Genomic DNA, 72,089 nt, shown 5'->3' with positions numbered 1-72,089 from the left:
AAGAGTTTTCGTCCTCGAAAACATACCCCAAGCGAATAACTCCGGATGAGACTCTTTCATCTGACTCTCAAGTTCCCAAGTCACATTGCCACCTGCTGGTCCTCCCCAAGCTACCTTCACCAAGGACATCTCTTTACCCCGCAACTGCTTCAACTCTCGATCCTCGATCCTCATAGGTGATGTTTCAATAGTCAGGTTATCTCTCACCTGTACATCATCTACTTGGACTACCTGCGACGGATCATGAATGTACCTCCTCAACTGAGACACATGAAAAACCTCATGCAAATTCGCAAGCAACGGCGGTAAGCGATACGATAGGCTACCTCCCCTACCCTCTCCGAAATCTGATAAGGACCAATAAACCGAGGTGTCAACTTCTTCGACTTCAAAGCTCGACCAACCCCAGTTATCGGAGTACACGAAGAAACACATGATCTCCCTCTTGAAACTCAAGTGACTTTCTCCTCTTGTCGTGATAACTCTTCTGACGACTCTGAGCAATTTTCATCTTCTCCTGAATCATCTTAATCTTTTCCGTAGTTTGTTGAACAATCTCCGGTCCAACCACAGCACTCTCACCGGACTCATACCAACATAAAGGTGTCCGACATCTCCTACCATACAAAGCTTCAAACGGTGCCATACCAATGCTCGAATGAAAACTATTGTTGTAGGTAAACTCAATCAAAGGTAAATAACAATCCCAAGCACCTCCCTTTTCCAAAACACAAGCTCTCAAAAGATCCTCCAATGACTGAATCGTCCTCTCAGTCTGACCATCAGTCTGCGGATGATATGCAGAACTCAATCTCAGCTTAGTTCCCAAAGCCCTCTGCAAACCTTCCCAGAACTTCGATGTGAATCTAGGATCTCTGTCCGAAACAATACTCGACGGAATACCATGTAAAGTTACAATCTTCTCAATATACAACTCGGCTAGTCTCTCTAACGGATAATCCATTCCGATCGGAATGAAATGAGCCGATTTTGTCAATCTGTCAACGATCACCCAAATAGCTTCAAAATTCTTACTTGTCCTCGGTAGACCAGAAACAAAATCCATACTGATACTATCCCACTTCCACTCTGGAATAACCAACGGTTGCATTAGCCCAGACGGCTTCTGATGCTCAATCTTCGACCTCTGACAAGTCAAACAAGAATAAACAAAACTCGCAATTTCTCTTTTCATTCCCGGCCACCAAATTAACTTCTTCAAATCATGATACATCTTCGTAGCTCCAGGATGAATACTCAGGCCACTACGATGTCCTTCCTCCAGAATGCTCTCCTTAAGTTCGGTAACATCCGGAATGCACACCCGATTACCAAATTTCAAAACACCATTCTCATCAACTCTGAATTCACCACCTTGACCTTGATTCACTAGAGTCAACTTATCAACCAAAAACACATCGGATCTCTGACCCTTTCTAATCTCATCCAGAATACCGCTTGTTAACTTCAACATTCCCAATTTAACACTATTGTGAGTACTCTCACACACCAAACTCAAGTCTCTAAACTGCTCAATCAAATCCAATTCCTTAACCATTAACATAGACATATGCAATGATTTCCGACTCAATGCATCAGCCACTACGTTTGCTTTACCCGGATGGTAATTCAAACTAAAGTCATAATCCTTCAAAAATTCTAACCATCTCCTCTGTCTCATATTCAGCTCTTTCTGATTGAACAAATACTTTAAACTTTTATGGTCACTGAAAACTTCAAATCTTGACCCGTACAAATAATGTCTCCATAACTTCAGAACGAACACCACAGCTGCCAACTCTAAATCGTGCGTCGGATAGTTCCTCTCATGAACCCTTAGTTGTCTCGAAGCATAAGCTATAACCTGCTTATTCTGCATCAACACACCACCCAAACCCAACAATGAAGCATCACAGTAAACTTCAAATGGTTCCGACGGACTCGGTAATATCAGAATAGGAGCAGTAGTCAACCTTCTCTTTAACTCTTGGAAACCTTCTTCACCTTTTGAGTCCCAAACAACGCTTGCCCCTTTCTAGTCAACATCGTCAACGGTAACGCCAACTTAGAAAATCCCTCAATGAACTTCCTATAATAACCTGCCAAACCAAGGAAACTTCGAATCTCAGCAACAGACTTCGGAGCTTCCCACTTAGATACCGCTTCTATCTTAGAAGGATCCACAGCAACACCACCGCTTGAAATCACGTGACCAAGAAAACTAACCTCTTCTAACCAAAATTCACATTTCGACAGTTTAGCAAATAACTTCTTTTTTCGTAGAACTCCTAAAACCACTCTCAAATGCTCAGCATGCTCTTCTTCAGATTTCGAATACACCAAAGTGTCATCAATAAACACCAACCAGTTCATACCCAAGATAACATCAATCTGCACAAGTGGAAGACACACTAGGTCCACCCCAAAGTCTCTACCAAAAATACTCAAAGGACATTTTAAACAAACTGAAGTAGTAGTCATTGAACCCTTCGCAGGAGTATCAATCACCATACTTCCAAGCATCTCAGATATCTCGAACTTAAGTTTCACAGCACAATCCAAAGATATAAAGGAATGAGTCGCACCAGAGTCAACAATAGCTACAAGAGAAAGCCATTAATATAACACGTACCTCGGATCAAACGATCATCTGCAGAAGTCTCAGAACCCGATAAAGCAAAGACCTTGCCTTCCGACTGATTCTCTTTCTTCGGCTTAGGACACCGTGGACTGATATGACCCACCTCTCCACAGTTGAAACAAGTCGCAGTCTTCAACCGGCACTCTGCAGCCAAGTGACCACCTTTTCCACACTTGAAACACTTCTTCTCAGCACTGGTACACTCATGGACACGATGTCCAGCCTGACCACATCTGAAACACTTAGCAGGAGCACTAGAGTCTCTCCCACTAGGTCTCTTCATCCCACTCTGTCTCTGGAAACCTCTGCCAGCTGCATACGGTTTCCCACGATCATTCTGATTCTTGCCTTTCCTATCAACCCTCTGCTGATAGCTTTCCACTCTGGCCTTGAGTCTTTTCGGTATTCAGGCCGACTTTCTCCGTACCAGACGGGTTCTTCTTTTGAGATTGTTTCTTTGCCGATTCTGACAGGCATTGTTAATTATTTCCCATCAGAGTGCAAATTGTTCGTCTGTTCTTGGTATTCAATCACTCTTCACCCTGATCATTTGAAAGCCGAGGCTGTTCATATTGACAGGTTCACAGTGGATTGAATAGGGGCAGCTGTAACACCTTAAAATTTGCCCTCCTCTCTTGGGACTAGCTTAGCATATTGCATTCCATTTTTGTAGGACATTAGGCGTTACATCTTTGCATATCATGTGAAGTAAGCAAGTCATCCTCCTTGGTCTTTCTCAGAAGATGGAGAGGTTAAGAGATTCAAGCCTGAGGGTCTCATAAATTGATCACTAATCATCTGAGGTTTGTGCTTCAATTAGGGTTTGGTTCCTCAAGGAGGTCGGGTATTATCTTGGTTGAAATGGTACATAATCATCATCATGGTTCATTATTTCTGATAAGGTTCCTTGGGATTAGGGTTTTGACCTCTGGTCAACCCTAATCAGTTGCATTATACCAGTCAGGGTTTTTTAAGGAGATGAGGTCTTTATTGAAATGGAGATCATCATATGATTTTATGGAGCTTGTATAAGCTAGGGTTTCATTTTGGAGTTATTTCATCAAGTGGTTGAGGCTCAAAATCATCTGTGCATGACCAATTCATCTGAGGCCCATAAAAGTCAACAGAAGTCAACTGCCAAGTCAACTGTGGATTTGCAGGTGGGAAGTGATTAGAAATACTTCATTCATGTTCAAACAAGTCTCATTTGACATTTCAAACATCAACATTGAAGAATTTAAAGTCAGGTCAAAACTTTCCAAAAATAGAAAGTGACCTATAATTCAAATTTGCCAAAAATGGAAAGGTTTTAGCCTAACTTCAACTTCATATTACATCATCAAGGAAGCTTCAAATGAAATTTTGTTGAACATGAAAGTTGTAGATCTTTCTCTCCCATTTCTAAAAAGTCCAAGATCATCAATTTCTCATATGTGGTTAAGGAGATATGATCAAAACTTGACAAAGTATGCATTGGACTTCAAATGGACATAACTTCTTAACCAAAGCTCCAAATTGGATGGCTCTTTTTGCATTTTTCTTCTCTTAGCCTCTAGTTTCCAAATACTACATTGCATTACATGAATTATATTCACATGATCATTTGATAATTCCTTGGATTTTTGGAGGGAAAACTTGAAATTTAAAATTGGTGCATGGCTTGATCTTTTTCCCACCACCATTGGCTCCAAAATGGATTTTTAAGCAAAAATGGAAAGGACTTCGTGTACTGTTCACATGCATATCATGCATAAGGGGTGAAAACCAAATTTGCACTTACACTCCATAACTCATCAATTTCATTAGCATTTGGTTTAAGCTTAATTAAACATGATTAGCAAGGCATATATATAGAAAAACCCTAACTGTTTTTCAGATTAGCTTCATAATTTCAGATCTAGATCAAAGTTCACAAATTTTTCTCTCAAAATTTTCTTCAATTTTCTTCACATTCAATCCATTCCTCTTGCTGGATTCTGGTTCCTGAAGTGTTATTGAGGAGATTTGCACGTGGATTTGAAGAAAACAGAGTTGCATTGAAGCATTCTTGTAAAGTGAAGCATCCATGGTGAATCAAGGTTTTGGTGAGATCGTGTGCAAGTGAGCTCCATTTTCTCTTCCAGTCACTCATACAAGCATTATAGAAGAACTTTGAAGCATCACAAAGCCTTGAACCACACGAATTCCAGATCTGCTCTTCAAGAGGTTCCAAATTGATTCTCTTAATTCTCAAATTTATTGTGCTATTGTCGTAGATCTAAGTTTGCTGGTGATGCTGAGCTTTGAACCATGAAATTTCGTGCAAAATTGAATGAGTTAGGGTTGTTTAAAGTTTTGTGCATGAATGATGATTGCTTCGATTCTCTTTGTATGTGTTGATTCAAGCTTAGCTATGCATGTATTCTTGATGTATGATGAAGGATCTACACATTGATGTGTTCAATTTGGAATTCTGGTAAATTTGTTCTTGATGTTCTTGAGATGCTTCACTGTTCATGCATGGCACGATGAAGATGATGATGTTCATGTTTTGGCAACGTTTTTAATCCATAGGCCACGTTTTTCCGTTGCTGAATGTGTTAGAATAGGGCTTGATTGTGATTGGTGCATGCGTTTGGCCATGTTACGTTCTGATTGGCTCCCTCCTTTGACCACATGCCATTGACTGCCAGCACATAAATGGAACGACAGCGTTTCATTCAAACTGAGCGCGCCACATTCAAATTCGCCCAAGGATCGATTCCCGGCGAAGGCGTTTAATTCAAATGCTTTCATGATTTTCCTTTTCCCTCCATGTATTCATTTGCTTGCTTCATGCATTTTTTTTAATTTTTCATCATCTTACAAAATTCATATTAATTTGAAAAATCATCCAAAAATTATGAGGTTTTTTGCATCATGATCCTTACTCTGTCTATTATTTTTTGATCATTAATTCCAAAATTGTGCTTGGCTGGATTTCATTTTGTGCTAGGGTATGTGAGCATGTATCCATTTTGTACCTTGCCTTGCTATATCATTTGTGAAATGCTGGTCTTTGATCCAATGATTCTAAAAATTTGCATGATGAAGCTAGACATGTTGCTTGACATTTTGGTGTTGATTTGGTATTTTTATCATTTGTCATTTCTGTTTTATGATCATGTTAAGTTGGTGTGACAATTTGTGTCACACCTTTGCTTGTTCAACTTATGTGATGTGTTTGCCATGCCAAATGATCTCCAATTGTCCTGATTTTTTGTATGATGCATGTTATGAATGTTGTGATTGCTCATGAATTTTCTTGGATTTATTCGAATCATTTCTGATTTAATTGAGATTTTTCATTCTGGTTGATCACATTTGAGCTTTAAAATTGCCTTGAACTTCAATTGATCATGAAATGGATTTGGTAATTGATATTGAGATGAGACCTTTTGGATTGTTTCAAGATGTGTTTGAAGTTGATTCATGTTAATTTTCAGCTTCTGTTTTGAATTTTTTTCTCCATCTTTGACCCTAGGCTTTGACCTAGTGGTTTGCCTCTCACATTTGAGCTTTGATTTCAGGTTGAACATCCAAGTTCCATAGTTGTTGATGCTCCATCATTTGAGTATTGATATTTGCCTTTGATTACTAATCTTTGTGTGTTTTGTAGGTTGATGTTAACTCATTTGAGTTTGACTTTTGGCTTACACATTGTGTACATTGGGATTGTTTGTTGCTTATTGATTGTTATTTGATTGTCTGAACATTGTACTGATTTGTCTGATGTTTCCACAGGTACATTAGTTGCTTTAAGTTCACTTTGAACTTTGCTTTGCTTGGTTGCTTAACCACTGAGGTATAACTCCTTTGACTTCATGTAGTCTAGAAGACCTGTCCTGTTATGTGGACAGGCACCTGTCTGAAGCCCTCCTTAAGAGGCAATGCTTGTGTTTGTTTATTTTTGTGCCAAGTAGGAAAAGTCCTCTTATGAGGCAATTGGCAGATAAAAGAGATGTGCAATCCATCTCCTGCTATTCAGTGTGTCATCCACTTTGCTCACACCATGTGTTGATGCATTGTGGATATTAACTCAAGATCTTTGTTGTGTCAGTCACATGTGGAGAAGAGTTCCTACTTTCTGAACTCCCACCTTTTCATTGTCTGAAGCTCTCCCAGGCCAGGGATAAGAGCTGTGAGGTCTTACCCTCACTTCCTATTTCATCTGCTTCACCCTAACTCTCAATGTTAGGGTTAAGAGCTAACATCACCCTGTTCCAGTGGCTTGTTTGTCGAGGTTGACATGACCCCTTGACTAAAGCCTAGCCTTGTTTGAGCCCATCTGTTTGTATATAGTGTGTGTGCTTGCTCTTGTGCATTTGCCTGTGCTGCTTAGGATAGCTTGCTCTCTGTGCAAGTTAGATAGAAACCTCAACCTAGGACCATTGTGGATTGCATGATAACTATTAGGCTCGAGTCAGTCTCCCTTCTAGTTTGTCATTTCCCAGTCTCTGGTTTAGAAGAAAGTTTCTCCCCTGTTAAGGGGAACTACGTTGCCCTGATCCTCATACCAGATGAGGTACGTAGGCAGGAGATCGTGCGAGATCTCTCCGGGAACCCTTTTTCCTTTTGTGTGTGTGTTTGCTTGACAGTTATTAGGCTCAAGTGCCAGACTCCCTATTAACTTGTTTGTTTGTTAACCTTCTTGTGTGTGTTAGGAGATGGATGTAAGACCAGCGATTGGCATTCCGTATCCTATTGGTGTTTGTTTGTGTGGAGTCTGACGTAAGTCCAGCGATTGGCAGTTGGTTTCCTGTGTGTTTTTGTTGGTTCGGAGTCTGATGTAAGTCCAGTGATTGGCATTCGGTTTCCATGTTTGCCTGTTTGTGTGGAGTCTGACGTAAGCCCAGCGATTGGTAGTCGGTTTCTTGTGTGTGTGTTTTGTTTCGGCGTGCGTGAGCCGAACTACGGTAGCTCTGATTCTCATTCCAGATGAGATACGTAGGCATAGGATGCGATATCCTAGCGAGCCTGTTCCCCTCTTCTTCCATCTGTGTCTTACTCCAGTGTGTGTGTGCATTCTTTTGAGCAGTTTTAGCAACCTTATCCTATCTTTTTGAGCGTGGATCCCGTCGAGTACGACGAACGTGAGGGGTGCTAATACCTTCCCCTTGCGTAACCGACTCCCGATCCTTGTAATCTCCGGTCGTAAGACCATTTCCTTTCCAGGTTTACTTCGAGCGTTTCCTTTCCCTCTTTGGGATAAATAACGCACGGTGGCGGCTCTGTTTGTTTTGTTTTTCCCGCCGGTTGTTTTTCGCGGATGCGACAATATGGAGAGATCAGACACACACATCTGCTCGGGGAAGTATATCACCAAATAGTAGGGGACAGCAAACAACGATATATGGCAAAGAATGCAACATGAATATCTGAATGTTATAATTATGCATGTATATGCGTGGTTTATGTATGATGTATGCTGACAAACATGACATATCTAACACAACCAGGTCCGGGAATCAACCACCCGGTACTACATCTCAAGAGAGAAAGCCAAGTTCACCGGAGAGTATCCAATCTGCTGGGGATCAGAGATACCAGACAGCAAAGAACTCTGCAAGGGATGAATCATCAATCATTCCAGCTAGGGACGAGAGTTATCACAGACAAGGTCCACCACACCAACAACTCTACTGGGGAATCTATCCAAGGAGATAAAGGATTTATCGGGATCAACCACCAAATACCGCTCTTGCCCAAAGAGATCTAAGCTACTGAGGAAGAAAGATTGCTACTATGCTGAAGGGAAGAGAGGTGACTCTCAATAAGCAATCCACTTGGTAGGATAAACCACAAGGGGTTCCGGAGGGAGGAGATACAGTCCTGCCAGGAATATGGACAAAAATCTTACCCTGTTGGGGATCGTACCACCCTTGGGAGAGCACTGAGGATCTCCTAAGTATCCTTTCGTCATTGTGAATGTTCACTTTTTTAAAAACAAATTATAAAAAATTTGATCGTTTAAAACAATGATATTTTCTTAATCAAAACATGCAAAACATTTGTTGAATAGAAACAGATAAGAGTGCCAATAATTGGATAAAAGGCTCAAATTTATTTGATAGAATGGTAGTCTGCGAATGACAAGACTCCATAGATCTTTACAAATTTGAAATTGGTGATATATATTGGAAAAGGGCTACATTGAACATAATGACCATTTCTCCACCAATTCTGAATCCGATGTATTTGAAGCTTTGGCTGATAATGAACAAGGATCTCTGACGGACGACAGTTGTAGAACAAAGTCTTGTCAAGATGCAGTTACTTGTCAAATCCCTAATTTTTGCCTAGATTGCCCCAGGATGAGGTACTCAATCTAGCGGGATACATATATCATTATTTATTTTTTTGTTTTTGTGTCTCTAACTTTTGCCTGGATCGCCCTTTCGGGTTTTCAATCCACCGAGACGCTCATTTTTGCCTAAGCTGCCCTTTCGGGTTTTCAACTTAGCGAGCTATTCAGTTTTTATTTTTTAGGCGAAGTATTTCTTGACTGCATCTGAATTCACAGGACGAGTGAAATCCTCCCCATCCATAGTTGTAAGTATCAAAGCACCGCCTGAAATGGCTCTCTTAACAATATATGGACCCTCATAGTTTGGAGTCCACTTGCCCCTGGAATCGGGCGCGAAAGATAAGACTTTCTTGAGCACAAGGTCACCTTCTCGGAACACACGAGGCTTGACCTTCTTATCAAAAGCTTTCTTCATCCTTTGCTGATATAACTGACTGTGGCACATGGCAGTCAATCTCTTCTCTTCAATCAAATTCAGCTGGTCATAACGACTCTGAATCCATTCAGCATCAGTCAACTTGGCTTCCATCAGGACTCTCATTGATGGGATCTCCACCTCTACAGGGAGTACAGCCTCCGATCTTGATTTAGCGATCATATCGTCAACGTACACCTCAATCTCCTTATGCATCATGTCATGGAATAAGGTAGTCATAGCTCGTCGATACGTGGCTCCGGCGTTCTTCAAACCGAAGGGCATCACTCGATAACAGAATGTTCCCCAAGGTGTGATGAATGTTGTCTTCTCCATATCCTCGGGTGCCATTTTAATCTGATTATATCCGGAAAATCCCTCCATAAACGAGAAGACTTTGAATTTAGCTGTATTATCTACCAACATATCAATATGTGGTAGAGGGAAATCATCTTTCGGACTAGCTTTATTCAAGTCTCTATAGTCCACACACATCCGGACTTTTCCATCTTTCTTAGGCACGGGCACAATATTGGCCACCCATTGAGGATATGTAGAAGTCACCAGAAACCCCGCATCGATTTGCTTCTGAACTTCCTCTTTGATCTTCACTGCCATATCAGGATGAGTTCTTCTGAGTTTCTGCTTCACAGGCACGCACTCAGGCTTTAAAGGTAGGAAATGTTGCACAATATCAGTATCTAGACCAAGCATGTCTTCATATGACCAGGCAAAGACGTCAACATATTCTCGTAGCAACTTAATCAACCCCTTCTTAACAGATTCTTCCAGAAGTGCCCCAATCTTTCCCTCTCGCACACAATCTTCAGACCCCAAGTTGATTGTTTCCAGATTCTCAAGATGCGGCTGAATGATCTTCTCTTCATGCTCAAGTAGCCGGGTGATCTCATCAGGAATCTCTTCAACATCATCTTCCTCTGCCACAAATACAGGGAATTCAAAATTGGGAGATGGTGTTGGGTCATTATGTTCAATGGGTTTAGAAATCAACCTGCATAATGATTTTGGATATGAAAAGCTTTAGAATTCAAACAAGGCAAATTATTATGCAGATGAAAAGATCGATTTTATTCTATTTTTTAGGGTTTTATGTGATCACCAATTTCATGCAAAAAGCGAAAAGGGAAAATAAATGGAAAAACAAACATTTAGCATGAATTTATTGAATGAAAATATCATTGTGTTTATGCGCCAACAGTGTCATCACTTCTCCTTTTGGCATGGGAGGAGGGTTTTTAAACAAAGTGATTATTATGTTGACTTATGGACAACTGTTGGAATATCCACAGCGACCCAATTGTTGCAGACCCCTCCAGGGATGATGAAGTTGCCAGAATCCTTTGTATCTTCTTCCAAGACAGCAGCAGCCTCCTCATCTAGACCAGTGTGGATGAAACCTCCACTCTTGAATACTCCTTGCTTGTTGAAAGTACCAGAAGAAAAACCTATGCCAGCCCGGGACTCGTTGTCTTCTAGTCTTCTAACTCAATCATTTTTTCCTAAACTAGTGGTTGCACCACGCTCAATGGCCAGCTTTGCATCTTTGTAGGAAGCAAATGAAGGAGCTCTTTTCTCAATAGGCTCAGCAATAGATAACGCTTGGAAAGGAGTTCCAACTTCAACCTCAACATCCATATAAGAGAAGGAAGACAAATGGCTCTAGTGTAGTACCGGTGAGTCAGCTTGTCTTCAAAATAAATGAAGGACACAAAGTTAGACCACAGGGCAGGGGACCGGAAACAAAACCTGCTTATGCATATGATGCATGCGATGTTTGTGCATATGATTTGTTTTTTATTTCAAAGGAACTTTAGAGTTTTATTTGCAAATTCTAGAAATATTAAGCATTTTATCACATATGGAAATATCTCATCAAATAATATCAGGGAAAAGAAGTGCAACATCGTCAATCATATACAAGAGAAGAGGAAAACAATCGTCCTATGGATCCCTAAAAATAATCATCTAAAGCTCGGGACACAGGAAGATAAGATGCGCGAAGCCTTTTCACCTCCCTCTCGTAGGCTGCCTCCATACCGGCCTTCTCTTTGGCGAGTCGATCATACTTCCTCTTCCAGAACTTAGAAGACTGAGGAAGTAGAGAAGTCCATACATCATCAGGGTCATCAATAACCTGATGCTCAAGAAACTCAATCAACGCATCCTTCTCCTTAATCTGCTGAAGCAACTCCTCACGTTCACGGATCCAGGCACGTGAACGGTCTTCGTCTCTCAACTCCTCTACTCCTTGATTAGGGAGGGTTGAAGGCCCAGCCATAATCATAGGTGTAGGTCTCGGATACTCGTAAGGCATGAGATACTCAGACGCTCTCTTCCTAACCCAAACAGTATAAGGCTCCAAAGCGATGCAATTCTTAGGACCCAACTCTTTCCTTCCTTTCCTATGAATCTTGCGCCAAGCGCGAACCATCCTAGCTTTCAAGCTTTAGGGATCTTTACCATCCTGAAAGAATACACCCTCTAACAGAATGTTATTGGGTTTATCCTTTAGGGGGAACCCAAGCTGACGACGTGCCAAAACAGGGTTGTAGTTAATCCCGCCACATGTACCAAGAAGAGGCACATTGGAGAATTCACCACAAGAGTCAATAATCTGCACACCATCATACACACGGTTGTACCAAGAGATATCATCATTAGTGAGAGACATAAGTCTCGTGGACCACCGTAGACATTCCTTGTTCTCCTTGAAGGCGACCGTCTGCGGTAAGTGAGAAATAAACCACTTATACAACAGAGGCAAACAACACACCATGGCGCCACCACCCTTTGCATTCCTCATATGCAAAGAGAAGTAAGTATCGCCCAACAGAGTCGGAACGGGATTAAGAGTAGAGAAGATCTTAATAGCGTTCACATCGACAAACTTGTCGATGTTGGGGAACAATACCAATCCATAGATGAGAAGTACAAATATGGCTTCAAAGGCATCCTCACTCATGGCCTTCCCATATATAGTAGCTTGAGCAACGAGGAACTCAGAAGGGAGACCTTGAATTCCACCTTTGGTAGTCATATGAGCACCAACCAGAGATTCATCTATGTGTAACATGTCAGCTATCTCTTGAGAAGTAGGAATACTCTCCAAGCCACTGAACGGCAACTGATCCAGAACAGGTATACCCACAAGATAAGCATACTCCTCAAGGGTAGGCAAAAGCTGGAAATCCGGAAACGTGAAGCAACGGTACAAGGGATCATAAAACTGCACCAATACACTCACCAATCCTTCATCCACCTGAGTAGTCAGAAGAGGAAGAAGCTTCCCGAAACGAGCCTTGAAACCCAAGGGATCTAATACATATGATGTCAAATTCCTTAACTCTTTCAAGTCTGGTTGTCTGAAACTGTACTTCTTTGTATTCCTTCTTTGTTTTTCCATGTCTGAACATTTTGCAAATAAACCTCTTAAGTTCCTTGAAAATTTTCTTATTATTTTGATGATATGAATGCAAATGGGTGCATGAATGCAACAATCACACTCAAGGATGAAGCAAAGCACACCAAACAAAGGTCATGGGATGGATCATGTTATCCTTAATATCAACCATCCATTTTGGTGGATTATGGTTTACACCTTATCAACACCCAAGTTCCATTGATATTAAGGATTCATGAACGGATCAACCATGAATCAAGGGTTTGTTGTAAGTCACGAGCATGGAGTTAGGTTAAGAACCACCCAAAAGGGAGTGTACTAAGGTTTAAACCTGCCAAACATGTTCTACAAAAGGTTCCCATAGTCATCATCCCATCTTTTGGATATTATCGGAGAAACGACTACTCGTATTCCAAAAATATTCACAAGAGAGACTCTTATGAGTGTAGTATCGCGTAACAATCGTATCAAATCTTACACTTGAACGACTTTCGCACTACATCCTACGAATAGGCCAAGATGGGCTTGGTAAACTAAGGTCCTTGGCTTCTAAGGTCTATATTGGAAAGAGTAATGTCTAACCACAACTTACTTGTGTGACATTATTGATCCCAACATTACCTCCACCAAGTGAATGGGCTTGCAAGTCAACTTGCTAAGGAATAACTCCACACAAGTCAACAAGACTATGTCATTCTCCTATCCTAAGTGCACTCGAGTTCGGGTATAGAACTCATCTCACAAAGATCACTAAGCATACAAGGAATTAATATTCAAACAATTCAATTATTACATACAATACAGTAATCCCAAATTGCACAAAAACATGTCCCAAAAAAAATATACAATACAATACAACACAATATGAAAAGTAGGCAAAACCCCCTATTTTCATCCCCAGCAGAGTCGCCACTTTTCTGTAGCGGGGTATTCGTTACCATTAGAGATATTGACTAAATCCAAGGTAAATCATACAAGTCGAGTCGCCACCGCACTTCTATTTATCCAAAGGAATGGTTAGAAAGCGAACAAAAACCTAAAAGCTTTATCGAATCAAAAACTAGTAAAAATGTCAGAGATCTGGGTAAGGGGGTTGGTTATGCAATGGGAAGGTGTTAGGCACCCAAAACATCCTAGATACTCCTAGGGAGCCCTTTTCACATTTGTTGCAAAGATTGTTGTTTTTTTTTTTTTGAAAATTTATTTGTGCAAACATGATTGAAGGGATGAGAAAAGCGTGTATGTTTATCTAATGTACTACTTACTAAAAGAAGGGTCAAAAGAAAATGACTCGCACGGGCGTCGCATCCACTGCATACGTATCTCATCTGAATCTGAGAATCAGAGTCTTCGTAGCTCGACTACCTAGGGGTTAAAGAGGAGTGTGCTTGCTAAGACATCGCGTCTTATGCCTACGTATCTCATCTGGGATGAAAATCAGAGCAAAACGTAGTTCGACCAACTACAGGTTAAGGGTTGAACGACGTTACTACGCAATCTACCGGATGCTCGACCTTTGGAGACTTACTCGTCTGTAGTAGAAGGAGTAAACGTGTGTTTAGGAGAAGAAAAATCAATGAATTTGTTTGCGTTTTAGGAACGCTCAGGCAAAAGGGAAGTCCTAGACGAAGGAACCTGCATAAAGTAAACACATAAAACATTGCCTCCTATCGAGGTCTTCCAGCTAAGAAAGCGGTAAAAATACGGGAAAATGTAAAAGTACCACACGGATAAAGATCCGAAGTAACAGTAATTAACGGAACAAGGAACCCAGAGATCTCTCAAGCTAGCACCATCAAAGAAAGTGAGTCAGTACAGGTAATCGGAATAAACCTCCAGGTGGTATCCCACAAATAAAGTGGAACACCAGGCAAACCATCTCTGCAAGACTCATATGAACCCTCACAAAACAAAACTCAACAAACAGGTTAGAGAAACAAGATAGGGTAATCAAGAGTTGCCCCCAAATCAAAATGTAACCACATGAATCGTGCCATTAAAATTCACAAAAAGCTCACAAAAAGCAACCAAGGGTAGGAGGCCTAAACCTCTTGTCAAACACATGCATCAAAAGGGTATCAAATTCACCCATAATACCTCATACATTCAGAGCATTCAAATTAAAAGCATAAAGTAATGGAATAAGGCAAACCTGACTGGAGAGATCGAATGAAATTGAATTGCCCGGTTGGGTTTGCAAAGCAATCTGAGGGTTTATATGAGAGAGAATTGGTTCTTTGCCGATGAGTTCCCTTCAGTCTCTAGAGGTTGCTCTGAACTCTGTTAGCTCTTCTCTCACTATCTTTTCCCTGTCAGGGTAATAGGAATAGAATTAAATTTTGTTTCACTGGAACTCTGAATTTATAACCTGATTTTTGTGGACTTGTGGGCTCAAATGAGAGAGACCCAAGTCCAAAACAAATTCTGTTATATTTGATTTATTTATTTATTTATTTATTTATTTATTTATTTTATTTTCGTTTTTCGTTTTTGTTTTTGTTTTTGTTTTTGTTTTTGTTTTTTTTAAACACGTGGGCTTCGCCTAGCGAGCATGACAGTTCAAGAAATTCCTCTGAGCGTAGGTGATTCTGGTGGTTTTTTTTGGGACTTGCTAGGCGACCCATTCTGCTCACCTAGCGAGCATGACAGCTCATGAACAAAATTTTGCTCCTTCAAGATTAACGGTTTGATTGACGATTAGACCCCATTTGAACCTGTTGGAAGTATCTCAAGCCATTCCCTTGTGTTGACTGATCATCTAAATAGAACCCACAAAGTGTCTTGGATGATACTCAAGCTTCAAACAAAATATGTTAGTGACACATTTTTGTGCTTTTGGTTAGTAAACAAAAGTAAGAGAAACAATGATGTATAATTCAAGCATGCTTGGTGATCTCAAACCAATCACAAGGAGTCCCACCCAAAGGCAAAGGGAACCAAGAGGCTAAAGATCCTTGAGGCAATGCAAATACAATATTATGATGCCATGAGGGATCTTAGGGTCAAAATTGGGGTCTTACAATCACATAGTAGTTAATTCTATGTTTTAGTATTTGGTTTTTCTTATCACTTGTAAAAGAGAACTTTGTAAATATTATAGTGGAAAAATACAACAAAATTTTGATGATTTAGCATGTGAGACTAGATTAGGTGTCATGCAAGGACAAGACATTAGATATGTATAAATCTTGACGTACAATCTCTTTAACTCTTTCTCCTTATTTTTCATGTGGATCTTGCATGTGATAGTTTTATTGTTTTTCAATAGTCTGCATGAACCTACAACCTTTCTCACATAGTGCAAGCCTTTTACCATTTGACTAAGCATGTTCTTTAGTCTAATTTTCTCATTTAAATGTATATATTACATAACTATGTAAAATTATCTTAATATATAGATAAATATTATTTTAAAATAAATTATTTTAAAGTTAATTAACTTAATAACAAATTATAAAAAAAATGTATATATTACGTTTTCAAAAATTAAAAAGTTTTAGTTTATTATTTAAATGTAATTTTAGTTTATTATTAAAAAAATAATTTTAGTTTTTTATTAAAAGTTTCTTATTAAATAAAAAATATAACGTGTGGATAAGTATAATATTAATAAATTTATAGTTTATTCAACTTATCTATATTTTAAAATAATATATATTTATTTATATACTTTAAGATAATTAATTTAATATATATTACAAAACTAAGAAAAATTATTATATATTATATATATATATATATATATATAGATATATATATAGATCTCTCTCTCTCTCTCTCTATATATATATATATATATATATTATATATATAGATATATATATATTATATATATATATATATAGAGAGAGATAATTATATTATATTATATATATATTTTATACTTTAAGATAATTTAATTTAAATATATATTACAAAACTAAGTAAAAATATATAATATATATATCTATTATATATATATATAATATATATATATAATATATATATATATATATATATATATATATTATATATAGATATATATATATATATATATATAGATCTCTCTCTCTCTCTCTCTATATTATATATAGATATATATATATATATATTATCTTATAATATAAATATAGAGAATATATAATATATATTATCTATATATATATATATATAATATAAATATAGAGAATATATATATATCTATAGATATATATATATATATATATATATAGATATTATATATATATATATATATATATATATATATATATATAGATATCTATATATATATATATATATATATATATATTCTATATATATATATATATATATATATATATATTATATATATATATCTATTAAACTGATTTTTTTAAGTAAATGATACTTTAAGGTAATTATAAACTTTACCATATTATATTTTTATTTAGATATTATTCAAACATATTTAGATATCAAATTAAAATGTATTTTTTAGTTTAGTTTGTTATTAAATTTGTTTGAATAATATTTAAATTTGATTTTAGTATGTATGAATTTTATTTGAACATTCATTCAAAAAATAAATAATATGTATGGATTATTATTATATTCATGTTTTGAATGAATGTTCAAACAAACTTCATACATAATAAAATTAAATTTAAATATTATTTAAACAAATTTAATAAATTAAAATAAAAAATAATTTTAATTTGATATTTAAATGTGTTCGAATAATATTTAAATTTGGTTTTAGTGGGTGCAGATTTTATTTAAAAATTCATTATCGAAATGTATCATTGTTTTTTAACACCATATTTCATTATTTTATTAATACAATCCAAATATATTTAAATACCTAAATAAAAATTTATTATTAATATGTCAAAAAACTAAAATTCAAACATATTTTAATATTAGTTTATTATAAATATATAAAAATAAAATCTAAACACATTTTATTATTAAGTTATTATTAATATGTAAAAAAAAGTTAGTATGTAAATATATAGTTAATATGTAAAATACATAATCAGAAGGCATTATGATCCAGTGGTAAACTAACTTGCTTAGCAATACAGGTGTTGTATGGTAAGACCATAATACAAGTGGTTTTCACGTGCGGAATCTAAAAAACCGTCTAAAATAGAAAGGGCAAGGTATAAAGAAAATATCAAGAGTGATATCAAAGAGGAATTATAAATAAGAATAATAATGCAGAGTCATCCTTGAGATTCACCATCAGGATAGTAATGAAAATTTATACACAGATCAGTCACACTCAAAACATAATCAAATAGATAGTAATGCAAATGTAATGTTAATGTCACAAACTCCTTCTCAAAATGCACGAGGTACAAAAATCTCAGGGATCAGAGTTATATTATTGATTTTCCCATGTCTCCGGTTCGTCTATGAACCGTATCCCTCCCTAGACGCGAGACCTCCATAATCTCTCTCTATACCAGGTTATCACTGGACCGAAGTCCTATCTATCTCCAAAATATATGCATGCATGATCATGTATACAAGCAAGCATGCAACTCATCAACATCATAACACAAATCTCAAAATATTCTCAAAAAGGTTTCACTCTTGAACCAATAAATTGTAAATTATACTAAAAAATACGTTTTCAAAACAATTTTAATTATTTTTCCTCAAAAAAGAGTAAATTTATGTTATTACCTCAAACCTCCAACTCATCAAAATACTCCAGGAACTAAAAATGCATAAACACTCATTATTCTAAAAAAAATTCCCTCGAGTACCCTGATAGAACTCTAAGGTACTCAAATCCTATAAAATACCCAATTGGCAACTCTTACACAATTGAAAATGACTAAAAAGAGTCAACTTAACTTTAAACACATCAATATAGTAACTCATTATTATTATTATTATTATTACTTGTGTCATACCATCAACATGGTAATAACCCTTAACACCAAGGCATACCAACATAACTCTAAAACATGTTAGAGTTATTCAAATAGTAACTCTGACAACTCTAAGGTAATAAATTTATCTCTTAAACTTATCAACATAACTCTAAAACTTATCAGGGTTGCTCAAAGGAAACTCTAAAACATATTAAACTACCAATTACACTTTCACAACTCTAAACAGCCCAAGACTACTCAATAACAACTCTAAAGTCATCAAACAACCCAAAAATCATCTTCCTACTAATCACACATCATATTCGAATAATTATTTAAAATATCAAATGGAGTCGGAATCAAGCAAATCAATATGTTCCATAAAGTTTAAAGAGTCTATTTTAAGAATATGATTTTTATTTCAGGACTTAATACATCAATCGACTCAGTTTAATCAAACAACATGAACAAGTACTCGAATCGGGCAGAATGTTTCGCCTGACTTCAAAATGACGCCAAAAGTTATATACTTATGAGAAAATCATGAAAATTTCTAGTAATAAATATCATTAAACCTTCTTTAAAACACAACTTACACGTGAAACACGATGAACAACATATGCCTGAATTGACTACGTCTATGGTAAGAAAACCAGCGAGCTGCTACTGTTATAATGCCCCTAGATCCAATTTATCTAATTTAAAATAAATATTATCACATAAGCTTTCCAACGCAACTGTCGGCGCCCAAAAAGATTTACGAAACTCAAGTTATTTCTGAAATAAGACGGTCAATCCTCTTTGATGTCTACCTGCGATTTTCTCTCAAAAGTTCCAATTTTTCAAAAAGAGATTTTCCGATTTTTAAATTTTTGTCAAAACCTGATTTTTCATTAAAAAAATTAAAATTAAGCCTTTTCTGTATTTCGGAAAAAAAATTATGAAATAATTGATTCAAAATAGTTTTAGGGAAAAATAGAACAAGGTTTCAAAATCACGCATTTAGAAATCAAACGCTCCAAACGGGGTCGTTCGAATTCCCGGGGAAAAAATCTCAACTCAACATCAATCAACTCAAAAATAAATTATACATCAAAACATAATCAACATAGGGTTATAACCCTACAAACAATAACACTTATCATCTGTTTGAATCTTAAGGCAAAAACATACAAAAAAGTTATCAACAATCGCTCCAATAAGATTTTTCCCAAACCGTATTGGCCAAATCAAACAGATCATACGATAAAGGGAAAAATTAAGGATAAGGCATACAATCCCTACAACACTGATAGGAGTGTAAGTGTTGTTTCGCGCAACAATCTCTAGCCTTCCTATATGAGGTTTACTTGCAGGACCGACAAAGGAGTCCCAAACTTAGTGTTTTGGGTGTATGGCTATTTGGTAAACAATATTTCTGACTGGTTGAAAGGGTGTAAATGAGACTCTTGACGAGTCAGGGAAATAATAAAGGTAAAATGAAAAGTAGAAACAATAAAGTACTGAAACAAAGATGATAAACGATAAAGTGAAACAAGACAAAAGATAAACTTTGCGAAGATTAAATGACTTGTAATTATAAAGTGGAGGCAAAATACATTGTTTGTGAGGAGAGTAACTTTTTTCTCGTAAATGCTTTGGTACTTCAAGCTTTACCCCTACTGCCAATGTTCAAATTTCCACCCTCTAGAATTTCACCTAACATTGGCTTAAATACTAGTTAAAAATAACCGTTGGGAGGTTACAAAGCCTTCTCGTGGTGCCACGTGTCAGTCCACTTCCCCATCTTGGCGCATAACTACCCACGACCCCTTTGCGTGCCCACCTTCCCATTCTCCGCTCAAAACCTTTCGACTTTGATCGAAGCTTACATGTGCCGACCGGCAGACTCGTTCACCCTTTTGTCGAGGAGCTTCCGACAGAACCCCTGGTCGAAACTGGCTTTTCCCTTAGCCGAAATTTGTCAGCTAACAAATTGCCCCCTGAAAAGGATGGCTTCGACATAAGCGAGTCGATCGAGAAGCTGGCCTTTTGACGTTTCATATTTCGGCTAGCTGTCTTGTCATTACTCATAACTTCATACGTGATGATTACTTTTTTCGGTCGCGCGATTTCCAAGACACTCAACCATCATTAGCAGCCATCCCTAGGTCGTGGGATCTCAACCGAAACCCACTAACTTTTCTGATTACTTCCTAGTCAGCCACTTGTCAAACACCTACTGCTCGACTGTTCACCTCACTGGCTTATAAATAGTATCTTCTCCTTCTTTACACATTCTTCTACTTCCATACTTGTGTATCCTCTTGCTTAAACCTTAGGCATACTTCTGCGTTGCGCTTTCTCACACAGCATTTCCAAAAAACCCTCAAACCTTTGCTTTATTTCCCCAATGGTTTCCTCATCTCTCGCGAAAGAAACCATCTCTTACGGTATTGGTCACAACCCCATCGCCTTCAAGCTTACTGCTAAAGAAGGAATGAAAAGAATTACTCAACCTTCATCGTCTGATGACGCCATTCTCAAGAATTGGCAAAACTAGTTGGAGATCCCGTTCGTGGTGGACAAAAAGCTATTGGCTTTCCACGGTCCCCTTGCTGATACCAAATTTTCCCCAACAAAGGTCACACACTTCTTTACTGGGTATAAACCCTCTATGCCTCCTGCTTTTGACAAATATGTCACACTTGATGTCAGGTTCATGGAGGCAAAAGCTATAGTTTTTCACTCCATGCCCACTCCTGGCAATAAGGAGTATTTGGCGTGGCTTAACAAGGTCTAACACATGCATCAAGACCAGTGGAGGAATGCTTGGATTTTCGACCTCATTCAGGTCTCGAGGTACGCCCGTCGTGTTAACCCTTGCATGTTGTTGGCGTTCCTTTACTTCTGGGAAGGTTCGACCAACACCTTCCAGCTGCCATATGGGATGCTGACGCCCAGTCTCTTCGACGTGGCGGCGATTACCGACCTTTCACCCTTGGGAGAGACTTTCGACCCAACTCTTTCAACGGAGAATACCTTCACATTTGGTCGGGCAAGCCTCTTGAACTATATCTAAGACCACCACGGCAAAAACTCTGTCGAAGTGTCTGACGAAGAGCACATCGCTTTCCTCACCTTGTGGCTCTCTTATTATGTCTTCTGTCCAGGATCCCTGCAGATAGCCAAGAGTTATATTGCTCTGGTGATCCAGATACACGAGGGTCGACAAATCTCGTTGGGCAAACTACTGCTGGCTTCTTTGTATCAAGCCTCGTGGTTGGAAACCTTAAAGTTGAAACTCCTCGCCAACACCCCCAAAACCCTGAACTTGTCGGGTCCTTTGTGGCTCTTTCAACATTGGTTAAACACCACCTTCGAATATTAGTTGGGATATACCACATCGGAACGTCTTATGCGACTGAACGAAGACCGACCAATCGAAGGTGTCAGACTGGCTTTGATAACCTGTCAAGAAATTCCAAACACCGACATCTTCATGAAATATCTAAACATGTTCATTGAAGCGGACAAGTTCGCTCCTAGTATGGCACTGTTTGCTGACAGGAATTTTAGCCCTAAATGGTTTAAGGATCCCTTTCCTTCTAGCTCTCCCTAAACAACAGCTCAGTCGAATGCTATATGGAGGACTTTTCTGGCTCTAACCTTGCTGTCCTACAGGACTGAACCAGGGTCGAAGGGATTCGGCTTCATGAGCCACCAACCGAACCTTGTAGCTTGTCAACTTGGCCTAAGCCAAATGGTCCCAAAGCCTCTGGTATCTCATGATACCGACATCGTTTGGTCTGGTCGATCATTAACAGCTGATGATCACAAGGCCTACCTTTGTTTTTGTCGGTCCATAACCGTTATGAACTTCCGATTTTTCAATTCCAACAATCTTTTCTGACGACCACTAAGTTTGATGTCTGGTAGAACTCTTATTACAATCGTGCCTTTGCCAGCGATCAGTTCCTCCAAAACATGGTCGATGCACCCTCCACCCTTGCTGGCGACATACAACCTCCGCCTCCGTCCGTCATTGCTCCCGACCCAAAAATCCAAAAGCCTGTTATCGACGACGCCCCTAAAAAAGTACCTGTACACCGACTTAATTTCATTTATTTGGTGTTCTGCCAATCTCACGGCTTTTGTTTTTTGTTATTAGGGTCGAAAGAGGGTTGCTGAACCGCCTGTGGCGAAACCTCTGAAAAAGCAACGGGTGCCTTCAACCCCACCTCCATAGGTATGACCCATTCTTCTTGTGAACTAGTTTTCTGCTAATACTTTTTTACCAACTCTTTATATGTCTCCATATCCAGGTGTCTGAAGAAGCTCCTGTGGAGGACGACGAAGAATCAAACGGGAGTGCACACTCCCATATTTTCTCTCCATCGAAAGCCCCACCCAAGACTCCACCTACCCCTACGCGGAAGAAGAAGGCTCCGACCCAGAAAACTCCGACCAAGGTGGCTCCTAGGGCTTCCCCAACAATCCAAAAAGACTTTAAGGAGGTTCTCACCCCCTGGGATTCAGAAAGGACTCCTACAGCTTTGCCTCCCGTCGATCTCCAGGTATTTGCCCACACTTCTCTCATTATACATGGGTTTCTTTTTGCTTTGTGATCTAACGCTTGTATCTTTCAGGGACCAGTGGGCTCCCCGATTGAGGTCGAAGGGATTTGACCGAACATCCCCCTACTGATGTTTCCTTAAGCCCTCAACAACAAGCTGAGTTTCAAAATGATTCCCCTGCGACCTCTCAACCTCCTACTTCTCCGCCACCTCCTAATGCGAACGTGGCTGACGAAAATGCAACGGTCAGCCTTCCGACCCCGGACGACATAAGGCTAATTAAACACCGGAATCCTGTAGAGGCCTTAAGAAAACTGCAACAAATTCTTCGGTTATTGAATGACGCACCACCTCCATCAACTGCTGTCGGTAATTCTTCAGAGCTTAATGCCGAGGTTGTCTTCATCCTTCTGCAGCTGAAGGCGTCACTCTGCAACTATGGATTTCTAGATGCTCTTAGAAATAATAGGGAGGTCGCTTGTGATATCTTTAAATTTCTCGACTCTCCGGCCCTTCGCAACCTTCTAGCCTCAATGGTGAAGTATTTTGTCGAGTTCGAGGCTTTCTTTACTCAATTCCACAAGGACTTGAACCTCCGAAAAAATGATGACTTCTAAATAAACATTAAACTCAACGAGGTGAAGACCAAATGGGATTCCAGTGAGGCCTGTGAACGGGATCTTGATGAGTTCGAACACAAGAAGGAAGAGCGTCCCCGTCATCGGGAAGCCTTCGGTCAGCAAATCTCTGATTACCAAGCTCAAATCGCAGAGCTTCACAAAAAGATTACTGAAGTGGAAGCGCAAAAGGCTTCTCTGGAGACGGTTGAGGGGATCCCTGAGCAGGAGGCAATCGACAGTGAGATCATGAGAGGAATATCTCATGGGGAGAGAGCCCTCAAAATCGAGGCTGACATCAAGTATCTACGTGGGAAGAAAATCTTTTTGGATAATAGGATTAAGCATGAGATGACCACGTTTGAGGATTTCAAATCTAGGTTCCCCATTTAAATCTTTCTTCAATTTTTATAGGTATGTCGACCATATTTATAATGCCCTCATGGGACAATTTCTCAATAATCAATGAAACTTATGTTTGGATCTGAATTTCCTGTAGCATATGTTTATATTTCTTCAAATATTTTCCATTTACTCTTAAGACCCTTTGATCCCCACCAAGTCCTTTGATTTCTACGTATTGTTACTGTATGTTCGAGTTACTCAAAATGGTCCTTCCCACTTTGGTGACCATTTACCTAGGGTTTGATCTCGACGATCCATAAGAAATATTACTTTCCAAACATAATCATTATCAACAAAGGTTTTTTCCTTTATTTTTCTCTTGTATACCTTGGCTACGCATTCCTTTTGCCGGATTAACATTTCGACCGCAACCAATCTTTCTTCGTCTAAATCAATCAACTCGTCGAACATCATATTCCAGTATTGCTCTGACTGAAGATCATTTTGGCGCTGGACCCTGACGGAATGTAAGCATATCTCCACCGGTAATATGGCGTCGTAACCAAACGTTAGTCGAAATGGCGTCGACTTCGTCGCCTCTTTGGGGGACGTTCGACACGCCTATAGAATTTGGTCCAAAAGTCTTGTGCCAATTCTTTGTATTTTTACAAACGTGCTTCTTAATCAAACTTATTATTACTTTGTTGCCCGCTTCTACTTGGCCATTTGCTTGTGCATAGTAGGGTGTAGAAGTAACCAATCTGAAACCCGTCTCGTCGGCAAATTCCTGCATCTTTTGTCCCACGAATACTGACCCTTGATCCGTAGTAATGGTCTATGGGATACCAAACCTATACACGATATGTCTCTGAATGAATTCGATCACCACCTCTTTGTCCACCTTTACCAGAGGGATAGCTTCGACCCACTTGGTGAAATAGTCTATCCCGACTAGGATAAACTTTTGTTGCTTCGACGAGGCCGGTCGAATTTCTCCAATGATGTCTAAAGCCCACCCCCTAAAAGGCCATGGTTTGATGATATCATGCAACTCGCTTGCTGGCATATGTTGAATACCCGCGTGTCTTTGACATTCCTGACATCCTTTGGCAAACTCGATGCAATCTTTCAACGTGTTGGGCCAGTAAACTCCTTGTCGGAACATCAACCATTTCATCTTATGGCCTGCTTGGTGGGCGCCACAGGCTCTACTGTGGACTTCGTATATGGCTAAGTAGCTTTGGTATCTCCCAGGCATTTGAGTAGTAACCCTTCTGGTGTCTTCCTTAGCAATTCGTTTCCTAACCACACATAGCTCAAAGCCCTATATTTTGTTTTCCTGTCAGTACTTCCGACTGGATTCTCCAAATATTCGATAATTGGCTTTCTTCAGTCTGACGGTGTCAAACTGTTGATAGTAAAAACTCCATGTTCCCGAGCCTCTTCGACTTCACGGGTTTCTTGACACTCTTCATCAGGCTCCCCACCACGACTGATGTTCTTGTTGAGGACGTCCTCTGTTGGGGGCGTACTTGACAACATTTTTCCTCGAACCTCGATCTTATCTTGTAACTTCGACTTAGACATCTTATACCCTGAAACGACTTGGGCCATCTCGTTGGCCTCTTGGTTCTCGCCTCTGGGCACATGTCTTATGTCAGTAACTTCGAAATGTTCTAGTAACTGTGTTGTAGTCACAAAATATTTCAGCAGACTCCCCTTGATGCACTTATATTCGCGTGCGACTTGCTTTATTATCAACTCCGAGTCTCCCCTTACTTCGATTCGACTGACCCCCATTCCTTTCAAAAGCTGAAGACCAACTATTAAGGCCTCGTATTCGGCTTCGTTGTTAGAACACTTTTACCTGATCCTGTACTTAAACTTCGTCGGACCCAACTGAGGGGATACTATCAATACCCCAACTCATGTTCCGTCTTTGTGACTCGATCCGTCGAAATGTAGACGCCATGGTGTGGTGTCGACCATATTCATGGGTGATTCGACCATGGCACAATCCACTATAAAACCCGCCACGATCTGGCCTTTCATGGCTTTTAAAGACTTGAAAGTTAGAGAAAACTTTGTCAACGCCAGTGCCCATTTCCCAATTATACTATGTAGAATAGGCTTAGACAACATATGTTTAATAATATCGTAATGAGATGAAACATAAACATCAACTTGTTCAATATATTGTTTTAATTTCATACAGGAAAAGTACAAACACAAACATAATTTTTCTATGAGACTGTACCTAGTTTCAGCATCCACCAACATTCTACTGAGGTAATATATGGGTCTTTCGACACCATTACAATCCTTTTGGCCTAACATGCTCCCTATAGTTGTATCAGATGTAGTAATATATAAACTCGTACTTTTATTTCTACTAGGGGGCAACAAGATAAGAGGCTTGGTAAGATACCCCTTGGTCGCGTCGAAAGCCTCTTGTTGTTCAGGGCCCCAGTTAAAATCACTCTCCTTCTTAATTTTAAGTGGTGGTGAAAACACCTTTGTTTTACCACTTAGATTCAAGATGAACCTTCTTAAGAAGTTTATTTTCCCCAACAAAGATTGGAGTTGTTTCTTTGTAGATGGGCTTTTGAGGTCTAAGATCTCCTTCGTCTTGTTCTGATTAATCTCGATTACTTGTTCGTGTACCACAAATCCCAGGAAGTCACCTGCGTGCACCCTGAAAGCACACTTCAATGGATTCATTTTCAATCCATATTTCCTCATTCTATCAAACGAGCGCCGAAGGTGATCCAGGTGTCCTTCTTGAGATGACGATTTCACCACGATGTCGTCGATATATACCTGCATGAACTTCTCAATGAAGTCATGAAAGATGGCATTCATGGCCCTTTGGTAAGTTGCTCCAGCTTTTTTTAAACCAAACAGCATGACGACCCACTCGTATGCCCCCAGCGCACCTGGGCATCGAAACGCTGTCTTGGGGACATCCTCTTCGGCAATGAGAATCTGATTGTAGTCGGAGTATCCACCAAGTAGGCTCAGATACTCAAAACCTACGGCCAAGTCGACCAACATTTCCGCCACTGGCATCGAATATTCATCCTTTGGCGTGGCGTTGTTTAGGTCTCTGAAATCTATACAAATCCTAAGAGTTCCGTTTTTCTTGATGACGGGCACTATGTTGGCCAGTCATTCGACGTAACTTGTCGTTCTTATGAAACGACTTTTTAGGAGTCTTTCGATTTCTTGCTTGATCTTCGAAGTAACATTCGGAGCAAACCGTCGAGGGTGTTACTTCACCGGCTTCTTCCCAGGTTGGATAAGCAGTCGGTGTTCTACTACGCTTTGATCCAAACCTAGAATTTCGTCATAATCCCAGGCAAAGCATTCCTTGTATTCGGTCAATACCTCGACTAGTTTTGCCTTCATCTATGACCCCACCTTAGTACTTATGTAGGTTGGTCTTTTTGTTGTTCCATTTCTCAGGTCGATCTCTTCGAGGGGATCTTACGCTTGCATCTTTTGGGACTCATTTTGTGGGTTCTTTTCGAACCCCAAAGGCTCATTGTCATAGAGACAATCAAGCCTTCGGCTTTCTGAAGCTGTTGTCTGGTCTAATTGACCATCATCTAGACCTTCGGCCTCACAAGCATAATTCTGGAGTCTCTTCCTTTCTAGAATTGACTTCCTCTTGTTTTTAGCCAAATAGGCCGAAACTCGAGCCAAGCTTTCTAACTCAGCAGTCATCTTTGTCGACAGTCGGCCATTCCGTAGGTGGAATTCATGTCTCTGATCCTGTGTCTTCCATGTTATCCCAAATGAAACCATGATCAGGGTCCAAGTTTTGAACTCGACCAGTATTAACGGAAGTATAGGATCCCGATTCGTCATCACATGGCACTATATTCACCAAATGTTGGTCAAACGACCTCTTGGAACCCCTGTCATCGACCCGGTAATAGCTTTGGTCAGCTTCAATATTCTCTACGATGCCGTCTTTTCTCCATATTATAAGCCTTTGGTGGATCGTTGAGGTAATAACCCATATTCCATGGATTGAAGTTATCTTTTAAATCTATTACCATGAACAGTGTTGAATGTGTTATCGTGCCTACCGCGAGGTCGACCTGAACCACCCCTATTATATTGCTGGTTTTCCCTTCATAATTTGAAAGGACCATGTTGTGATGTCGGAGATCTTCATCGACCTTTCCCATTTTCTTGAACAGAGTATATGGCATTAGATTGACTACAACACCTCTGTCGACAAAAACCTTATTCACCGTCATTCCATCCACCTTAGCCCTGATGAACAATGGTTTTAAATGGTACATCATCCCAGGACTGGGTCTTTCAAACATTGCTTTCTGCTCTTCCACCACGCCGCTATTCATGACATAGTAGCATAAAGGCTTTCCTCCATCTGTTTCGTCTAGTACAAAGTCTCCCTCTGTTTCAGAAACTTCAGATACCATGTTGTATTCGACTAGTAGTACCGATACAATGCCACAGTTTATGATGAAATCATCACCATAGATAACGTTGTTGTTTTCGTCATACATATCCTCGTCAAATTCTTCATCAGATTGAGGAGAATATTCAGGCTCTTCTTCCTCTGGTTGGGGAGAGTACTCCGGCTCCTCCTCCTTCGATTTTCCCCGCTTCGTGGTTGTCCCTCGATCTCTAACGAACATTCCACGTTCTGAGTAGCTATCACCGCCTTCTTTCCCGTCGAGTCGACGGTCATGGCCACTGTCTGATTGGCCACCATTTTTGCAAGTCCTTTGACCTTTGACATTTGTTCCTTTTGTCCAGCAGTCTCCTAAGTCTTCAACTGTGGAGTGGTAACGACTTTCCCAGCTTTTTTGTTTCGCTAGTGGCGTCTCCACTGTGTCCTAGTCATAGGATTCTTTCCTTTGTAGTTAGGAGAGATTGTGTAGCCTCTCATCTTCTCTGGAGATGTTGCCTCTTTTTCCAACACCCTCCATTTTGGCTTCTTGTCCCCCTTCTGATTGACAGATTCTATCCATTTCTCCTATGGAACATCAGTTAGAGGAATAAATGTCTTCTGGCGGGGACGTTAAAATTGTCTTCCGTACTCTTCGTTCCGTCGATGTGCTCCGTTCCTGTCGAACACGAATCGTGGGACAACATGTTTTTCCTCCTTCACGACCTTGTTGTCGGCCTCCAGTCTTTCGGAGGTTTTCTCGTTGAATATCGCGCTGCACTTCGGGCATAATAAAGCCTTTGATCCCTTCTCCTTGAACTTCTCTGGGAAGTCAGATAAACTTTCTCCAGGCTGGGGATAGGCCGACTCGGGCCTTCTTTGGTCTTTGACTCCGAAATCTTCAGTAGTTTCGACCATCATTACTTCAAATGATTCAGCTAACGAGGTTGCATTGAGAACCTCAGTAGTCTCCACCATCATGCACTCTAGAGGCTCTGCATACAACGCTTCTTCCACCTTCAAAGGGTCAGAATCCACCTGCATTTTTTGTCTTTCGTCAAACTGGAGCCTTCCTTCTTTCAGAGCTTTCTGCACCAAATCCCTAAAAAGAACACATTGGTGAGTTTTGTGACCAAGGAAGTTATGAAATTTACAAAATCCCTTTTTCTTCTTCTGTTCTAGGGGATGGTCTTTTAAACCCTGAGGGACGGTAATCTGTCCATCTTTTACCAATAGATCAAAGATCTCGTCGCATTTAGACACGTCAAACGTATATGTCTTAGCGATGTATTTGTTTGTTCTCTCTGGATCAACATGGTTTTTCCCATTCGATGCTTTCAAAACCTTGCACGTATATGGAGGTCTGGGCTTAAGTTCCACCATGTTGGCCTCACTTCTGTCGACTATATCTTCGTCGTCGGAAGAGCCTCCTTCGATTGTGATGTAGGACACTTTCTCTTTTTTATGATATCGACCCGCCTTAGATTTTTCGACTTTCAAGAATTCGATACGTCGAACCCTATCGTCCAATTGAGCCATATCCCTTAGATATTGGGTATCCAACTTCTTCCTTATAGAATAATCTAGACCCCCAGCCGCCATCTCAACTAGTTCATGTTCAGGGACTTCAGTAAAGCAATGTGCCTTCAATAGTCTAAACTTGTTCAGATACTGATCAATTGAATCAACGGCCTTTCGCTTAACTCTAGCTAGTTCCTTAAGGTTGATCTTTGATTGTCCCATGTAAAATTGTTCATGGAACAACCTTTCCAACTATGTCCATGTTTGGATCGACTGTGGAGGTAGCGTTGTGAACCATGTAAACACATTTTTCGTGAGAGAACTTGTGAAGTATTTTAACTTCGAGTCCTCGTTGTTTGCTATGTCACCAGCCTCGGTCTAGTACCTCGCCACATGTTCGACGGTGGATTCTTCATTATCCCCTGCGAACTTAGTAAATTTAGGGACTTTCCATCCCCTTGGCAATTCTTTCTGTAAGACAAAATCTGGTAGAGGCGAGTAGTATGTCGGCCGCTGGAGGCAAGAACTTACTCCGTTTCGCACAATGATCCATTCGACGATAGCCTCTAGGTTTTGTTCCCCTATGGTTGCGTCGTGTCGAACTTGTCAAACCACCTGGCCGGGATCCTGGATACGGTTAACCAGTACCATGGGGGGCCTTCGTGCCGCCCTTAGGATGTGTTCAAACTCCTGGTATTCTTTTTCGATAGTATTTTCTGGCATCTCCTCTTGTTGAACCGGAGTCTCTGGTCGAGGAGGAGGTGTGGGATTTTGACGCACTTGAGCCCTTGGAGCTCCCAAAAAGTCTCCAATCCTGGTCATTTGGGTCGTCAACTGTTGATAGCTCTGCGTCGAATCCAGGATCAAGGGCCTTAAAATAATATCCATTTTCTGAGTTAACATGTGTACCATTTCATGGTTACTTTCGTCCATTTGCTGTCTCATAACGACAACAGAGCATGACGTAAAAGTTGAGACTAATTGGGACGTCAATCCGAACCCCGGGGGTCGACCAAATGGGGTTGCCAAAGGTCAAAACCCCTAATAACAAGGGAATGGAGATGACGAGGTATCGTTGTAAGTCGAATCGGGGTTATGCATGTTTTCCATTAACTCCGTCGGCATTCCCAACTTTCTCTGTATGAGAGTAGTGTAACTGGGCATATGTTGCCCCATAATTCCCATGGTTGTCGGTGCCAGCGTTTGTGGCTGACACGACATCTGAATTGGTCCTATAAATGATGTTGAAACCGTCGACGCCATACTAGAGCCGGTGTCAATGGCCTGCGGCGTCATTGTGTCTCCCGCCAAAGACGTTTATTTGTGGGGTCTAGGAGATGTCATTTTTCCACTCTGCAATCGCATACAACTTAACATTGTCGAGGTCCCACTGGGTGTTCCAACTTGTTGTTTCGCGCAACAATCTCTAGCCTTCCTATATGAGGTTTACTTGCAGGACCAGCTAAAGAGTCCTAAAATTAGTGTTTTGGGTGTATGACTATTTGGTAAACAATATTTCTGACTGGTTGAAAGGGTGTAAACGAGACTCTTGACGAGTCAGGGAAATAATAAAGGTAAAATGAAAAGTAGAAATGATAAAGTACTGAAACAAAGATGATAAACGATAAAGTGAGACAAGACAAAAGATAAACTTTGCGAAGATTAAATGACTTGTAAAGTGGAGGCAAAATACATTGTTTGTGAGGAGAGTAACTTTTTTCTCGTAAACGCTTTGGTACTTCAAGCTTTACCCCTACTGCCAATGTTCAAATTGCCACCCTCTAGAATTTCCCCTAACATTGGCTTAAATACTAGTTGAAAATAACCGTCGGGAGGTTACAAAGCCTTCTCGTGGTGCCACGTGTCGGTCCACTTCCCCATCTTGGCGCATAACTACCCACGACCCCTTTGCGTGCCCACGTTCCCATTCTCCGCTCAAAACCTTTCAACTTCGACCGAAGCTTGCATGTGCCGACCGGAAGACTCATTCACCCTTCTGTCGAGGAGCTTCCGACAAAACCCCTGGTCGAAACTGGCTTTTCCCTTAGCTGAAATTTGTCAACTAACAGTAAGGAACCCTCATTATCCTGCATGCCTAAGTCACCCATCAGTAGACAGTTCCCCCTTACCTTAGAATTCTGGCAAGGATGAAAGTTCTAGCAACTTTTAGGTTCCTCTTCACAGACTCCGCTCTCCTTCCAAAAAATTGTCTCTCCTCTTTCAACCTCTTTTTCACGCATGCTAGAAATTTCTAAAACCTACCTTCTTCCTACACTTTAGTATTTATATGACTCTTAATTCTCAAGTTTATACTTTTTCCCAATTTAATCTCCACTTCTCTCCTCTCACCTCATACCTCGTTCTAATCACACAAATGATCCAAAATCCTAATTATTTTATTAAAATATTATTTAATTTATATAAATATTTAAATTAAATAAACATTTAACTCAAATAATTTTTTTATCAGGATTATATAATTTTTAATAACTAATTATCTATAATAATTCCATAATAAAGTTATTTTATCTGCTTTCATATCTCAGATATCCAGTAATTAGTAAATTATCAAAATACTCATATACTCCAAAAACATTAAAATCAATTATAATGAACAATTCACGCCAACAATTAGATATTATACTCTATTTAAAAGTTGGGGTGTTACAATTCTCCCCTAATTAAAAGAATTTTCGTCCTTGAAAATTATCTGGCGAAAACAATACCAGATAGGATTCCCTCATTCGACTCTCTAGCTCCCAAGTCAGACCCCCCCCCCCCAACAGGTCCTCCCCATACAACCTTCACTAAAGCAATATTCTTCCCTCTGAGTTGTTTCACTTCTTTATCCTCGATCCTTATGGACAATACTTCAACAGTCAGATTCTCTCTCACTTGCACATCATCCATCTGGATTATATGTGACAAATTGATAATATACTTCTGAAGTTGAGACACATGAAAAATATCATGCAAATTCGAAAGGGGCGGTAGTAGGGCCACCCTATAAGCAACAACTTCAATCCTCTAGGAAATCTGATAGGGACCAATAAAATGAGGAGTGAGCTTCTTAGACTTCAAAGCTCTCCCAACACCAATCACAGGTGTGACTCTAAAAAACAAATTATCGCCCTTTCGGAATTCAAAAGTCTTCCTCTACTTATCGTGATAGCTCTTCTGTTTAGTCTGAGATGACTTCATCTTCTCTTGGATCATCTTCACTTTCTCTATAGTTTATTTCACAATCTCTGGTCCAAGAACATCACTTTCTCCAAACTCATACCAACACATAGGAGTTCTACACCCCCTCATACAACGCTTTAAATGGCGTCATTCCAATACTCGAATGATAGTTGTTATTATATGTAAACTCAATCAATGGCAGAAAACCATCCCAAGCACCTCTTTGCTCTAATACGTAAACCCCCAAAAGATCCTCTGAAGACTGGATTGCCCTCTCAGTCTGACCATCAATATATGGATGATAAGCAGAGCTTAGCTTCAGCTTAGTACCCAGAGCTCCCTGCAAGCTCTCCCAAAACCTGAATGTGAATCTCAAATATCTATCTGACACAATACTTGATGGAATGCCATGAAGCTTCACAATCACCGCAATATAGATCTCAATCAGCTTCTCTAATAGAAAAGTGATCTCAATCGGAATGAAGTGTGCTTATTTAGCCAACCTAACCACAACTACCCAAATCGTATCAAGCCTTCTAGGATTATTCGACAAACCAGTAAAAAAATCCATCGATATACTATCTCACTTTCATTCGGGAATATCCAATGGTTGCATCAGTCCAAACGGTTTCTGTTGCTCAATCTTTGACTTCTAGTAAGTCAGACATGAATATACAAATTGTGCAACATCTATTTTCATTCATTATCACCAAAACATTTTCTTTAGATCTTGGTACATTTGGGTATCCCCAAGATGAATACTCAAATCGCTTCAACGACTCTCCTCCAAAATAGTCTTCTTAAGTTCCAGTACATTAGGTACACACACTCTATTCCAAAACTTTAGAATCTCATTCTCATCGACTCTAAAATCTTAGTCATCATTAACTGATGACAGACGATCAACCAAAGTTACATCTAACTTCTAACTATCTCTGATCTCATTAAGAAAATCACTAATTAGCTTTAACATGCCCAATCTCACACTACTCGCAATCACCTCGCAATCCAAACTCAAATCTCTGAATTGTTCAATTAAGTCCAACTCTCTAACCATCAACGTTGTCATGTGTAAGGACTTTCGACTCAAAGCATCTGTTACAACATTGACTTTACCGTGATGGTAGTTCAAACCAAAGTCATAGTCCTTTAAAATTTTCAACCATCTTCTCTGACTCATATTCAGTTCTTTCTAATCAAACAAATACTTCAAACTCTTATGATTGCTGAATACCTCAAATCTAAAACCATAGAAATAATGTCTCCACAATTTCAACATGAATACCATAACTGTCAACTCTAAGTCATGAGTAGGGTAATTCTCATGAACCTTCGACTGTTTCGAGGCATAAAATACAACCTGCCCATTCTGCATAAGCGCACCGCCTAATCCCATCTATGAGGAACGTTGTTATGTAATCTTTTTGTTCTCAGTCTTCGATCCTCTTCAATAAAAAAAAAGGAAAATTAAATATTATGCTATACGGAAATGATGTTGATATGGAAGTCTTTGGAGAGTCTTTTTGCTTGGATCAATTGATTGTTAAGTTGATTAGTGGATGATGATAAACAGTTAGTTGACATGTTAATGATAGACAACATATTCTATCCAATGACACATTAATAAGGTGATTTTACCAAACTTTTTTTAAGAGGGGTAACTCAATCCTCACCTAAATAAAAGTACACATAGAAAATACGAAATACAGCATCGGGTCAACTTAGCAGTTTAACATTGACCATATTCAAATGGTACCCAAATAGGAGTAACAGTTATTTTATTAAAACATACAAGAAACTCACTTAGAACTTAGCTAAGCCATCACTTTTTGCATGCTGGAAGCGGCGACCCGCACAAACCCTTGTTGTGAAAATAAGCATAAACATCAAACCTCTTCTGCAATTCACCACCCTGCGGTATCTGACCAGACAACCTATTATAACTCACATTAAACTGCTGCAAATTTTCAACTTTCGTTAACGCTACTGGAATCTTCCCATATATCTTATTATGATTCAGATCCAACCATATCAAACTCTGTTTCGGAAAATCAACCTTTGACAAATCAAACGACAGCAAGTTCCTTGAAACATCAAGTATCTGTGTCCTTTTCTTGCTCCCGAAAAGCACTGAAGCATCACCTTCAAGCTTGTTTCTGGATAAGTCTATCCTCTCTGGGTCTATTTGGCCTAGTGAAGCTGGAATGGGCCCAGAAAGCTGGTTGTGAGATAGGATGATATCCGGCCCGGGCTTTTTGAATGAACCGAACGATTCTGGAATTGGGCCTGTGAGCTTGTTTCTGTCTAAGTGTAAGGACTCGAGGTTAGGTAACTGGGAGAGTGAACTGGGGATAGAGCCGGTGAGATTGTTGGTGGAAAGATGAAGAAGCTGGAGGTTTTTGAGTTGAGACAAGAAAGAGGGTATGGAGTCTGAGACATTGGTGTATTCGATGAAAAGATATTTGAGGTTTTTGAGCTTGGCTATGGTGGGTTGGATTGGGCCTGTGAGTCTAGGAAGTTTGTGGAATTCGAGATTCTGGAGATAAGGGAGGTCACCGACGGAAGGAGGGATATGGCCGGAGAGATTTGTGTCTGGGACGGAGGATTGCATGATTAGGGCGGTGATGCGGTGAGATTTGATGTCGCACTCGACACAGTACCAGTCACAACAATCAGTTTTTGGGTCCCATGAGGCTAGAAGGTAAGGGTTGTTGAGTTCTTGTTTGATTCTGAGAAGAACTTTCTTGTCTTGTGGGTTGCATTTCTCTGAGAATGCAACTGGTGAGAGTAACAGGAGGGAGAGGAAGCTTAGAGCTATTGCAGCTCCACTAAACATGGTTCTCATTTTTGGTGGGTTTGGAAATTTAGAAGGTTGAATGGTGTAAGGACTAAGTGGGAGGGTGTTGATACTTATAGAATGTTTAACCTTTTAACGTGTGGTTCTTAATTTACTGGATAAACAATTCGGAGAAAATCCACTCCCAAGTAATAATGTGAAACACGTGACACGTTGAATGCTAGTAGTCGCCTTCATTGGATTTGGATGAAAGAGACGAAAATTATGGAATATGTTTACGCTTTTTTCTGATTTTTTATAGCTGAATTCAAGAGATATTAGAGCATCCAAAGAAAGCAAGTCTTAGTTAGTCACAAACCATGCACAAATGAAAATAGTATAATTTAGTCAAATCATCTACTCTATCAGTTACTTTTTAAATATTATTTTTTAACTTTTTACACACAAGCTAATCATTATTGTTATTTTTCAAACAATAACCTATAATACCCTTAATTATATATTACATTCATTTTACTTTTTCTTCCTCTGTAATCATTATCTAGGAGTAATTTTGACAAAATTGTAATTAATATTACCTTGAACTTTGCAAGTGACAATTAAAAAGAAACATTTTTTTACCAGAAATGAACACTTAAAAAGGAACGGAGGGAGTAACATTATTTAATTTTTTCTACTTTTAATCCATACATTTACTTAAGTGTATGATAAACATTATTTATTTATTTATTTTATTTGAGATTATACATTATTTATTTGGGATTGTACATTATTTATTTGTAATTATGTCTAAGTAAGTAAGTACGTCTCATCCAAAATATCCATCATGCAACTCACAATTTTATTCTAACAAATGGACTTTTGTGTCCGGGTTTAATATCCTTTGCTTGACCTTTGAAAACACGTTTATTGTGGATATTTTCTTTTTTGTTTTACGAAACGAAAGAGGTTGATGAAGGTCGTTGTACTATATAAGTGTCTCTTTTAATAAGGGACTATCAATTTTGTATTCGTCTAAATATAAGAATTGGAATGACAGGTGTGTCCAAGTGCGAGCGACACTCATTATCCTGATGTTATTTTTTAGGATGACATATAACACTGATTTCTTCCTTATTGGACGGTCGAGCCCGAGTTGGTACTAGGTTTCAAATGTGATAGACTTTGTGATGCGGAAAATCATAGTGTTGACTTTTTGAACAATTATTTGTTATAAATGTTAGGGAGTTGTTGGAGTATGAGAGGACAAGTCGGTGTTTGATGATTATTTACGCAAATGTGTTATATTTATATGTGTTTGTTTATGTTTTATTTCTTGCCTTTGATGTTATTTTATGCAGAGAGAATCACTAATTTATTAGTATCAAAGAGTGAGCTTTTGCTCCAATAAAAAAAGTGATATGTCTGATTTGTTGAGTCATATTCCAAAAAAGATTAAGTAGGTATATAAGAGCAAGTTTATTCGGGCCACACATATTTCCATTGTGAGACCTCCACTTGGAGATATCAAGTATTCACCCAATGTCAAGAAACATAAAGTTAACTCAGGGAAGATTCATATAGACTTGGAGGCGAGTGCCTCCATAAACCTGGAGAAGTGAGTTTCCTTTAATGATGGTGTGTTAGGCTCCTCTCAACGAGTATCTTCTTTAGTGCCTCCTAGAAGTTAAGAGGTGCCCTCCTTATGGGAAAATGGATTTGATGGCATTGGTTATATATATATGATCATTTTGATGTGTCAAATAGGCTGCATACGACGAGGAAGATGGGCTCGAACCATCTATTTTAGACAATGGAAACCTATATGTTAAGGAGCACTCTTATGGGAGAGTTGTGTTTTAAGAGTATGAACGGGTAAAGAAGAATGAGGAAAAGTTGAAAATTGATTTGGGTATGATGAAGGAGAGTTTCTATCTGAAGAAGACGTTGTTGGAATCAATGTCTAAAAGGATTTCCTCCCTTGAGAAAAAGCACGAAGAGGCGCGATAATTTATGGAATAGTTGAAGACAAAGATGAAGTATAATGAATATGCTTATAAACTAAATAGGACGATGAGTAATGCATGGGAGAACATAAAGGCTTTGAAGGAGACAATCGAGGTTGATGATGTCACAAATGGTGTGTTACAAGTCCACTTAGAAGATTCCCTTATGGAGTCCATGTTATCTTTCGACCAGACCTTCGATAAGGAAAAGAAGAAAGTTCTCTTTCTATTTCCTACGCTTAATTCGGGTGAGCTTAGTCTATTTAAGATCATTCGTGATGGTAAGGTGGAAGAAGGGGTTGAATATGATGTCACCCTATTCTTAAAAAGGGGTGTACACCCCTTCTATATCACAGGACTACGGTAAATCCTGATTGGGAGGTGAGGATCATCCAAGACGATATAAGAAAAACCCTATATGAGGTGACTATGCTCGTTGCACCAAAATTTTATTTTTGTTGTATAATCATTTTTATAATCGCTCTTTTTTTATTCCTTTCCTAGTAATTAATCACACGACTTTTGTATTCAAACCTTGTTTACGATTTTAATCTTAAATGGACTTTTTGCTTTCATTCATGTGCTAAATAGTTGATTTTATCATTTTGTGGTTTTTGTATGTCTTTAAGCATTTATATTTTAGGAGAGCCCTTGTTCTCATATTATCGTTTTGGAAATCTAGTTTACTGCGAAGAGAGGATTCATTTAGGCAAACTTTTAGAGGGCACAATAATGATACCCTATATTATCGCAAGAGGACACTGTAGCGGTGTATTCGTCGCTATATGATTTATCGATTAAACCATAAGCAAAGCATACAATGAAATTTCGAGTCGCCACCGCACTTTTATTTATCCAAAGGACTGGCTAAAAAGCGAACAAAAGCCTAAGAAGTTTTACACGTAGAAAACTAATAAAAAGATCAGAGAGTCTGGGTAAGGGGTAAATTACGCAATGGGAAGGTGTTAGGCACCCATCACGTCCTAGGTACTCCTAGGGAGCCCTTTTCACACTTGTTGTACTAAATTGTTATTTGTTATGACATAAACATTGTGCAAACATGATTGGGATGATGAGGAAAGAATATACAATTTTATTATTGGGTTTGAACGGATGAACCCGCTGCCTACGTACCTTCCATCAAAGGTAAGGATCAAAACGTCGTAGTTCGGCTAAAAGACTTCCAAAAGTTGGTGGATTCAATTTTAAACAATAGCACTGAGGCTCTTCATTATCAATGGGAGAAAACTCGACCAAAACCAACATCCACCATGTGAGGATAGCTTCGACGCACTAGAGGGGTTAACCCTGTTTTCAGTACGGAAGTCTTATAGTCGACTCACTAAGGATAGGTAAGATTTACATCAACCACAATGATAATTGAAACCTATGGCTAATGCATGAAAAGATTAACAATGGACAAAGCCAAAACAATTGAATGGGTGAAGTTAATTGATTGTGATTATGAAAGTGGAGTCAAAGTATGATTAAGGTTAATTCAAAGAAGTATTATGAAATGGAGTTTGAAAAAAGTCAAGGACTTGGGGTCCAGGTTTTTAGTTTGAAAAGCATGAAGATGTTTGCACAATATCTATGTCAAATTTGTAATCAAAGTGTGAAAAGGTTTAGGACATAATGGGGATGAATGGATGAGGATGGAAAGTAAAACTTCTTAGAAGGTTCACTTCTTGAGATCATATAGGAGATGATTCAAGTGTGTCCTTTGGAATAGGCAATGGATAATAATAATGTAAGCAAGCAAATGATACCGGATGCCAATCAATGGTCTTACTCCAATCTCACAAACAAAGCGGATACCAGATACCAATAGATGGATTTACACCAATCTCCTAAAACAAAACTGGATATCAGAGGCCACTCAATGGACTTACACTAATCTCCTAAAACAAAATGAAACTTGAAAGTAGATACCGGATGCCAATCTGTCTGGACTTATACCAATATCCAACATATGATCATAGGAAAGCAAATGCCAACTTGCAGGGACTTACAATTGCATTCTCTCATACAACAAACAATGCAACATAATGGATGTCAGATGCCAATCTGTCTGGGCTTACTCTAACATACACAGTATGGTCCTAGGAATACAAATGCCAAATTACACGGACTTACAATTGTATCCTCACATACAATCAAACAAATGAACATGTGATCATAGGAAAGCAAATGCCAACTTACAGGGACTTATAATTGCATCCTCACAATCAAACAAATGCATCAAGCAAAGATAAGATGAGTGGCCAAGGTGATGGTCTTATACTCACTTCCATATCATAGGAGCAATGGCCAATGGATGGTCTTACAATTGTCCTCAATGGGCAAACAACAATGATAATGTCACAGAGACAAATGAGATGGTTATGCATTAATGAGCAATAAATGATGATAAATGCATACAGCATACAAGCAAACATGTGCATATGAAACAACAAGCAATCAATGAAGTCAATCAGCACACACTATAACCAAACAAGGAGGCTCACACAAAGGGTTAGGCACTGAGGCCAACTGGAATAGGGTCAAAGATTGCTCTTAACCTTGCCATTGAGGGGCTAAGGTGAAGCAGATGAAAGGAGATGAGGGGTGTGCCTCATTGCTCTTATCCCTGATCAGGGAGAGCATTTAAATATCAGAAGGTGTGGGAGTTCAGAAAGTAGGAACTCTCTCCACATTATTGACTCGATAGATCTTGGGCTAAGATCTCAATGCTACAACCATGTAATGGGAGCAAGGAGAAGACTCACAGAATAGTAGGGGATAGGTTGCTTATCCCTTTGATCTACCAATTGCCTTACTTGAAGGACTTTTCCTGCTTGGGACAAATATAAACACACACAAGCATTGCCTCTTAAGGAGGACTTCAGACAGTTGCCTGGCCAAGTAACAAGCCAGGTCTTCCAGACTACATGAAGAAAAAGGGATTATACCTCAAAGCAAATTGCTATTAAAGCAAAGCAAAGCAAGTTCAAAGAACTAAGCAACTAATGGTACCTGAAATAGTCAAACAGAATCATTACACAGCTCACAGTTTAAATCAAAAGGAGAATAAGATTAACAGTCAAAATAAACAGATGAATGTGCAAAGCACAAGACTCAAATCATATGAGTCAAGCCACCTACAAAACTAAGAGGTTAGCTCATGATAAACAATCAAGATTAATCAAATTTGTATGATCTCTTTGGAGCATTGGTGCTTAACCTGAAAACAGGAACTCAAACATAAGCCACAGGACCACTAGGCAAGCCTAGGGTCAAAAATGAATGAGAAAGTCAAAACAGCAAGGGATAGTCAACCAAAATCAAGTTTAAACAATCAAGAAGCAAGCTCAATTGGTTTCATGTTCATATCATTCATCATCATCATTTCATAAGCAAAAGAAGTCAAAGCATGGTAAATGAAAGCTCATAGAAGTCAACAGCAAGACTTGCATCAAAAGCAATCATAATCAATTCCAAAAATCATCAAATAATTCATGATCAATCATAATCCACAACATGACATGCATATAAAATTTCAGCTCATTTGGATCATGGGAAGATAGTCAATGAAAATCAGAAAGTCAAAATAATTTCAAACATGCTCAAAGAAGGCAAACAAACATGTATCAACTTCAAAAATTCATAAGTCAGTGATAACAAATAAGAAATGAATGGGATCAACACCATGACAAAGCTTAGGGTGTCTACTAATCACATGTAAAATTTCATGATCATCCAATAAAGTATGAGCATTTCACAAATGGAATGGCAAGATGTGTCACACAAAGTCAACATTTGACTAGACAGGGGAGAAAAATCTCAAACAATTAGGAAATGCTACAATTAATTCCAAGAAAAATCACAAGTAAATTAAACATATAAGAGTAGGTTCATGCAAAAATTCACATCAATTGGAGGTCAAGAAGCATGGCATCAAAAATCATGAAGTGGCATATCAATGGTGTGACACAAATTGTCACACCCCAATTCAAAAATTCATAACTCACAATCCAGATAAGATAAATTCATAAACTCTAAACCAAAATCACCATGAATGAGTCTAGTTTGTGTACAAAAAATTTCAGATCAAATGGACAATGCATGACTATTTCACAAAGGATTTGGCAAAAGGTACAAAATATGCATACATGTCACAAACCCTAATACCATTTAAAATTCGACCATGCAAAAATTCAGCAAAAATCATGATAAAAAATTAGAGATCAAGCAGAACACAATGCAAAAATTTTCATGAATTTTGGAATTAAAATGGATGAGTTATGAATTTTGTAAGATTGGCATCAAAATGAAATAAATATTAAACAAATAAAATGAATTAATGGATTTAATTGAAACCGATGGCATATTTGTAATTCTTGGCACAACTTAGTAAAACGGTGCGCTCAAGGCCAGGCAAATGAAATGTTCTCATTGGTCGGTTCAATGTAACAGTAACCCATGCAAACAGAAGTAGCCAAACGCGATTCTGGAAAAACTCTAGGGTTTGCTACAGTACTTCGTCTCCTTCACCAAAATCGATTCAAAATTTTTCCAGAAATGGACATACAACATAGCATTCAACTCAGCACACATCACACATTATAAATCCAACAATAATTTTCATTAAATCGAGCTGGACAATAAGAACCAAGCAAAAACAAGTTTGAATCATCAACATTCATTTCAACATAACTTGCTAAATACTAAACCATTTTCAACCATTCAAAGCTCATAATGATCAGGGAAAGGAGATCTATAAAGTGTATAGCATGGATTAGTGAAAAAAGAGAATCGAATTCTTACTTGGTTATGAAGAAATTTGAGAAACAGTTGTTGTTTTGGTGATATAAGCTCAAACAGATGTCCAACCAAGCTTGTAATGATGGATACTTGAAGAAGTTTAGCTCAACAAACTCAAATCCAGCTTAAATCGAAATTGGCCATTGAAGATGCTTGAAGAAAACAGAACATGAAGATGTTGTTCCAGTTGGTGTTTTATGCTTGGAAACAACTCACAATGATGGTCAGATGATGAAACAACAAAGGATTGCTCGAGTCCTTTGGAAGTTTTGGCCAGAAAATGCAAAATGAGAAAATGAGATTTGTTGAGAGAATGAGTTTTCTGTGTGATTGATGGCTGCTGCTAGGGTTGGAATTCTCAGAAAAAGTGTTTATATACATCTGTTTAGTGTTGGCTCAGCAAGTGTTAATCATGATTATCACAAATGGACCATTTTGCTCATTTTGCTAAGTTTCAACCAAATGCACATGGGGTGTATAATTCTGCACGAAATGGGCTTTAGGCAAGTTCCAAATATCATTTCAAACATGTTCCAATTGGCCAAATGGTTTAAAAATGCTTAATTCAAAAACTCAAATTTTCACTACACTTGAAAATAATTAAGACAAGTCCAAAAAGGCCATTTTGAATGGTGATGTTTTGGTGCATGAGGATGACATTTTTGGAAAGAGGGGATCAAATGTGACTTGTAGGAAAAAACCCCACCAAATTTGGCCAAATGGTTTGAGAGATATGGCCTTTTGAAGTTCAAGAATTTTTGAAAATGATTTGATCATAACTTGCCAACCATACATGGGAATTGAGTGTTCTTGGACTTTTTGGAAATGGGAGAACAAGATCTTCAACTTTCATGTTGGGAAAAAATTCATTTGAAGCTTGTATCATGATGTAAGTTTAAGATCAAGAAGTTTCCATTTTTGGCAAATTCCAATTACAGGTCAACTTTCTATTTCTGGAAATCTCTTGTCTGACTTTATTTCCTTCACTGTGGATGCTTGACATGATATATGAAGCTTGTATAGGCATGAATGAGACCTCCTAGACCAAATCCCATCCTCAAATCACTGATTAAATGGACAGTTGACCAAGTTTGACTTTCTAGGGTTTTGCATGACTGAAGCACCTTCTGATGAATTCCAAACCCTAATTCCTTGAGATCTTGATTCCAAATGATGTCCCAAGTTATATGAACTCTTGATTATTGATCATGGTGCCCAAATTCTGCAAGAATGGCCACCATCCACTGCAATGCCTGACTTTGACTGATTTTGACCTAATTGGCTGATGATTGCTTCAGCTGCAAGTAACATGGTTAAATGACAATATTTTTGTACTTTTTGATTAATAAACATATGAAAAGCAAAGATATACAAATGCAAAACATGCTTGGTGATCAAGAACCAACACTCACAAGGCAACCTACCCACTAGGAGGGAAGCAAAGGCATGCAATGATCCTTGAGGCCATGGTATGATGTGATATGGGCCATGAGGGATCTTAGGGCCCAAAATTGGGGTCTTACAGACACAATAATGATACCCTAGATTATCGCAAGAGGGCAATTTCTTCCCTTGTGAAATTTCTCATAGGTTATCTATATCTCTTTAGGGTGTTTTTTTGTCATTATATTCATTATTTTACTAATTAAGTCCCTAAAAATAAGCAATACTGCACATCTCCTAAAAATGGTCAATTTTCACGTATAAAAATTTTTTTTTAGCATAAAATAGACATTTGACTAAAATTCAACATATGTTTATTCGAATCAATAAGTCTGTGACTCGAATCATGAAGTTTTTCATTTTCGGAAAGTTAATATGGGAAACATGATTTGGATTATGAGAATGCTTGATTCAAATCATGAGAAAGATTTTAAAATTGGAATTTTGTTTATGGAAACGTGATTCAGATCATAGGTTGGTTTGATTCTAATCACAAACGAATTGTTTGTTTTTTAAATCAGTTCTAGAAACGTGATTCGAACCATGGTTGAGTGTGATTCAAACTACACGACTCAAAGCATGATTCGAACCAGTGAATGTAATTATGAGTTTCACATTTACTTGATTCAATTCATTCACTCACTAGACTATATTCAATCATAAGTCTCTAGCTCGAATCAAATGGTCATTTTCATTGTTTTTGCGCCCAATCTCTAGCACATAAATAAACCTTTCCTCTCTCAAATTTTCATAGAGAACCTTTGATAGCTTTTATTTTTCATAATTCACATATTCAATTTCTTGAGTGAAAATTTGGTTTGTGTGAGATATTCTGAAACTTCATCTTCTACATCAAACAATAAGCATCATTGACGAGTATGAGTATTATTAAAATTTAAGGAAGCGCATGAGTTGTTGTTATGAGGTGATTCATTAGAGGTACTAATGATTTTGTGAATGTTTTCAAGATAGAAAATTAGGTATTAGATTTATGGAGAGTGATTTTCATTAAAGAAAAATAATAAGTCTTCTCTAGAGAGATTTTTGAGTTTCTAGCACGTGTCATCAGGTCAAAGGCACATACAAAGTAGTCTTGAGGGAATCAAGTGAAGATTGCTACGAAACAGTAGAGCTTGGAGTAAATGACACAAAGATGTATACTAGTTCTCATTATCAACCAATGATACATCTAGTCCCCTCACACCCCGTAATAAATTTCATTATGTTAGAATCTGTACAAAGCTCACACCAAGGTCACTCATACACTTTTATAACATAAACAAGAAAGCACGACACTTTCTTTTACACTTGAATAGAAAACACATGACTTTATATGTCAAACAATTATCACTTAACACTCTGTGATCAATAACAAAATTTAGATAATGTATGTAGAAGTTTTCACACTTTAATCAATTATATAGAAATTGATCTTCTCTTTCTCTTTATCATAATCCAATCATATATATGTAAGTGCTCATAAATGATATAAATGAAACTTGTTTAAATGATGTGAAAGTTTATGCACAAAATTTTATTTGAAAATATATGAACACTTAACAACTTTGTTTGAATTAATTTGAAAACTACATTTTGAAAGAGTTGTTTTTCATTTTGATGATGTATAAAACTTATGTACATCATAGGAACCCCTTTGACTAAATACAAACGTTTGAAGTGGTTCCATGAAGCAACACAATCTTTAGTAATGAAACAGATTGATGAAAAGAGCTATTGCTTCAGTGGTAACCGATTACCATAATACTGTAACCGATTACATCTTGTAACATTTAAAAAAACAAAGTTTTCGTACCTGTAACCAGTTACAGGTTTTGTGTAACCGGTTACACATGTGTTGAAAGTGTTAAAAACTTGTTTTTCATGGCATGCATCAAAAGACTTAATGCAATATGGTGTAAGAAACTTTGAAATGAGTATGCATGATAATATATGAGCCACTAAAATATATAATACGAATTGTAATGCATACTCTAACCATCTCGATTCTTTTGTTTGATTTCCAAAGCTTATGATCACTTAAGCTTGACTTTGCTAGCCTTCAATCTTTTTCTTCTTAGACAAGCTTTTGTCTTCTTTTTGTTGATGTGTTTGTCTTCATCAAAACTTTAACCAAGGTTAAGAAGAACTTTTCTTAACAAAATTAATGTCCTAATCAATTACAAACATGCAATAATCGACTATTGTTCCCCATATTGGAAAGTTTTGATAGATAGTTTTTATCATTCATTAAGATATTGTCATAATCGATTATAGACTTTTTTCCTTATCTAATCGATTAGACAGTTCAAAAGATTTCCTTAATCAATCTGACAGTTCCCAAATCATCTGACTATGCTCTAAAAACATTTTAGGTTGTTTCATTTGAAAAAAAGAGGCTTAAAAATAATTTTAGTCGGTGTGTGATTCAACCATACTACTTTACAAAAATGCCCTTTTGTTTTTACAAAACACTGACCACTCAAACAGACACGATCATGCGAGCTTTCACACTTCCTCTATTTCACACTCCGAAGCTTCAATTTCTTTTACCGAATATACCGATCATATAAGAACTTCACTTAAATATTCTTTTTTATGAGGCTTGAGATATCTTTTAAGTCAAATATCAACATCAGAGGATATCGACAGTGATCATAAAATCTTAATTCTTCAAATTTATTCGGAGGAACAACTTGATCAACTATCTTGTGCATCTTTGATTGCTTGAACCAACTTTAACACTTGCTTGTTGTTATCACCAAAGTCATTTTACAGGATATTACATCTTCAAGTGTTGTCATCATCAAAACCATAATATATCAGTGTTAGACAAATATTGCTTATTTATAAGCTTTGATCACTTCTTGATTAAATCTACAAATACATAATTCCACAATTTACACATTAGGGATCATGTCACACCTATTATCACCATCTATGTATTGATGATAGTGGCATGTTCATGGAGATTGCCCTTCACGTTGAATGTGACCAACGTGGGTGGCTTGAAGTTATTTAGGGCCGAAGATTCCATATTTTGGTAGAGATTGGTTAAGGATCTTTGACAACTATATTCCTTCTTGTACATCTTCATCTTTTTGTTGTTGCTAGAAGTTCTAAATGCTAGCTTGTATGGTTTGGTTATGGCGGATTAGTCCGTCTAATGTGACATGTATTCCTACTAGAATGTCGTAATCGCCAAAACCAGATGTATTTCTTATGCCCGCTGTTGAAAAATGATGGATGAGTTAATCTAAGTTTTTAAAGAAAATAATATACTCTCTATCAATTTTATCAAACCTCACGGTGAACACTAGTGATACTTGGCCCGAATACACTAAAGGTGACAGTATCTCAAATTAATCAAGGTAAAGCCTTTAGATTTATGTTTTGTGAATATGTGATGATCCTATCGACAAAAATACTGCATAGTGGCATTGGCAGCTAATTAATAGAAATTAAAAATATTTTAAGAAATAAAAATCATGTATATTGGTCTAAATTTGTTGCATGCATACACATTTAAATGAAAAATATTTAATCCTAAAACTAAAAGCTAAGAGAAACAAATCCAAGTTCAAATTTTGTACTGATTTGTCTCCATTGTCATTATGTGCCGTGTGGCTTCAACCATGCAAAAGCGCAGACAAATCATTTCTTTCAGAGATCACGAGGTGCCTTCTTCAACTTTAATTATTGTTTCTGCCAGCGCCACTTAGCTGTCATACCGAATTTTTAATTTTTGTCTCTTAGCCTTTAGATTTATGTTTTACTATAATGGTTTTATCCAATTTTGTTCATTCATATCTAATTTTTTACTTACACAACTGAATTTTTGGTACGCTACTTTTAATTAAAAAATTAACAAAAATATTTTGGGTATTATGGAAAATTGAGGATGTTAGGTACATCTAGAGGTTGGACAAAATCTATAAGAAAAATACATGTTTAGACATTAATGTATTAAAATATTATCTTAAAAATTATGTATTTAGTTTCTTGAAATTAAAAATTCAAAATAAACTTTCTATTTTTAGAATGTTTATCGTGTATTTTTGTTTTAATCTTCTTCCGGAAGCCTTCTAGAGACAAGAGAGTGGGGCAGTGGACCAACAAGGTGAAGCCCTCTTTTTTGAACAATTTAAGTAGTTGTGATTGATTATCATGCAGGAAAAAGTGACTAAATACTGCATATTCTTTAAGAAAATTTAAGTTGTCATGTGCATAGAGTACGAAATAAGTGAAATGTTTATTGTGCCAAAAGAAAATGAGATTTTTCTAGATTATCCCCGCCGGATGTTAAATGCATCCAATATTTATACTCCTTAGATTTATTTTTAAATGTTTGTTTTTCTAAAAGAATCACCATCGAATAAATGTTAATGCATCACTTTTAATTTATTATTAAATTATCAGATATATTAAAAATAAAATTACATTTTTATTTTTTTATAATAGTTTATTTTAAAATTTTTATTTATATATAAAATTATTTTATAATCCATTTAAATTATGTTTTTAATTATATTATTAATTTAATGTAAAAATAATAAATTTAAAAAAATTACTTTTGAGTTAATAATATGTGAGATTAAGTTACACATATTTATATTATATTTATTTATATATATAAATTATCTAGACCTTTATTTATAAAAAATTATAAAATTTAGACCTTTATTTAATGTGAAATTCATTTATTGATTTTTTTTTTTTCAAAATAATCAATTTATTTAAAAAAAATTCGAAAATAATCAATTATTCAAAAAAAATATCAAATAATCAAGTTTGGTAGAGGATGCGCCAGATGAATGACGCATCCCCACATTGTAAAGAGGAGGCGCCAATAGCAATGGCGCATGCATTAGGCTTCTTATGAGGAGACGCCAATGCTAGTAGCGGCTCCTCCTGAGGAGCCCAATGCATGCGCCAATGCTATTGGCGCCTCCTCTTTACAATGTGGGGATGCGACAATTCATCTGACGCATCCTCTACCAAACTTAGTTATTTTAGTTTTTTTTTTTGAATAATTTGTTATTTTTGATTTTTTTTTTGAAAAAATTGGTTATTTTGAAAAAAAAATCTTCATTTACTCATTATATTAATGCTAAATTTTAATTAATACATTAGTTTAGTTATTTTTTTTAGGGTAATGCTAACTTGTGCCCTAGAGACACAAGTTAAGAAACTCATTTATAGAAAATTTGTATTGAAAACAACAATGAAAAAAATTAAATTTTATATTTTTAATATAACCAATACACAATTCCCAAGACAATGTTTCTTTATTTAATTCTTAACTTGTACCCCTAGGGCACAAGTTAGCATTACCCTATTTTTTTATCAACTTTATTTTATATTAGAAATAATATTAGAAAATCCATGATTCTATTGATTATAATTGTTATACAAACTGATTTATATATACATTTATTTATATACAAAGTTACTTCACTACTAAGTAATAAATATAACAAATTAAGTAACAAACCCTAACCCCTAATTATTTTTTGGGCTTGAGACAAACATATAACTTAGATTATATCTTATATCTCAACATACTTTTTTTGATGTAACGTTATATTTTGCTTCGACATTTGAAATTCCATGTCTACGAAGTACAACAACTTTCCTAGATCTGAAAATTACCACAGGTACACAGTAGAAGAGAACTTACTTCTAACAAGTTAAAACCAAACTTTCTACGTAGTCCATGATAGAAAAGCAACACAATTTACAATTCTAATTCTCTTTACGGTCCTATCTCTCTAATTATAAATCATGGCTTGGTCTTCTTCATAATTTGTCAATATCAATGTATCTCCATTCTTAGAAAGGTACAACGGCCACAAACGAGTACAAAAGTAATTAAACTTGTGCTAAAGAGCAACACACAAGTGAGAGAGACACCACATATTCTTCAAAAATCTTAAGGTGATCGGTGTGTGGGTTATCCCACTTATAAATGTCTGAGTCTCCATATTTATAACCATTGTGGAACTCCAACTCACACTTGACTTATTATTTTTAATACCCATATTCAAGTATGAGTTCACAATGCTCTCCTTCAAGTGGAAACTCTTTTATCCACACACACTTTATACTTGTACCGTCATTGACACATCTTCCTGAAAATTTCGATTTTTCAACGAGACATTTCTTCTTGGGCATTTCGATACAAGTAAGTCGGTCTCTTTATTCAACAAAGACTCATGATACCATTTGTTGGATCATGAGGAGGAGCATCAACATTGGGTTAAAAGCAACACACAAGTGAAAGAGATACCACATATTCACCCAAAACTTTAAGGTGATAGGTGTGGGAGTTCTCCACTTATAAATATTCAAGTCTCCACATTTATAACCAATGTTGGACTTCAACTCACACTTGACTTATTTTTCTTAATAATTAAAACGACAATTTTTTTTATATTAGTTGATATTTAATTTTTTATTTGCATATAAAATTATTTTTTGGGTCATTTAAATTATATTTGCAATTATATTATTAATTTTTTAATGTGAAAGATAATAAATTAGTAAAAAAAAATTAGTTCTTAGTAAATAATATGTAAGATTAAATTACACATATTTATATTATATCTATTTAGACCTTTATTTGTAAGAAATCGTAAAATTTAGACATTTATTTTATATGTGAGATTCATTTACTCATTAAGTTAATGCTGAATTTTAATTAACAAGTTAGTTTAGTTACAGTTTTTATCAAATTTTATTTTCATATTATTTTTTAAAAATGTTTTTCACACCACACCAACCTTTAAACTACCACTTTTTATATTCTTTAATTTTTACTCCTTAACTATAATCACCCACTCACTCATTATATTAATGCAAAATTTTAATTAATAAACTAGTTTAATTATATATTTTTATTAATTACTATTTTCTATTATTTTTTAGAAGATTTTATTTCCATCACACCATCCTTGATCTCCTTTTTTTAAATAATTTTTTAATTATAAAGTATTCCTCTTTTTTGGACATTATATTTATACAAAATAATTAATTACTATATTTTGAACTTACAACTTTATTAAAGTATATTGTCATTTTATTAATATAATATTAAATTTAATTTGACATAACTTTTATTTTTACCCTAATTAATAATAAATAATTTATTAAAAAAATATTTTTGTTTTGATTTAGTTTATAAATTTATATTTATTTTATCATATCATTAATTCGAAAAAAAGATAGAGGATATATTTTTTGCACATCATTGTGTGAAATTTAGATTACTCACAAAATAATTGATGATTTTTCTTTTATATTTTTTTCACTAATAAAATATAACTGTAATTTGTTGCAAAGTTTATTTGTTAAGTAAAAATTGATATATTTCAATCTATTTAAAAATTAAACATAATAAAGTTATAACTTAGTCGTCTAAAAATAAATTTTGTATTATTTTTAGGAATGACACAAATTTATTTTTAAAAATTATATACTAAAATTAATTGTATCCGAGTTATCATAAATTATAAAAAAACAATTTTAATAATAATTTCTCTAATTTAAATAGTTATATGACTATTATGGTAAAATAAATATAAATGATAGAAATATTCATACTATAATAACAAAAATTATATAAATTAAATTATTATTAAGATAAAATAAGTACAAAATATACATAATTAAAATATAATTACAAATTTCTAAACTTATATAATAACAAAATTATATTAAATATTAAAATGACTTACGGATCATTATAATATCATTAATGTTCTCGATCTTAACAAAAACCTAGTAGAACATGAGGCAAAGGAAACTTAAAAATTATTTGTAACTATAATTTACATGTGAAATTGAAATCAAATACAAACTTCCGCTCCTACTAAACCATAGTTCTTCAAATACATTTTCAACATGTGAAAATAACCTACAATAATATTAGATCTTTTACCAACACAGACAACAAAATCATTAGACCTTTAAATAACACAACTATATTCAACTTCTAATTCTAAAATATAGTACTTCAAAGACTTATTATTTTTTAGCATATTTTATGTTCAACTCATACTAATGAAAAGAAAGATTGTGTGTTAATGGCTTGAGAGTTAATAACTTCTATATGTTTAATCTAGATAATGTATCCTTGACAGGAACTAAGTGTCTAGTGATCATGAGTGAAGACTCTTGGTTATGGTATATTCGCCTAGCTCATGTCAATTTTAATTTACTAAACAAAGTGACTTCAAAATATTTACTAATCGGTCTACCAAAAATAAAGTTTTCAAAAGACCATCTATGCGATGCATGCCAAATGGGTAAGCAAACAAGAGTCTTGTTTAAATCGAAAAACATTATTTCAACTTTGAGACCTCTTGAGCTTCTCCATATGGATCTCTTTGGTCCATCAAGGACCAAAAGTATAAGTGGTAATTACTATGATTTTGTGATAGTAGACGATTACTCGAGATTTTGTTGGGTCATCTTTTTGCATAGTAAAGATGAGACTTTTTCCGCTTTCACACAATTTGCAAGGTTATTCTAAAATAAGATGAATTTAAAAATAGTTGTTATTTGAAGCTATCATGGAGGTGGATTTGAAAACTGGATCTTGAGAATTATTATGATAAACATTGCATTAAGCATAATTTTTCCACTCCAATAACTCCATAACAAAACGGTGTTGTGGAGCGCAAAAATCATGTTTTAGAGGAGTTGGCTAGAACAATGCTCAATGTGGGTAATCTACCAAAGTATTTTTGGACCGATGCCATTAACACGACATGTTTTGTCTTAAATAGGATACTAGTACGTCTTATTTTAGACAAAACTCCTTATGAACTACTAAAGGGTGGGAAACCAAATTTATTGCATCTTCATGTTTTCAGATGCAAATTCTTTGTTTTAAATAATGGGAAGGATAATCTTGGAAAGTTTGATGTGAAATCTGATGAAGGTATTTTCCTTGGATACCCTCAATCGAGCAAATCTTATAGAGTTTATAACAAAAGATTACTTATTTTTGAAGAGTCGGTGCATATCACTTTTGATGAATCTTATCCGAGAAATATCGTGAAAGATGTTTCTTTTCATGATGTAGGTGTATCTTCACAAGACATTCTCAAAGAACCCGAAAAAGGAATTTATTAGCCTAAAGTGGTGGAATTTGAGAAAGAAGAAGATAGCGATTGTGAAAAGGAGAATGTTGAAAGTCCAGCTGCAGTGGACGATTTTCCTTTGGCTTGGAGAACCTCCAAGGACCATCCAACCAACAACATACCTGGAGACATCACCAAAGGTGCGAGTACACGCTCCAAGATAAGTAACTTTCGTTATGACTTTGCATTCGTTTCACAAGTCGAACCTAAAAATGCCAAAGATGCTTTACCTGATAAGCATTGCCTTATGGCCATGCAAGATGAATTAAACCAGTTTAAAAGAAATGATGTATGATACCTTGTCCCTCATCTGCGATATCATCAAGTTATTGGCACTAAGTGGGTTTTTATAATTAACTCGAAAAAAACAAAGTGATAACTAGGAACAAAGCCCGACTAGTAGCTCAAGGTTATAACCAAGAGGATGTCATTGATTAAAATTATGATCTGGTTGCTCGCCTCGAGGATATACGTCTTTTACTAGCTTGTTCTTGCTCCAAAGATTTCAAGTTATTTCAAATGGACGTGAAAAGTGTTTTCCTTAATGGATATATTAATGAGAAAGTGTATGTTTCAAACCTCCTAGCTTTGAAAATCAATAGTATCGTAATCATGTTTATAAACTAAAACGAGCTTCGTATGGTCTCGAACAAGCCCCTAGGGCTTGGTATGAGCAAGTTAGTAAGTTCTTAATCGATCAAGCCTCCTAGTTTTAATGAATTTTTTACTATTATCATAGAGTCGAAAAAAATCCAAAAAAATTCTCAAAATTCTAATTTTAAGTCATTAGATTAATTTCGGTGTTAGTTTATTTTTCTGAACTTATTTTAATCGTTTTCCTTCATTGTGTTTGTTTTTGACTATGGATGACCAAAGAACTTTAAGGCAATTAGCTGCCCCTGATGTGAATTATAATGGCCTGTGTATTGAATATCCTAAAGCTGACACTCCTTTTGAACTAAAATCTGGTTTGATACACTTGTTGCCAAAGTTTAATGGTCTTGTAGGTGAGGATCCACATAAACATCTCAAAGAATTCCAAGTTGTGTGCTCTACACCGTTGAGGCCTGAAGGAATAACTGAAGACCATATCAAACTTCGAGCTTTTCCTTTTTCATTTCAGGGTGCAACAAAGGATTGGATATATTATCTTGAGCCAAATTCGATCACAAGATGGAATGCTCTAAAAAGAGTGTTCTTAGAGAGATACTTCCCTGCCTCCAGAGCAGCCTTGATCAAAAAAGAGATTTGTGGTATTAGACAGGATAATGAGTCACTTGCTGAGTATTGGGAAAGATTCAAGAAATTAGTATCTAGTTGTCCTCAACACCAGATCAACGAACAATTGCTCATTCAGTACTTTTATGAAGGTTTGTTACCAATGGATAAGAATATTCTTGATGCTGCTAGCGATGGAGCACTCGTCGATAAAACTCCAGCTGCCGCCAAAGCTTTGATCGAAAATATGTCCCTCAACTCCCAATAATTTACAACTAAAAACAATTCTGTCCAAGCAAAGGGTGTGAATGAAATTCAGGTTTCCTCCAACAAAGCTTTAGAAACCAGAATTGACGAGCTCACCTCTTTAGTGAAACAGTTGGCAGTAGGTAAGACTCAAGCGGCAAACCTGTGTGGTATTTGTACTTCTCCTGAGCATCCAACCGATACTTGTCCTATTTTGCATGATGAAATGATCACTAAGTTGCCTCAAGCTTATACAACAAACCTTTACAATCAAGGCAACAATCAGAACAGGTACAACAACATTCCTGACCTGTCCACCAATAAATACCACCCCAATTAGAGGAACCATCCCAATCTTCGATGTGGAAACCAATAGCCAACCCAACCAGTAGCTACCCCCCAAGCCACCATTTCTACACCCTCTGAACCTTCATTAGAGGACCTGGTCAAACAACTAGCTGTTAATGATCTTCAGTTTCAACAAAGAACAAAATCTAGTATTCAAACCTTGCAGACACAGATTGGACAATTTGCCACCTCAATGAATGCCATGCAATCCCAAGGATCAAACCAACTTCCTGCCCAAGCAGTTGTGAATCCAAAAGGTCCTAATGCCAATGTTAGTGCAATTTCTTTGAGGTCTAGAACGGTCATAGAACCGGCCCCCAAAAAAAATAAAACAATTCTTGAGGTAACATCTGAACTTTCTTCACCTTCTTCTGTTGTGGTAGAAACTGAAAACAATAAAGAAAAATAATATGTACCACCAATCCCCTTTCCACATAGAGTTCTGAAAAATAAAAGAATTGAGGAAGGAGACAAAGAGAGGGAGATCTTGGATGTTTTTAGAAAAGTTGCGGTAAACATTCCGCTTCTTGATATCATTAAGCAGGTTCCTAAGTATGCAAAGTTTCTGAAAGATTTGTGTACAAACAAGAGGCGGATGAAAGGTGGTGAGAGAGTCAACTTGGGAAGAAATATTTCTGCTTTTATTCAGCTCAAGCCCCATTCTGAAAAAGTTACAGGCGAGCAAAATGTTTCAGCCATCTCTCAGGTCTTGCCACAAAAGTGCAAGGACTCGGGAACTTTTACTATTCCTTGTACCATCGGAGATAAGCAATTCGATAATTGCATGCTTGATTTGGGAGCGGGCATTAATGTTATGCCTACTTCTATTTATAATAACCTTTGTCTTGGTCCTTTGCAGCATATAGGTTTAATCGTTCAGTTGGCGAACAAGAGCAATGCCCGCCCTGCTGGTATAATGGAAGATGTCCTTGTTCAAGTTAATGATTTGATTTTTCCTGCAGATTTTTACATCCTGGACATGGAAGAAGAAACTAAGTCAAGCAGAGCTCCCATCATTTTAGGAAGACCGTTCATGAAAACGGCGAAGACAAAAATTGATGTTGACGATGGAACCATGTCCATGGAATTTGGTGACATTGTCGCAAAATTTTACATCTTCGATGCCATGAAACATCCCTTGGAGGAGGACTCTGTTTTTCATGTTGAGTTGATATCTGATTTGGTTGATGAAACTTATTTTGAATTGTTTTCACTTGATTTTCCATCCTTACTTGGATTTGATGATGTTTACTCATGTGCTGATTGTACTGACACTAACATTTGTGTTGTATGTGCTGAGATTGATGTTGCCTTACAAGATGACATGTTTCCTACAGGTGAAGTTGTTGTAAATAAAGTTGTTTATGCAGCTGATGCTCTCGACATCCCGGCTGCCCCAAACGCCTCATTCGTCGAGCAACCCCCGTCCTTAGAGCTGAAACAACTCCCAGATAATCTGAAATACGCTTATTTAGAGAGTGATGAAAAACTCCCTGTTATTATTTCTTCTAACCTTGATTCCGATTAGGAAAATAAACTTTTGCAGGTTTTGAAGAAGCACAAGAAGGCAATTGGTTGGACATTAGCTGACATCCCAGGTATTAGTCCTTCCATGTGTATGCACAAGATTTTACTTGAGGATGGTGCTAAAACGGTAAGGCAACCCCAAAGGAGGCTTAATCCTTTGATTCTTGATGTGGTAAAGAAAGAGGTAACCAAACTCTTGCAAGCAGGTATCATTTATCCTATATTTGACAGTAAATGGGTAAGCCCAGTGCAGGCTATACCTAAGAAATCTGGACTCACAGTGGTGTAAAATGAAAAGAATGAACTTGTTCCCACTAGAGTTCAGAATAGCTGGAGAGTTTGTATTGATTACAGGAGGTTGAACCAAGCTACCAGAAAGGATCACTTTCATTTTCCGTTCATTGACCAAATGCTTGAACGACTAGCTGGTAAATCACATTATTGTTTTCTTGATGGTTTTTCAGGTTACTTTCAGATTCATATTCCACCTGAAGATCAAGAAAAGACCACTTTCACGTGCCCATTTGGCCCATTTGCTTACAGGAGGATGCCTTTTGGTCTTTGCAATGCTCCTGGCACTTTCCAGCGATGCATGATTAGTATTTTCTCTGAGTTTATTGAAAATTGCACGGAAGTGTTTATGGATGACTTTACTGTTTATGGTTCGTCTTTTGATGCATGCTTGAAAAGTTTGAATATGGTTTTAGAGAGATGCATCGAGACTGACCTTGTTTTAAATTATGAAAAATGTCATTTTATGGTTGAGCAGGGAATTGTTCTTGGTCACATAATTTCTGAAAAAGGCATTTCTGTTGACCCTGCTAAGATTGACGTAATTTCTACATTGCCTTACCCTTCTTGCGTTCGCGAGATTCGTTCTTTTCTTGGTCATGCAGGTTTTTACAGGCGTTTCATCAAGGATTTCAGCAAGATAGCTCTTCCACTGTCAAACTTGTTGAAGAATGACGTCACTTTCAGTTTCGATGACATATGCAAACAAGCATTTGACTTCTTGAAGAAAGCATTGACCTTCGCTCCCATCATCCAACCTCCCGAATGGACCCTCCCTTTTGAGATTATGTGTGATGCTTCTAATTATGTTGTTGAGGCTGTCCTTGCACAAAGAATTGACAAGGCTGCCCATGTTATTTATTATACTTCTAGGACTTTAGATTCTGCACAGTCAAATTACACCACCACAGAAAAAGAACTTCTAGCTATTGTTTTTGCTCTTGATAAATTCAGATCATACTTGCTAGGTTCCAAGGTTGTTGTTTTTACTGACCATGCAGCTTTAAAGTACTTGTTAAAGAAGCCGAAAGCAAAACTGAGATTGATTCGGTGGATGTTATTGCTCCAAGAGTTTAATGTAGAGATTAAAGACAAAAGTGGAGCTGAGAACTTAGTGGTTGTTCACTTGAGAAGAATAGAGAGAGGTGAAGATCCTTTTCCCATCCAGGATGACTTTCCTAATGAGCAGCTTTTACTTGTGCATGGTATTACTCCTTGGTTTGCTGATATTGTTAATTATCTTGTTGCTGGTGTTTTTCCTATAGGTGCATCCAGGACACAAATCCACTAACTCAAGAGTGATGTCAAATATTATGTTTGGGATGATCCGTATCTTTGTAAGTTTGGTAGTGATTAGTTAATCAGGAGATGTGTTCCCGATTATGAGATTGCATCCATTTTGAATTTTTCTCATGCATCTCAAGTCGACGGACATTTTGGTCCTCAAAGGACTGCAAGAAAAGTCCTAGACTCGGGTTTTTATTGGCCCACTATTTTTAAAGATGCCTATGAGGTTTACCACACTTGTAAATAGTGCCAGATAGCAGGTACAAATGTCACTCATAAGAGTGAAATGCCTCAGCAGCCTATGCTTTTCTGTGAGGTATTTGATGTATGGGGAATCGACTTCATGGATCCCTTTCCTATATCATTTGGTTTTTTGTACATTTTACTTGCTGTTGATTATGTTTCAAAGTGGGTGAAAGCTATCCCCACTAGGACTAATGATTCTAGAGTTGTTGCAGATTTTGTCAGGTCTAATATCTTTTGCAGGTTTGGAATACCGCGAGCTATCATAAGTGACCAAGGCACTCATTTCTGTAACCGCACCATGGAAGCTTTGCTCCGGAAGTATGGAGTTGTGCACAGAACTTCTACTGCATATCACCCACAAACAAATGGGCAAGCCGAGATCTCCAACAGAGAGATTAAACAGGTTTTAGAGAAAATGGTGCAACCAAACAGGAAGGACTGGAGCCGCCGTCTAGAAGATGCACTTTGGGCTCAAAGAATAACTTTCAAGACACCCATTGAGATGTCTCCTTATCAACTTTTTTTGGTAAGGCATGTCACCTTCCTATAGAGATAGAACACCGTGCCTATTGGGCGGTGAAAAGTTGTAATTTGGAGATGCAACAAGCAGGTATTGAAAGAAAACTCCAATTACAACAGCTTGAAGAGCTTAGGCTAGAGGCTTATGAAAGCTCTAGGATTTATAAAGAGAAAACTAAGCACTTCCATGATAAGATGATTTCTAGGAAGGAATTCTCTGTGGGCCAACAGGTTTTACTGTTTAATTCCCGCCTTAAGCTTATGGCTGGGAAACTTCGATCCAAATGGATTGGCCATTTTGTCGTTACTAACGTTTTCCTTCATGGTGCAGTAGAAATTAAAAGAGCAGGTACTGACAAAGTTTTCAAGGTCAATGGGCAGCACCTAAAGCTATTTCATGAGAGTTCAGCGCCTGACAATGCAAGCATATATGAGCTTTCTTTGGAAGCACCCAACTACACTGCAACTTGATCAGGGAGTTCTTATTCCTTTCTCTCAACTTCAATAACTATGTCCTTTCATTAATGACAATGCTTGTTTTAAGTGTGGGGGAGGGAATTCCCTTTTTGTTTTGTTTTCTTTGCTTTTGTTTCGTTGTTTTGTTTTCAATTATAAAAAAATAAAATTAAAAAAAAATGCATCTTTTTGAGAGTTCTAGGCTATAGATTAATCTGAGGTTAGTTGTGGAGACTTGGGAAAAGTTCACAAGATCGGTATTATCTTAACACCGTAAGTCTCCTGAGTATGAAAATTGTTTTGAATAGTTGTTATGACATAGTCTTGAATTTTCATTCTCTTATAGCTCTTGAGTAGGTTATCTTTGCAGTCGGCACCATCTCACACATGCTATACGTAAGAAAGCCGATGAAAATAAGTGAGTAGATCCAAGTTTCTTTTGAAAAAAATTAAATTAAATTAGGGAATGCACCTTCTAAGTTGGGTGGCCCTCACCCGGTCACTTAACCCAACGGTTGTGTAACCTACAAAAATAAAACATAATAATTACCTATTGTTAGTTGGTTCAGAGGTTTCTGGTGCTGGACTTGGTAGGGCGGATTACGGTCTGATCCCCCACAGCTGCAATTGGGTAAATAAGGGGTTACCAATTTTTGTACCAGAACCCCGTGTAAAAAGGATCAGAGTCACTAACCGGTTGCCTTACTATGAGTGTGGGGAGATAACGGGCTTAATGTGATCACGCAAGAATGAAAAAGAGTAAAAAGGAGACTGAGTAAGTTAGGCTTTGGCATAATAACATGATTCAGAATGGATTGTGTGTTCAGGAGGGTTATGACTGCATAATTATGGATTAGTGTTCCTACGATATCCTTAGTATGCATGATTAGTACCTATCGATGCTATCTTAACCAAGGAAAAGTTTGTAGCCTGGAATGAGTAACTGATGTTGTGTGTTTCTTGAGTTTTGATTTTGCTCGGAGTGCAAAAGTTCAAGTGTGGGGGAATTTGATCAGTGCATTTTAATGCACATTCTCCTATGTTTGTTCTTAAGCATTTCTTTGATTTCCTTTGCTTACTTTTATGTTTTATAATATTTTTATATTTTAGTTTATTTTTATTGTTATTTGATTTTCGTATTTAATTTTCAGCTTTAACAGTCTGCACTAAAACAATTATAACTGGCGCTCCGGGAATCCGATTGACGCGTTCTAATAATCTCCGAAAAGCTAAGAGAAAGAGCTACAACTTTTATGTTGGAATCGAAGTCAGATTCGGAGCGCTTATTTTCAAAAATTTCGTTTGAGGCTGCATCTAGTTTTGGGCCTGAGTTATGTATTTGACCCAGTTGGGTTGTAAACAGATTGCCTTCGTTTTCCCCTAATACCTAGCAGCCAAAAAACACTATTGACGTTTTTTACTATTCACGAATTATTTTTCTTACGCTTGAAAGAACCGTAATGGAGAACTAATCTTTCCGGACGAATTTGCTGTATTCAGGTTCATTACTTTGAGATTGTTATAATTGCAATTAGAATTCTATTCCTTTCAATAATATTATATGATTGTTGTTTGCTTAATCCGATTTCCATGTAATATTGTTGTTTAAATTTGAATGATATATGTTCTTGACTTTTGATCGCAATTCAACTCTGTTTAACCGTTAAATTTGCGATATCTATAACCGTATGCTTAATCCAACAATAAGAATATATACCTTACAGTGTCGATCACGCTTGTTGAATGATATTGTGTTCAAATAGGATAGAAGCCGTAGTTGTAGCAATCGATGATAAGTTGAACCTGACACAGTGAATCTGTTTGTTTTATAATCACCTATTTCATAACAGCTTATTTCAATAATCACTTATTTAATAATCGTTTTTTTTCCTTAATCGATCATGAATCCACCCCCTAAATCGATTTACCTTTGGTTAGTAATAATCAAGAATCCTTGAGAGACGATTCGAGTCATTGTCGCTATACTACATTTTCAAAATAACTGGGTTTTGATCCGCGCGCGACAGCGGATCAATGACTTACATAGGTCGACACATGCCATGCATTTTTCTAAAAATTAATGATATTTTCAAATCTTTTGCATTCCTTTTGCCTCCAACTTGCACACACACAGACGCACGCACACACGCACACACATACACACGCACACACAAACACACACACACACACAGACGCAAGCACACGCGCGCGCACACACACACGCACACACATACACACACATGTATGTATATATATATATATATATATATATATATATATATATATATATATATATATATATATATATATATATATATATATATATATATATATATATATATATATATATATATATATATGATTTACATTATCTCAGAATCAATATTGTTATTACGAAGTATCGAAGTGTTATAACACTTCCTATGTTTTCCTTACCATCATATTCTATATTTAATCCTAGGGTTTCCACATTTACTAGATATTATCCTTTAGGTACGCATAACACATCATTAGGATTTTATATATTTATCCTAAATGGCTTAACCTAGAGACTAGCTCTATTATATTCTTTGATTGAATGGTCGACTTCTCATAATTTCTTATGTAATGCTACGAATTACTTACGACATATGCTTATAAATAATTTTCGGTTCTTTCAACCACACTTGACTTTACATACTTTCCAAATAGTACATATACATTATTATAACCGACTATGGTTTCATATAAAGTACAAACATGCAATGATCTTCTAAGTGTTTTCCATCAGTTTTCTTAGACGACTCTTTCTCACCTTTATTTGTATGAAACTACAGATGTCCAAAAGTCAATTAGGGTTTGGAGAATAGAAAAAATAGGTGAAACAGGGGTGCCAACATGGGCTACTCATGTCATGTGAAAAGGCTCGTGTTAGGCTTATCATTCCCCTCCCATACAAAAATCAGAGAGGAACACGGATTGGCCGTATTAGCCTACATAACCTATACTTATCCCAACACAAACTCATACATAAAACTAGAAAGGGATACGGATGGCCCATGCAGGGGGAGCATGGCCCGTGTCTAGCCCTAAATTTTGGGCACTTCCTCTTTGTGTGGTTGTTCACACTTTCACCACTTAGAACTTGTACCGAACTTCAATATCAGACCATCCATTTTAAAATACATGCAACACAGACATAATTAGGAAAATTCACCAAGAAATTAACCCACAAGAATGTTTCACTTTCATTGTTTCTAGCCCTAACTACAAACATATTCTAAAACACTTTCTTCTAGTTATCTTAAGAAGAAACTCATGCTACTAACATATATTGATGCAATACAAATGGTCAAGAAACATAGTACATTTCCATGAGTCTCATATCAACATCACACATCAAGAAAGTAGAGCACATACAACATATATAACATACACTCATTACAAATTAAACCCTTCCCCTCATGCTTTTAACCTAAAAAGGTACATATTCCCCCAATTAAAGCCTGACAGGACTTACTTAGGTGGGAGATTCTGAAATTTGGAGAGGAATGAGGATAATAGTGATGATGATGAAGAGAAATGGTGATAAAGCTCCCTTGATGCCTTCTTCTTCAAGGAAATTGAAAGATTCTCATATGCACTTGGTCGATGAAGGTTGATGAATACTTTATTTCTTCTTCCTCTCAAATTCTCCTAGCCCCCTTCTCCCTTCTCTAAAACTCTTCTCAAAATTCTGATTGTAAGAGAGAGAAATTCATGGTAAAAATGATAGAAATGGCTCATTTTGGCCTTATATAATGACTTGGAGGAATGACATTCTTACCCTTGTACTTAACTCAATTTTTTTAATGATGACATTTCTATTTAATTAGGGCTTAATTCCTAATTATTAAGAGATTAAATCATTGTTAGAAAATGATCATGACCATTAGAGAACTAGGGCATCACACTTAGTCTTATTGGTATTGGATTTTATCTCATTAATCTATTTAAACATATCTCACGTTACTTATTTAAATACTTAAAAAAAATAGACTTTTAAACAAACTAATAAATCAATGAAAACTTGAAAAGTCAGACTCAAACCTGAGAACAAACCTATAATAGACTATATGACAAACCTATAACCAAAATTAGGTTTGTCAAAGTGTAATATGATTTATAATTACAATATGAATTATTAAGAAATGGTACAAACTACTGCATATTTTACATATGAGTAATTACATAAGATATGTGACTACTTCTAAGTTCTAACCTTTCTCCTCAGACTTATAAAAATAGAACAAATAAAGATCCTTAAGTGACAACGACTTAGTAAATATATTTTTCAGATGATCATTTGAACAAGAAAATTCAGTTATAATTTCTTTTAAAAAATACTATCTCTTGGAGTATGGAAATCCAGCCGATTTTATCGACAACAATATGAAACACAACTTGGTTTTAGTTTCATTTCCTTATCAAGAATAATATCACTTATATAACTTAATTAATAATACACAAAAAATAATGAGTAAAAATATTGTTCATCAAGAATTTTAGGTAATGAATGCTTTTTTACCCTGTAAAATATTCAAATTATAGAGGACAATTGAAATATTATATAAACTAGTGACACATTACAAGAGTAATAACATATCCCTACACGAGAATTATTTGCTTCAAAATTACTTGAATTTTAGTCATCATGTTACAAAATCAAAAAACTTAATAAAATCATACCATCAACATTTGCATACAAAAGCATGAAAATGAGAGATATTCGACTTTCTTCCTTTATATAGTTAATAAGGAGTCCACTTTAAGATTATTCTTATAAAGACACGATTTATAACTTAGCAAATGATGCTTACTGTATCGACCCAAAAATATTTAGGAAGATTAGTCTCATTGAGCATCGTCCTTGTAAGCTCTACTAGAGATCTATTTTTCTTCTATAGTACCATATTTTGTTGGGGAGTTTATGGAGTTTAATAGGCATGCCAAATACATTTCTCATTACATAATTTTTTGAATTCCTCATTTTAGAATTCTCAATCATGTTCACTTTTAATGGATATGATGCTTACTCTTTTTTCGTTATCGACAATCTTGGCTAGTTCTGAAAGATAACAAACACATCTCTTTTCTGAGATAAGAACAATTTCCAGGTATAGCATGAGTAGTTTATATAAGATTTGAATCCTTTGTAACTTTGACCCTAAGGTAAAATCCTTTTCTAACCTTTGTGATTTTCTCATATTTCAATGGTTGGATCTTTGTATAAGTTCGTGGCTAAAGTACTGCCATTATACTTGGGACGATTATGGATAAGCTCATATCTCCTAATCAATCTTTGTATAGTTGGATTTTTTTTAAAATATATGATGATTAAATTTAGTTTGATTGAGAAGTGGAGGTCTTGGATGAAAGCTCGTGTCTTTGTGGGGAATCTTGCAGTTTTAGTAAATGAGTTCCCAACCCAAGAAATAAGTATTCAAAGGGTCTGAAACAATGGGACCTTTTAGCCCTTTTTCCTCTTTCTTCTAGTTGCTGAAAGGCTTAGCGGTCTGGTTGCTAGGGCTCAGGATCTTGGTCTTTATTCAGGCTTTAGAGTGGGTAATAATGGGCTAGTGTTATCCCACCTTAAATATGAAGATGATAATCTTTTAGTAGATGATCCATTCTTAGAGAACCTTTGGTGCATTATGGCTATTCTTAGAGGTTCCGACAGGGTGTTGGGTCTTCCTGTGATTTTTTTTAAGAGTAGACTTATTGGGGTTAATGTAGATCAAGATTTTCTTAATTCATTTGGGGACTTCCTTCATCGTGAGATATACTTTCTTTCTTTTAAGTACATTGGTTGGGATTAGGGCCCAATCTCGGGCTTAAGTCCACTTGGGAACCTTTGATTGTATTATTGAAAAAAAAGACATACCTTTTGGAAGCATAAATTTCTTAGTCAATGGGGAAGACATGTTCTCCTTAACATGGTTCTTAATGTTATCCTCATCTTTTACTTATCCTTTATGAAAATTCCTGCTTTGGTGTGGAAGAAAATTGTGGCCCTTCAAAGAAAAATATTATGGGGGTGAAGAATGTGCCTAAGATTCCCTAGGTGAATTAGGAGGATGTGAGTAAGCCCAAAAGTAGGGGGTTTTGTGTGAGAGATCTTAGGTTTTTTAATTTAGCTCTTATAGTTTAGTGGAGATGGAGGTTGCTGGTAGGATATCCAGGGCTCTAGAGAGATATTATGATAACTTGATATGGAGATATATATGTTTCCTATTATAATGGAGGTAAGGCGAGGGGTTTTTGCTCTTCGTCTTGGTGAAAAGAGATCTCTCATTTTGGGACTAAACAGGATTGTAGTCTAAATTGGTTCTCTGAGGGTATTACTTGGAAAATGGGAACATGTCTTTAGACTTCTTTCTGAGAAGATCCTTGTCTTGGGAGTTTCACTCTGAAGTCTACGTTTCTTGGTCTGTTCTCCAATTATCTCCATAAAAAAGCGAAGGTGGGTGAGCTAGTGGAGGTTATAAATAGGGTTCTTGATTGTGTAGCACCTCAAATTTGCACCCATTATTGTACATACATTTTCATATTAGGTCATAGCATATCATGGTCCATTGCATAGCATTGCATTGTCCCATTTGCCTCAAGTGCAAGCCAATCAAGGAATTAGGTCAAACTGATCACGAGATCAGTCAACCAAGCAAGCAAGCACAATTCTCATTGAGCCAAGGCCCTAGGGTTGGTCCAACATGTTCATATGACTTGGGGATCCATTTGAAGTGTTTTGGTCAAGGATTGGATGTTCAGAAGTCATCAGTCAATGCACAGTCAGGCAGAAGCCCTAAAAGTCAACTGTTGGTCAACTGTCCATTTAATCAGTGATTTGATGATGGGATTTGGTTTGAGAGAGTTTATTCATGTCCAAATAGTCCTCATATATCATGTCAAACACCATCATGGAAGAATTTGAAGCCAGATCAGAAATTTCCAAAAATGGAAACTGGACCTGTAACTGAAACTTACCAAAAATGGAAAGTCTTGATCCTCAAACTTACATCATGATACAAGCTTCAAATGAATTTTTGCCCAACATGAAAGTTGAAGATCTTGTTCTCCCATTTCCAAAAAGTCCAAGAACTCTTAATTCCCATGTGTGGTTGGCAAGTTATGATCGAATCGATTTCAGAAAATCTTGAACTTCAAAAGGCCATATCTCCCAAACCATTTGGCCAATTTGGGTGGGGTTTTTTCCTACAAGTCACATTTGATCCCCTCTTTCCAAAAATATAAATTTCATGAGCCAAAACCTTGCCAATCAAAATGGCATTTTTTGACTTGTCTCATTTAAATTCAAGTTTGACCAAGGGTTGACTTTTTGATATAATCATTTTTTTACCACTTGGCCATTGGAATATGTTCAGAAATGTTATTTAAAATATGTTTGCAAGGTCATTTTATGCAGTACATACAGCCCATGCTAGTTTGCTTGAATTTTGGAAAGAAAGTACCATTTCACCAAACCTATCCCACAAATCCTTGAACCATGCCTTGTACTAGCAAGCAGCAGATGTTATGGTCATGTTCTGTCATTGGAAAACCAGCTGCAGCCACATTGGACAGCAAAAACAAACCAAATTCACTCATGCTCAAAAACTTCATTTTGGCCATTTTTTCTAGAAAATCTGTCAAAACCTCCAAAGGGCAAAACCGTGCCTTGCTTGATACAACATCAAAACAGAAGATCAAAACATCATTCTCTATCAATTTGGAACCCTGCTAGCAGCCATACATAGCAGAAAATCATTCTCTCAAAAGAACTCATCTTTGGCATTTCTCAAAAGTCTGTCAAAACTCTCAAAGGACCAAACATTGCCTTGCCAAAAACAACATCAACACAACACCTTGGGCTCATTTCAACATTGTTTTTCCACCTGTAGAAGCCCCTTGCCCGACTGTTTTTCCAAGGTGACAGCCATGGCAGAAGTTATTTGAAGCCGTTTCAAGCTGTTTCAAGGCAAATTATCTTCAGCATTCATCATTGCAAGCTTGGAGCTCCACCTGTTTCAAGCATTTACCACAAAAAACAACAGCACCACGACTGTCCTCCACTTTTTGGTAAAAACTCGATTCCCTCCTTTCTTAAAACTATCACATGCTTTAGAAAGGTCCTTTTATGCTGAGCTCAACAGTGTTTTTGGTTTTAAAAATGGTTGAGTAATGGTTGAGTTATGTTGAAATGAATATTGATGATCCAAACTTGTTTTGCATATTACTTGATGGATAGCTCGATTTAGTGGAAGTTGCGGTTGGATTCATGTTGCTTGTTGTCTACTGATCATTTGTGTATATTTAATTGCAATTTCTGGAAAAATTTTGGTGGGGTCGAATTTGGGAGGGATGAAGATCATGAAACCCTAGTTTTCAAGTGTGTTTCCCAGATTTTTCTGCTGTTTCACATGCGTGGCATGGGTTTAATTCCAACAACCAATGAAAACATTCCATTTTTGTGGCCAAAACGACCGCGTTTGATTAAGTGGTCCAAGGAATTACAAGAATGCCATCCGGTCATTAATAAATCAATTAATCCATTCAATTTTCAATTATTATTTCATTTAATCACTCAAACTTCCAAAAATCATAACTTGTTCGTTTTAAGTCCAAATTTAATGGGATTTTTTGTGTTGTGTTCATCATGGTCTCTAGTTTTTTATCATAATTTTTCCAGAATTTTGTGATCAATGAATTTTAAATGGCAATAGGGTTTTGTTCATGTATGCAAATATTGTACACTTTGCCAAAACATTTGTGAAATGATGAGAATGCATCCAATGGCTCCCAAAGTTTTTGTGCTTAAACTAGACACACTCATGGTGATTTTGGTGTAGAGTTTGTGAATTTATCATTGCTGGTTTGTGAGATATGATTTTTTGAATTAGGGTGTGACAATTTGTGTCACACCATTTATGTCCAACTTCATGATTTTCATTACCATGCTTCTTGACCTCCAATTGATCTGATTTTTTGCATGAACCTACTTTTGTATGTCTAGTTTACATGTGAATTTTCATGGAATTATTTGTGGCATTTCCTAATTGTTTGAGATTTTCTCCCCTGTCTAGTCATATGTTGACTTTTTGTGACACTTGTTCCCATTCCATTTGTGAAATTCTCATACTTTATTGGATGGACATGAAATTTCACATGAGATAATTAGACATCCTCATCTTTGCCATGGTTTTAGTCCCATTCATTTATCATACACCATCTCTGACTTATGATTTTTCTAAGTTGATGCATGTTTGGTTGACTTCTTTGAGCATGTTCAAAATTGCTTTAACTTTCTGATTTTCATTGACTGCCTTCCACTTGTCCAAATGAGATGAAATTTGACATGCTTACCATGCTGTGGGTTGTGATTGGCCATGATTTATTTGGTGATTTTTAGAAATGTTTGAGATTGCTTTTGAGTTAAGTCTTTCTGTTGACTTCTATGAGCTTCTGTTTGCCATGCTTTGACCTAAATAGTTCATGAAATGATGATAGTGATTGATATGGATGTGAACCCAATTGGTTGTGTTTCTTAATGGTTTGAACATGATTGTGGATACTTGCCCTTTGCTGTTTTGACTTTTTCATTCTCTTTTGACCCTAGGCTTGCCCTAGTGGTCCTGTTACTCACTTTTGAGCTTGTGTTTTCAGGTTGACCAACAGATGACCAATGAGACCAATTCTTTTTGATTGAGCCTGCTTAAATATCATTGTCTAACTTGTTTGTTTTGTAGGTGGCTTGGTTCACATGCCTTGAGCCTTGTGCCTTGCACATTCACTTGCTTGTGTTGACTGGTTGATATCTGTTTCATTTTGATTTAACTTTGACTTGTATACTAACTGTGCTTGACTGGTTTCAGGTACTTTAGTTGCTCAGTTCCTTGTGAACTTTTGCTTTGCTTTGCTTGTATAAGCAATTTGCATTGAGGTATACTTCTAATCTTCATGTAGTCTGGAAGACCTGGCCTGTTACTTGGCCAGGCAACTGTCTGAAGTCCTCCTTAAGAGGCAATGTTTGTGGGTGTTTAATTTTGTCCCTGCATAGAGTCAAAGACCTCCTAAGTGAAGAGGCAATTGGCAGAACCCAAGGGATAAGCAACCTATCCCCTGCTATTCAGTGTGTCTTCTGTTTTGCTCACACCACTGTGTTGATGCATTACAGATAAAAACCCAAGATCTTGTACAATTGTACAGTTGAGTCAGTTTTAAATGTGTAGAAGGGTTCCCCCTTTCTGAACCCACACATTCTTGTCTTAAGCTCTCCCAGGCCAGGGATAAGAGCTGTGAAGTCTCATCTTCACTCACCTTTCATCTGCTTCACCTTAGCCCCTCAATGGCAAGGTTAAGAGCACATTCACCCAGTTCCAGAGGTTTGTTTGTTGAGGTTGATATGACCCCTCGACTAAAACCTAACCCTTGTTTGAGCCACTTGCTTGTGTATAGTGTGTGCTATCTGTGCTTGTAGGATTGTTTGACTTGCTTCCTGTGCAAGTTAGGATTGTTTGACTTGCTTCCTGTGCAAGTTAGGTTTAGTTTAGACTTGCTTCCTGTGCAAGTAGGTTTTGCTTGGCTTGCTTCCTGTGCAAGTTAAGTGTGTGTGTGGCTTGCTTCCTGTGCAAGTCATGTTTAGGATAGGCTGGCTCCCTGTGCCAGTTAGCTAGAAACCTTAACTTAGGGTTGATTTTGCATGATAACATCTAGGCTCGAGTCGTAGTCTCCCTAGTTGTGTCTCCCTCTGTTATCTGGTTAGGCTAGTCCTTTATCCCTCTGTAGGGGAACTACATCGCCCTGATCTTCATACTAGATGAAGTATGTAGGCAGGAGATTGAGCTGATCTCTCCGGGCGCCCTTTTTTTCTTTTTGTGTGGATTGTCTGACAATTGCTAGGCTCGAGTGCCTGACTCCTTAGCAATTTGTTGTCTGTTTGTTTGAGTGTGTGCTTGACAGTTATAGGTTCGAGTCCCCGACTCCCTATTAACCTGTTGTGTCGTTGTGTGCTTGGAAGCTGATGTAAGTCCATCGAGTGGCATTTGGGTTCCAGTGTGCGTGTGTTTTGGTTCGGATGCTGATGCAAGTCCAGTGATTGGCATTCAGGCTCCACGTTTGCCTCTTTGTGTGTGTTTTGGTTCGGATGCTGATGTAAGTCCAGTGATTGGCATTCAGGCTCCCCGTTCGCCTTTGCCTGTGTTTGTTTGTGTGCGTGTCAGCCGAGCTACGAATGCTCTGATTCTTCTCTCGTCCGAGAAGATACGTATGCATAGGATGCGATATCCTAGCGAGCATGTGTCGTTTCCCCAGTCCGAACTACTTCGACTCTGATGTCTATGCCTGATAGACTAAATAGGCCCAGGATGCGACATCCTGCCGAGTCATTTTCAGTCAGTCTCTTGTATCTCTTTCAGCCAGTGTGTGTGTGTTTGAGCAGTGTTTTAGCAACCAATTATCCTTCCTTTTGTGCGTGGATCCCGTAGAGTACTACGGATGCGTAGGGGTGCTAATACCTTCCCTTCGCATAACCGACTCCCGAACCCATTCTCTTTGGTCGCGAGACCATGTTCTTTCCCAGGTTTACTTCGAGCGTTTCCTTTCCCTCTTTTGGGATAAATAACGCACGGTGGCGGCTCTGTTGTTCTTGTTTTCCCGCCGGTTTTTCGCGTGATGCGACAGCTGGCGACTCTGCTGGGGACATATAGAGAAGTTGACCTATGCTGGTCCATCTTCCCTAAGCGAGTCTCTCCTAGCGCTCTCTAGGTTAGGGTTTTGGTTGCTTTGTGCTGTTATTTATTGCATTCATTTGTATATATTTGCATTTACTGTTTGCATTTATTGTTTGCATTAATGTTTGCATTCATATTCATCTGTTCACCTGGCTGGTTGTCTGTTTCTCTCTGTTGGGGTGGGAGTTACATGAGGTAAAAGGCCCAATACCCAGGCCATGAGTGAAATCTAGGATACTTAGGAATAGAGTGATTCATGGGAAGCGGGTGGTATTGCGCCACTTAGCGGAACATTGATATCACGAGCAGTTCAGACCCTGGTGGGATGTTATCGTTACATACTTCGGGTGTGTATATGATAATGTTCTGCGAAAGGTTATTTATGCTGCGTTTCTCTTGACCTTACCCTGGCCTAGATGACACCCGTGAGTGGGGAGGGAATGATCATTATTACAGGTACAGTTGGTGACTTGTTGGTGACTTGTTGGTGACTTGTGGTCCTGTTGGTGACTATTGGTTCAGAATTTTGGGATCTCAGATGACTTTGGGTTTCAGATGAATTTGTGGTTCCGAGTTCAAGCCGAAGCTTTGATCCTGTGTTCTGAGAGACACAGCCAACCAGTCGTGTCTGCATCATTTGCATCATAGCATATTTATTTTTCAAAAGAAACGCAATAAAAAAGATACAAAAAAAAAGGGAAAAAAAAGAAAGGAAAAAAAAACTAATCCCTGCATGCATATCA

The 72,089-nt window shown here is 37.2% G+C and overlaps 1 protein-coding gene across 1 annotated transcript; it reads right to left on the bottom strand.

The window, feature by feature from the left end:
• Positions 1–34,870: 34,870 nt before the first annotated feature.
• On the bottom strand, positions 34,871–36,196 carry LOC127126259 (polygalacturonase inhibitor). Its single transcript, XM_051055149.1, has one exon. The coding sequence runs from the start codon at positions 36,136–36,138 to the stop codon at positions 35,116–35,118; it is 1,023 nt and encodes a 340-aa protein (XP_050911106.1). The 5' UTR covers positions 36,139–36,196; the 3' UTR covers positions 34,871–35,115.
• Between the last annotated feature and the right edge of the window lie 35,893 nt (positions 36,197–72,089).

The sequence above is a fragment of the Lathyrus oleraceus genome, chromosome 3 (assembly GCF_024323335.1).
Source record: "Lathyrus oleraceus cultivar Zhongwan6 chromosome 3, CAAS_Psat_ZW6_1.0, whole genome shotgun sequence".
NCBI lineage: Eukaryota > Viridiplantae > Streptophyta > Magnoliopsida > Fabales > Fabaceae > Lathyrus > Lathyrus oleraceus.
The sequence above is the reverse complement of the archived record's forward strand: the minus strand, read 5'-3'. Positions and strand labels throughout refer to the sequence as shown.

Excerpts from the sequence above, each read along its gene's own strand:
- LOC127126259 (XM_051055149.1), bottom strand. The coding sequence starts at position 36,138 with ATGAGAACCATGTTTAGTGGAGCTGCAATAGCTCTAAGCTTCCTCTCC.